The sequence below is a fragment of the Nothobranchius furzeri genome, chromosome 2 (genome assembly GCF_043380555.1).
Source record: "Nothobranchius furzeri strain GRZ-AD chromosome 2, NfurGRZ-RIMD1, whole genome shotgun sequence".
In the NCBI taxonomy this organism is placed as follows: Eukaryota; Metazoa; Chordata; class Actinopteri; order Cyprinodontiformes; family Nothobranchiidae; genus Nothobranchius; species Nothobranchius furzeri.
In genome coordinates, this window is record NC_091742.1 from 78,377,571 (window position 1) to 78,449,659 (window position 72,089).

Below are 72,089 nucleotides of genomic sequence, written 5' to 3' on the forward strand. Positions count from 1 at the left end.
CAAGGGGTGTGTCTCCACGGGAGACTCTGTTGTTCTGCTGCTTTTCTGCACGGTTTCATGGGATCTCTGATTACTGGTTGTTGACCCGGTGCTGGACCATCATCCGGCTCCAAGGCCTCTCCACCCCGCTGCTCGGACTGGTTGACGGGATCAGCGGAGACCATCAGGAACGGCTTTTGTCATTCGCTCCTCTGTACTGAATACCAGTGGAGGGCGTACACCCGCTGTGGGGTTGGGTATTTCAACGAGAGGCTGCGGGCCCTACCGGCAGTTGTCGTCGGCCCGGGAGCTCATAAGGATGGCTGAGGTGCAGGCTAATAGACTCGTGTGCAGGCGAGCTGCATGCTCACTCATTTCCTGACGGCGTGCCTGTTCAGTCGTGGCTGTGTTTTAGTGTGTGTGTGTGTGTGTGTGTGTGTATGTGTGTGTGGATTTGGATTTTCACCCTGCTTTCTGTTTTCTTTTCATTTAGGCTGTGAGCTGACAGTGGTGGTCCCATCTGATGCTGTGCGTGTGCTCCAGAGTCACTTCACCCCCCCGAATGCATGCACGTGTGATTGGGGTGAAGTTACTTGTGGTTGGTATTTAGTTCAGGGCTCTCTTAGGCAGTCCCATTAGACAGCCTCAGCCTAAGCTGATTTGGTTTTAATCAGTGTTTATCTGTGGGTGCATGGTGTTTTTAGTAGATTATTTTAAACTCATTTTATTGTTCTTTTAATAAAATCTCTGTTTATGTGGAATGGAACTCCGTCTCAAGCTTGATTTGTAAAAATGAACTAATGTGCCTTAGGTTCAGTGGTTTTGGTTCCTGATAATCAGGTGGCGTTGTATTTCTAAATTGATAAGTGGCCCCGCTCGCCACATACAGATGGGGTCATGTGTGTGAAACGCTAGTTAATTTGTTACCTCAGTGTTGCTCGTGTGCATGTTGTCCGGTAGCTTGTACTATAATTAATATAATCTGTTTTTCTTTTCGGGCTGCACAGTGACACAGTGGTTACAGCTGTTGCCTTGCAGCAAGAAGGTCCTGGGTTTGCTTCCCATCCTGGGATCTTTCTGCATGGAGTTTGCATGTTCTTCCTGTGCATGCGTGGGTTCTCTCCGGGTACTCCGGCTTCCTCCCACAGTCCAAAAACTTGACTGTTAGGTTGATTGATCTGTTTAAATTGTCCTTAGGTGTGAGTGTGTGTGTGCATGATTGTTTGTCCTGTGTCTCTGTGTTGCCCTGCGATGGATTGGCACTCTGTCCAGGGTGTACCCCGCTTGATTGCCCGTTGACCGCTGGAGATAGGCACCAGCCCCCCCCCCCCCCGCAACCCTACATGGACAAGCGGGTTCAGAAAACGGATGGACGTTTTTCTTTTCATAAACCTGTCTGCTTGATGCCATTCTGGCCATGCCCTGCGCACTGTGCATGATGCGCGTTTAGGGAACCTTCGCACACAGGGAGAAACCAGCAGTACTGGTTATTCAAAGTAAAAAAAAATTAAAGTTTTGTTATATTTAAATTCATTTAAAACTGATTATGGTTAGTATACATGTGCAAATATAAACTACATATGTCTCATATTTACATAATTTTAATGTTTACCCAAAATATAATTCTTAAGGTATGTTGTTTTAAAAAAAAATTAATCCTTCTGAAGGTGTGGTGGTTTTTATTTTGCCGTGGTGGCGCGCCACGGCAAAATACATGTAGCTGAAACCCTGCTGCATTTTTACCCAAGAAAAGCTAACGGGAGCAGCGAGACAGCCGCGTTGCTGTTAGTCAGAGGCAAGATGTTCCTACATCATGATTATTAATGAGTCTCTCTCCAAATCCTGCCATTCCATCCCACTCTTCTGACTAACCTTTACTTCTTCAAACAGGAGAGTGAGAGATTTTTTTCTACAGAAATGTTCTCACAAGGCATTCATTCATACTGTACCCCCAAGAGATTTACTGCTAAATAAAATTTAAAACATGTATTTAAAAAAAACCATTGACAAAATTTAAATGTAGAAAATGCTTTAATGAAAGCACACTTGTGAACAAAATCTCGTGTGAATTTTCATGAGAAGTTCAAAGAAAATGTCTGGTTATTCACCTCTGTCTCCGTGTTTGGTCGGAATTACAATGCCTTCAACAACAATAACAATAAAGTTTTGAGTATCAGGCGTGACATTAAAAGCAAACGCTTTGATGCTCCACCTTAGAGTAAATCTGTAAGGTTTGTCACCAGCATTCAGACATCAATTCTGCTTGCTTCACAGCCAGACAGGACACGGAAAAAAAAAAAAGAGAAAATGTCTGGTTGAATCTCCTACAGAACAAACATGGAAAAGACCTTTCACATGTGTTGAGTTCTCATGTGATTAATCAAAGCAAAACGCCGTGTGAAACATTTACTACAACTTTTACATTGAAATGGCTTCTCACCTGTGTGAGTTCTCATGTGTGCGATCAAGGAACCATTGTCTCTAAAACATTTACCACAAGTTTTACATGAATATGGCTTCTCACCTGTGTGAGTTCTCATGTGTTTAGTCAAGGAACCATTGTCTCTAAAACATTTACCACAAGTTTTACATGAATATGGCTTCTCACCTGTGTGAGTTCTCATGTGTGTAGTCAAGTGACCACTGTCATTAAAACATTTACCACAAGTTTTACATGAATATGGCTTCTCACCTGTGTGAGTTCTCATGTGTTTAGTTAAGTGACCACTGTCTCTAAAACATTTACCACAAGTTTTACATGGATATGGCTTTTCACCTGTGTGAGCTCTCATGTGAACATTTAAAAAACACTTGTGACTGAAATAGTTTCCACAGAGCTCACACGAAAATGGCCTTTCACCTCTGTGAGCCCTCTTCTGCCTTTTTAGCTTATGACCATTTACACTGTCTCTATGATGACTGGTTTTTTGACGTCTTTTGTTACGTGTCAGTTCTTCATTGCCGTTTGATTCTGAGTTATTTTTCCTGCATCCACCCTGATCTTGGTTGTCAGCTTCTGTAGTACTCTGACACAAGGGTTGGTTCATGTTTGGTTCTGGTTCATGGCAGTCTGTTTCTTCAGAAGGAGAAGTCTCTATGAAGGTAATATTTTCCTGCTTCAGAAAAAACTGCCCTTCATGCTGATGGATACAGAGTTCTTTCTGGTCTTTCTTGATCAGTGAAGGTTCTGGTTCCTCCTGATCCAGACTGGAGGTCGACTCCTGGTTAAAGAGCTGCTGGTCAGTCAGAACCTTCTCTTCTCCCCAAACTTGATGCTGTGGAGGTTCTGGACAGGATAAAAGAAAATGTAGATTATTGAGATAAAAAATAAATAAATCACATTTTACTTTAATCTGTTGCAAATACAGATGTTTGGAAAATAATGAGACCTCAGACTAGCTCTTACTTGCACAAAATAAACATCGAATAAGCACAAAGATCTGTTTATGGCCACAGGCATCACTAGCCTAGTGAAGTAGACCAAACTTGTTTTGAAAAGTTTGGTCTAGGAATGCCCCATGGTCCCCTAGCTGCATTCTGGTAGGCCAATCACAGCGCTCTATTGGGGTTTCAAACCAATAGAGCACTGTGATTGTTCCACAATGGTGCATCAATTACAGAGCTCTTTTGGCTTTGTGGGCCAATCAAGGTGCTCTATTGGTTTGGTGAGTGGGATAATGCGACGTAGGTAAACAAGATGGCTACAGATTATTTGAAACGACTTTTACATCAATTTTGGACTATTTGAACTTAGGCTTTATTAGAATCAGGAGCATAACTCAGTCTTATTTTTAGAGAAATTATGTATTTTTGCCCACTTCAACTATGGACTGCCTATTTGACTGACATGCGTTGCAGTGATTACATCTCGTTTATTTTCCAGTCACATGCAGTGATCGTTTGAAAGACAACGGTAGAAACCGCCCCACGATCGAGAGCCATCACAGTAACATTCCCAGACAGATATGGCATCACACCACTACAGTTTGCTTTTACAGATCTTTCCTCATTCCAGCAAAACAGCACCAGCTAATCTGTTTAACCTTTCTTTTTTTTTTTTCAATTTTCCACTAAAAACCAACATCCAATGTTTTTTTCTGTTTTCGAAGAGGTGTTAATATTTTCAAATTCAGTCTCGTCTTTTGTTGAGTGTTGGGTTATTTTTTAATAAAACCAGGTCACCTTAAGAGAAGTCAAACGCACAGAGGATTAGAGCGATATTATTGTTCAGTTTTCGTTGCAAAGGGAGCAATGTCCATACAGACCCGTAAGCTTGGTTCACACAGTCTCAGACAACGTCCGTTCTCTTAGGGCTTTTATTACACACACAAGCAACGCACACACATCACATCACATTCCTAAACTGCTCCGTAGACATTCAGGTGGAAAGCTGTTTAATGTAGGGAGTAAAAACAATGCCACAACTCCCTCACACAAAACCAGGTGCATTCAGTCAACATGCCGTTTTCCATGGGAGTATAACTGATAACACAGACCAGCGTGGTCTGAGGAAGGTCGTTGTCCTCCCTGTTGAGACGGGAAAGCTGCCACAGGATAACACTTGTATTTTAATGAAGCAGCAGGTGTTTTACTTATAAGGCAGCTATGATTTTAAGCAGTAATGCCAGCAAAAATGACTTTTTCTCTATCAAATGTCAACTTTTTTATTAAATCATGTATTTGGTTACCTGGTCGTTCAACGTGATTGACAAAATATTTTTTTTAACAATAAGAACAGACGGGGGCTCCATATTTTCTGGTTGGAACGCATCCAGGGGGTATATTTTGGATTCCTGGAAATAGTGGAATGTCCAGAAATTGTCCATTTTCACCTACAGATTGACCTACATGCCACTGGTCATCTGCAGACCTAATTCTATTCTCCAAGGTGGATTTTACACTCTCTTCCTGAAGCCCAGAAGGATACTGCAACCTTGTTGACATTTCAGGAGGAACACGTTGTCAGCCTGTGTTCCCAAACAAAGCCTTTTTCTATAACACGGCAGGAGTGCCCACTCTCTGAATAAAGTTAACGTTTTCAAGAAATGAAATTAACAAATATTATATGGATAATAATAATGTTTTGATTAATCTGTGCTTAAATCAATAAGGTTGATTGATCTGTTCTTGAATTACTGAAAGTATGAAATTAATTATTACATTGAATGATTTATATATATATATATATATATATATATATAGTAATCAGTAATGTTTAATATGACAAGGCAATCGTCACCTGCACCCAGACACAAGGACAAATTAAAGTTAAGTTAAACTCATGACACATAGATATTTCTTTACCCCAGATCAGAGCATCCGGTATCTCAAGAAGGCGTGATGTCTGAGGTTTTCTTGGTAATAAACCTTAACATGGCACGTTCCGATTAACCAAGTAAACTATAATATGAGAATATTAAAACAGGATCACTCAAGTGATTCAGCAGTCGCATTCCAGCGTTCAATCATTCAGCATTCAGTTCTACAGAACGCTTCGGAACGGCTGTCCGGAGCAACACCTCTTTGACCCAGACAATTTTTGGCAAGCTGCCAAAACCCTGCTAAAAGCTGCATACTGCTGACACATCAAACGGTTCCTGCACAACAAAGCTGATCTTGTTCCGATTTCTTAAGGGTCAGTCTAGATGCAATGGTTCCATCCATCTGTTGCAACCCGGAAAACATCTATGGACTTTAGAGTCGGTGCTACAGTATTCTACAACCTCGGTGCCAGAGGTCATCCGACCTCTCTGACCTTCGGATCCATGAAGAGGGTCTTCCAAAGGGTGAGGTAGACACACAGATAGCATCTGATGCCTTTTTGATAAGAATCAACTTCATAGCTTGATTGGCTGCACCTGGCGGTAAGGCGTTTCCTGTTTCCTGTTTTCAGTGTTGCACTACGTGTAGCTGTTTGGTGTTTGGGGCTCGCTAAAACTGATTTAATTTCTCTGTACTAGGATATCTCTGAGTTACTGTGGCACATAAGCATGCTAAAAGACACATTTTCTGTTGTTCCACCTAGCTTTTAGGGAACCATTTGAGTTTGCATGCAGTTTATTTGGTGTTTAACAGTTTGCTCGTCCAGTTAGCTTAGCCTCAGCACGGCTATGGCTACTTCTGTCTCTGCTTCTCCTTCTCCTATCTCTTGCTCTCTGTGTCAGATGTTTAGTTACTCCTCTACCTCCTTTAGTGATAATTGTATGTGTAATAAATGTAGCATTTTTGGAGCTTTGGAGGCGAGGGTATTGGAATTGGAGTCCCTGCTCCGCGCTGTTGAAAAACCCGTAAACAGCCGTAGCTACTTAGCTAGCGCGGGGCTAACTAGCTCAGAACCACCCCGTAGCGATCCTCCAGCAGAACCCAAGCAGCCGGGACCTCAAGCCGGCTGGGTGATGGTACGCAGGAAGCATAGAACCCAGCCCGTGGGCCACCACCAACCCATCCACGTTTCTAACAGATTTTCCTCGCTCAGTGACGCAATCACTGATAAGCCGACTCTGATCATTGGCAGCTCCATAGTCAGAAACGTGGCATTAGAGAGTCCAGCAACCATAGTTAAATGTTTACCTGGGGCCAGAGCGGGCGACATTAAATCTTATCTGAAACTGCTGGCTAAGGATAAGCGTAAATACAGTAAGATTGTTATTCACGCTGGCGGTAACGGCACCCGGTTACGCCAATTGGAGGTCACTAAAATTAATGTTGCTTCGGTGTGCAAGTTTGCCAAAACAATGTCGGACTCCGTAATTTTCTCTGGCCCCCTGCCTGATCGGACCAGTGACGACATGTTTAGCTGCATGCTGTCCTTCAACCGCTGGTTGTCTAGGTGGTGTCCTGAAAACAACGTGGGTAGGGCTGCAACTAACGATTATTTTCATAATCGATTAATCTGTCGATTATTTTTTCGATTAATCAGTTTGTTATTGTTTAGCTACTTAACCTATACAAGTGATGAATGCATTTCAGTTAAGGAAAAAAAAAACATAAGAGAATTGTGCAGTTGACTGCAATCTATTTTATTGCACATGAACACAGTCAGCGGTGTAAAATGAGCTAAACAGTGCAAAATATCAGTCCAGAATAATTTTTTAGCACTAGCTGGAAGCCTGCTCCTTCCACCATGTATAGTGGCCTCATGTCTTTTACCAGCATGTTTAGAATAGAGTTTGTAGGTGGTATGCATTGCTGGGGGGGTGAGTGTCTTGTTCCCCATGTAGTTGTCCATCGTTGCTTGTTTTTTTTCTGCATAAGAAACACAAATTGACTGAAATAAGTACACATATAAAATAAAGCAGCACACACATTACAACACTAAATCAATATTATATTATTTAAATTAATTAACAATATACAGTGATCATTTATTTTGAGGGTTACGTTCTACAAAATAGCCCGCAACAGGAGATATTCAGAAAAAAATTCAATTTTTTTTTTACCATTAAAAAGCTCTAAGAAGCTCATGAGGTTTTTACTTTGAGTCGGGAGTGTTTAAATTAGCTAGAGAAGTGTGAAAAATGTTTATTTTGTGTAATACTGTTTAAGAAACATGATAAAAATGTGTTGTGAGGCGTTTTACAGCGTTAGATAGTAAAACAGCCTTTTAATAGTGTGGCGTTGTGGTTTTATGCTCTTTTATGAAAGAGGAACCATGCTACGTATTAATTCGGAATATTAATTTTTAATAAATCAATAACCAAATTTTATATTGTTCAGAAGACTCAAAGGTTGTTTTCATCCATAAACTGCCGATAATATCTGAGTGTCTGTGTTTCAGTTCAATGAGGAAACCAGTTTGACGATTAAAAGTTTTAATTCTTCAAATTAAACTAATGATTTTGAAAATCGACAAACAGGAAATAACAATCACATTGGCAACTTTGTGGGACAATCTTTAACAGTTGATATGCTGTTCTTGCTCAAATAGACCTTCTGGTGAATTTATGAAGATTGAGAATGTTGTGAGTTGTGAGAGTGATATGATGTGAGATGGATGCGTGTGTGCATCTGATTTTGCTTCAGGAAGAAACAGGTGTCTGAGTGAAAAGTGATGGTTTGAATAAACTTAGGTTTAGTTGGAAAAGATGCATCAAAACGCTAAACACCGTGCTGTCTCACCGAACTCTTGTGGACCCTCTTTCGGATCCGGGCCGTGGAGGATGTTGTGGTTCATCCAGATGACACCGGCGGCTGACAGGAGACGTAGGTGTCGAACGGAACCGGTCCAGAGTTGCCCTCGGTGCACGTTGATGGTAAAGTGTTTTGTCGACGCGCTTTCTTAAGTTAATTCACTCAGAAATCAAAAGACTCGGTAATTAGTCTGCGTTAGAAGTCGCGATTCAGCTATTCTGCCTGGCTTGGCAGAAACAGCGTGAAAGGGGGGAGAAACGAGCCAGCCGGCTCTGCCCCCCTTTCGGTTTTCAGGTCCACTCTCTTTCGTTGTCAAGCACGAACTGAATGTTAAGACTGAAACTTACCAAAAACCTTTCTCTTCTCAAAGCAAACGTGTGCGTCATCAAATGTGTTTTGAGTTTACTGTGAGCAGGTGTGTGTGGGTGTGTGAATGTTTGTGTGTGAAGGTCAGCAGCAAACACTCTCAACACTATTTGAGAATGGATTCATTAATCCATTATAATTACCCAAAAGCATAATAGTCATTCATTTGATTAAACACATTTATAATGAGCAAAATGATAATGGTTACTTTAACATTAAAATCAAGAAAAGGAAGTTTAAACTTTATGTTTTGACTTGGTCTGGGTACAACTCATGGAAAAAACATCTTCTGGTAGACTGCAGGTGGCTGATGTTATGGTTTCCTCCCAGACTCGCTGGCGTTCAGGTCTTAATCTGTGGGTGAAAGTTCTCAGCGACCCAGCTTTGACCCAGCTGCGTCCCGCACCACCTTTGTGACAGAAAACCCATATTTCCTCACGTTATTTTGAGGGTTACGTTCTACAAAATAGCCCGCAACAGGAGATATTCAGAAAAAAATTCAATTTTTTTTTTTACCATTAAAAAGCTCTAAGAAGCTCATGAGGTTTTTACTTTGAGTCGGGAGTGTTTAAATTAGCTAGAGAAATGTGAAAAATGTTTATTTTGTGTAATACTGTTTAAGAAACATGATAAAAATGTGTTGTGAGGCGTTTTACAGCGTTAGATAGTAAAACAGCCTTTTAATAGTAAAAAAATATTACTTTCTGAATTTCTCCTGTATTTAAAAATTGAAAGCGTACAACTATGCCGCGTTATATTCACCTGGACACAGCTCGTCTGTATATTTTTCACCGCAGAGTTGTCCTTTTTTGAATGAGGAACATAGTTATGGGTTTGTGCCATTTTTCTCTTAATGAGAACATTCTTATAAACAGACGTGCTAAATTTGGCAAGCGCATGATACACAACACGGAGGAGATTCACTATTGCATTTAGTCAATCAGAAGTAGAACACCGTAGACTGACGCGGCAAACAAAAACATGTTTAACATTCACTATAACGAACTCAGCTAAAACACTAAGTCCCAAATTTGATCTGCGTGTAGTATATTTAGCTTGTTTATTTTCTGTTACTTATCGGGCTGGCGCTTCCTCTGCTGCATTTGCCCCCACGTTTTCGTCTCAAATGTTCACTTAGGGACGTCGTGCTTCCGTGCCATGCTAGATGGTTTTTGCATATTTTGCAGGTCACCCGTCTTTTCATGGCATCTAGAGTGAAGTGCTCCCATATACGTGAGGTTTTTGTCCGGGGTTTCTCTTCAGTTTTGTCGCTTCTATTTTTCTTCCGTATTTCTTCTTGTTCCGCCATCTCTCACAGCAAGATGCGCGTTAGTAACGTGTTACGTCATGAAAACCGAGGGCACTTATTGGCTCGTTTCTTCTTCTACGGCTCCACTGGTAGATCAGTGGCTCATTACTGCCACACACTGGCGGCAAATTTAACAGATTGTAACCGATGTCAGATTGTGGTAAAAATAGACTTTATGCGGTAAAATGTGATTATTAAACAACTAATCGATGACTAAAAAAGTTGTTAACTATTTTAATCATCGATTATAATCGATTAAATCGATTAGTTGTTTCAGCTTTAAACTCTTTAATAACCTTCTTTACTCAGAAAATTGCTTCCATACACCAGCAATCAATTCCAAGCTCTTCCCCTCCCCCTGAGATTTTTTCACCCCGCCAGTCATTTTGTTCCTTTCTTCTTCCCACCTCATCCGAAATATCTGATCTTATCTGTAAATCCAAGCCCACCAACTGCTCTCTCGACCCGCTCCCTACACTTTTGGTTAAAACATGTCTCACCTCCCTTCTCCCTCTCATAACCGCCATAATCCACTCCTCCATCTCTACCGGTATTGTTCCCTCACTTTTAAAAACTGCATCTATTACTCCAATATTAAAACCCAGTACTGATCCCAATAATTTCATTAATCTTCGTCCCATCTCAAATCTTCCCTTTCTTTCAAAAATCCTGGAAAAAATAATCTCTGTTCAACTACATGCACATCTCACCCTCAATAGCCTCTATGAGCCCTTCCAGTCTGGTTTTCGCCCTGGCCACAGTACAGAAACTGCACTCATAAAAATCACTAACGACCTCCTCACTGCTGCCGATGCTGGACTGCTCTCCATCCTCATCCTCCTCAACTTGAGTTTGGCCTTCGATACCATCTCTCACACCATCCTCCTCCATAGATTGTCTTCCCTTGGCATTTCTCATACCCCGCTTGATTGGTTCCGTTCATATCTCTCTGGCCGTACTCAGTTTATTCAACTCAAATCCTTCACTTCCCGTCCCTTCACTGTCACTACTGTTGTCGGTCCACTCCTTTTCATCACTTACCTTCTTCCCCTGGGAAATATTTTCCGTAAATTTGACATCCATTTTCATTGTTACGCGGATGACACCCAGCTCTATGTATCCTCCAAACCCTCCTCTTCACGCCCTCCTTCCTCCCTCACAAATTGTTTATCTGAAATCAAAGACTGGTTCACATTAAACTTTCTCATACTTAACAGTGATAAAACAGAAATGTTACTTGTCTGCACTAAATCTTTACTATCCAAAATCCACAGCTTTACACTTCCTGCCGACAACTCCTTAATTTCCCCCTCCCCTCAGGTCAAGAGTCTGGGTGTCATCCTCGACTCCTCACTATCCTTCCAGTCCCACATAAACAATATTACCCGGTCTGCCTACTTCCATTTACGTAACATTAACCGCCTACGCCCCTCCCTCACAACTCACTCGGTCGCCATCCTTGTCCATAGCCTCATCACTTCCCGTATTGACTACTGCAACTCTCTTCTCTTCAGTCTTCCTCACAAATCCCTCCATAAACTCCAACTTCTCCAGAACTCGGCAGCCCGCATCATTACCAGAACTCCCTCCTTCCACCACATCACCCCTGTTCTCCAGCAGCTCCACTGGCTCCCAGTCACTTCCAGAATCCAATTCAAAATTCTGCTATATACATTCAAAGCCATCCATAACCTAGCTCCCCGTACCTCTCAGACCTCCTTCATCCTTCAACCTCCACCCGTTCCCTCAGGTCCTCCTCCTCCTCCATCCACCTCTCTGTCCCACCTTTCCGTCTGGTCACTATGGGCTGGGCCTTCAGTCGCTCTGCTCCCCAGCTCTGGAACTCACTCTCTCCTGACCTCCGTAACATTGACTCCCTCACTCTCTTTAAAACCAGACTCAAAACCCACCTGTTCCGTCTAGCATTCCAATAGTTACTCTCTTTGCTCCAATCTGTATGTTTGTTTTATGCTGTTCTATCTTTTATTGTAGTGTATTTTATCTCTGTCTGTAAAGTGTCCTTGAGTGTTTAGAAAGTCGCTGTTGAAATAAAATATATTATTATTATTATTGTTATATTTTTATATAAGGCTTATATATTGAAACATACTAGTCATTTAACATATCTTTTTTTTATTTTCCTAATACTGTCGGCTTTGGAAAGGATCCAAAACACAAAAATGTAAAACTCAAAAGTATTTTAATGCCAAAAATCAGGTGACAGAAATAAAAACAGGTAGCTAGGATGCTGAAACCAGCAGAGTATGACTGAAACTGAACGGCACTGAGGAGTGAGAGATGACAGAGGACTAGTTATGAGGAGGAGCTGTGAGTGGGAGCAGAGTACAGCAGGGGAACATGGGAGGAACTATAAATGAAAATAATTTAAAAGAAGAAGAAAGAAACCTAAAAGGGAAAGAAGAAAACTAGAAAAAAACCTGACAACTAGGGCTTGGGGTAAACGATTATTTTTAAAACAATTATTCTGACGATTACTTTATCGAATAGTCGACTATTCTAATGACTATTTAGATGATTAATCTAGCGATTATTTTTCTATTGCACAATTAATAAAAACCAAAAAGTCTCAAATAAATTCCTCCCAAAAATTGATAAATTGTTACTGTAAGAGAATAAACACTACAGGCCTTCCATTTTGTATAACACTGCTTTTATTGTGTTGTGGTTGGTTATGTTCTGGTGACATATAGAACTTGGGAGTGCAGGCTGCTGCCTGAGAGGTGGTTGGAGACGGAGTGTCTCCATGCTGCTTGTTTTGGTCACTTATGTGTGTGAGGTGAGTGGTACGACCCTTCCTGGGGAGTTCGGCTCGTGTGCAAAAAGGAAGGGACAATAACGGGATTTAAAAGTTAAAAATATGATCAGGTTTATTTACAAAAAAAAAAAAAAACCTAAATCTTTCCATCCACAGGTTGGGAATAATAAAACTAATTCTGCCTGTGGGAAATTAAAACAAAAGTACAAATAACATGGGATGTCCCACTGGGCAAAGATTACAGGGTTCTGGACCAAAATAAGGATCTCCAAAGGTCCAAATTCTAAACTGGGCGGTTAAACCAAACTTAAGGTGATATTTTAAACTAAACCGAAAACCCACAACACTCTAAATGTAATAAAAGGGAGATCTGCACCACAAAAAAGATGAACTCTAAACCAAAACATAACAGCTTGTCCAAACGCAAGAAGCTGTTAGCGAAAATGCTAACAGTAGCTTTACCAACGTTAAGTTTAAGTTACCAAGTTTAAATGAGCCAAAAACACCCAGCAAACAGACCAGCACGGAGGAGAGACTGCTACCACCAAAACAGCTCTCCCAATGTCTGAAAGAAGCTTCTTTATGAAGGGAGAAATGCTCCCGGTGATTTTCTACATCTGCAGTAGAGACGGAGCAGCGCATTTGACCCCGGAAGTTGTTGTCCGTTGCCGGGAGACGAAGGCGGGCAAAACAGGAAAGGAATCTCGTAGCGGACTGACATTGTTCCAGGTCTTCGGTATTTGGCGGAGATGTTAGTGAAGGCGGAGAAGAGGGCGAACTAGAAGAAAAACAGTCAGATTCCTCCTCCATTTACAAACTCCTGGGGATGCAACAAGTGGGCGTGGTGCGTCAACTACCAGATCTGACGTCGACTAATTTTTAGAATCGAGCCGTCGACGTCATCGATGCGTCGCCACAGCCCTACTGACAACAAAAGGAGTAGAAAATTCAGTGGAAGGAAAAAAATAAAAAAATACTTGAATAATAAATGACAAAGCCATAACAGCTGGGGAACCAAACAAAAACAGAGCCATTGGTTTTGAGCCATAATGTCTGATATCATTTATTTACATGATAATTTTTTTACTTTACGTATAAAAATGCCACATTTAATGTATTTTACTTTGTCTTAGTATCAACTGTACTTTTATGCTGATTATTTTGTTACAGATGAAAAAAGAGGATAGTAGTAAGGTGTGGGACTACTTCACTAAAGATCCATCTGGTGATTTATGTTTGTGCTATTATTTCCTGTCCAGGGTGAATAAGTTCACCAAGTTAAGTTAACTTCCACAGACTCAGAAAACAAAAAACTTGAATGTTAGATGTGACTGAGTTTGTGTTCTGTGTTTTGAGATCTGCAAAATAAATCTTATTTGCATTACTTGGAAACCCTAGTGAGTTATTGAGACAGTTCTTTGGTGTGCAATAGAGAAATAAGTTAGCATCAAAAAGGCAGAGAATGAAGGGTTTAATCTTAAGAACATTTTTATTTTTTATTTCTTTTTTGTGAGGGAGATTTATCGGCCATTATATCGGCTATCGGCCTTTGTTAAAAGTTTTATATCGGTATCGGTCCCAAAAAAGCATATCGGTCGGGCCCTACTTCATAGCCAACTATAGCATTACAAAAAAAAAGCTATCAGTTAGCATATAAGTTATATTGACTACGTTTACATGCAGCCAATATCCGGGTTATGATCGGGTTAAGGTCGGTTTTCGGGTTTCTGAGTTGATCGGGATAACCCGTTTACAAGAAAGAGGCAACCCCAATTTGCATAACCCGTTTTCAATGCGGACTTTGGGGTAGCGTCAGGACGTATGGATGGCGTCAAGACGCAATATGCGTCATTTCCAGGTCATCTTGTTCCGGTGTCCGAGAAAACAACAACATGTTTCCCAGTTCGGAAGAGATAGCGAGCGCGTTTGTTTGCGCTTTAGTGCTGGTATTGACCCACCAGCAGCTCTTACAACGACTGTGCGTACTGGCCGTCATTCGAAGGAGAGTATGTGAGGAAGAAATTGCAAATATAGAGAGAGCTGCGCTAAACATATCCAACATGTCGAGGGTACCCGTTACCACCAGAGCCCCGCGGACACTTTGGATGAAGGTGCGCAGCCAGGACTGGTGGGAGCGGGTTGTAATGATGGAGTTCACGGACACGGATTGGCGTGAGAATTTTCGTATGTCACGTCAATCTTTTGCTAAACTTTGTGGTATGATGGAAAGAGTGATGGAGCCCAGCGCAGTAACCATCCGCACACCAGTGCCTACAGGAATGCGCGTTGCAATGGTGCTGTATAAACTAGCAAGCTGTGCCGAGTATCGTTTGATAGCAAACCAATTTGGAGTGCACAAGAGCACCGTGAAGAAGATGGTGTACCTATTCTGCCACGGAATGGTCGACTCTGTCATCAAAACACTGATCCGGGTACCCACTTTGGAGGAGGCATGTGGCATTGCACAAAGATTTGAACGTGCCCACTCCATTCCTCAAATCATAGGTAAAATATTTCCTGCTCTTATGTCTTGTTAATGTCAATAGTTTTCTGAGTAGGCTAAATGTGAACTATACTATGTATGTAGGCTACACTGCTGTGTGCATACTTTTACTTTTTTAATTGTTTTTTACTTTTTATCATAGGTTGTGTGGATGGGAGCCACATCCCTTGCTTGCCTCCAAGTGATGGCTACAGAGACTTCATAAACAGGAAGGGATGGCCATCCTATGTCCTCCAGGGAGTCTGTGATGACAAATACTGGTAGGTGTTTTGCCATTCCCAGCTTTTTTATCCATGATTATGATTTGTATATAATTTTGACAGACACACATCACTAAGCTATATTAGAACCACTCACAAACATCAATTGAGAGGTTCTCTGTTCAACAAAACATCAACAGGTTATATGTACAAATAATTCTGTCATTACTGATCTGAAATAATTTTCCTAATTTTTGCCACTAATCACACCGCTCCCACTACATCTTGATTCACTGTGAAACATTTTCCTTAGTTTTTGGAGTGTGAGCTGCAAAATGCCTGGTTCAGCACATGACGCCAATGCACTCCGCCAGTCAAATCTGTTCAACAATGCACAATCCTTCCCAAAGGTGGGTAATGCATTAAAACTTTAGGTATTTAAATGCAAGTTGCATACCTGCCACATATCTAAGATGTATTATGACATAATTTAGGAAGAATAATATTTCTATCTGTCCCACTTTAGAGAGCAGTGCAGATCGAGGGGCAGGATGTGGATTTCTTCCTGCTGGGAGATCCTGCGTACCCGCTGTTGCCCTGGCTAATGAAGGGCTATCTGCAGTCCCCAAGACTGACACCACAAGAGGAAAGCTTTAACGTCTATTTGAGTTCTGCTAGAACAACTATAGAGATAGCATTTGGTCGACTGAAATCTCGTTTCCGTGTTCTGTTGAAGCGCAGTGACTTCCATTTCACTTTCACACCATACGTGGTAGCAACCTGTTGTGCTCTACACAACTTTTGTGAGATGGAGAAGGAGCATGTTAATCCCAGATGGGCAGAGGAGGCCACATCAGTAGAAAGGCTGTTTCCACAGCCTGTGTCACAGGTAAATAGGGCTGATAACAGTGCAGCCTCAGCTATCAGACGGGCCTTAACAGATTACCTTGCTGCACGTGTCCCACTCCGTAAGCGCTTAGTAAGAGCATGAGTGTGCAGGACGAACGGGTCTGATAGGAAACAAACAACGTTAAACTGTAAGCTCGATATTTGTCAAACAGCTGTATTTTCTAAGTTTTATAAGATGTTTATCTGCCTTCTCCTTTGTTGCTGTGCACTTCTGAAAAAGAACAGTTATATGCAATGCTCAAATAAAATGTCAACAAATACAAGTTTTCTAGTAAGTTTAATAAAACATTGGTTCTTTAATAAAGCACATAACAAAATAACATTCTGGTTTTGCTTTTTACATGTGAGGTAAAACAGAGGTTCAAGTAAGGCGCTATGGCGCACCTATCCTTCCATAATAGAGAATAAATACATCAACTACTATGGCAGAACAAGGCTCGAGATGTAAAAATATTGCACATATGTGGAACAAAGAGTTTTTGAAAATGTTTGTTACATAATAAAAAAAGAAGGTGTACAAAAGCTGCAAAAAAGGTGCAAAGTTTAAAATTCTCACAAAAATAATTTTCTACAACAAACTTCATAGGAAATGCACAAAAACAACTGTCAAATAGATGAATGGATTATAAGGTGGGACACTACAGTTGGCAGAATGGTGTAGAATCTTGGTCCTCGCTGTGATCATGTTCAGGCTGATTGTTATGAGAATAGGGAAATCGATGTGGAGGAGCAGGTGGTTGCCTGTTATCAAAATGGTTGTTGTATGGCTGAAACATAGGCTGTGAATGAGAATTACTAAACATGGGTTGAGGAGTTGGCCGCTGGAATAATGCACCTAACCCTGTGAGGAGTTGTGTAACAACCAAACCCATTGAACGGGTCGATTCAGAAAACATTTGAGACATGAATGCCTCATCACTGGCTTGTCTCAACTGCCGTTGCTGCTCAAACCATTGGTTCTGCGTGTGCTGCATTGTCACCAAGAACTGTTGATGCTGAGTCAGTGAAGCAGCTCCACGGTGCCTGAACCTGCGACTTGACCAACCTAGAGCAGACATGACAGGCCTTAGAAAGTGTTGGGTAAGTTCGATCTTAGTGTTCGACTATTATCACTTTTTGCATTCTTATGAAACTTGTGGATTCTAAAAGATGTTTCTTTACCTGTAGGTGACGTGTCAGAATGTCACCTGCGCCTGCATCATAAACATCTCCCTACAATTCTGAGTTTATTAAGAATGCAAAAGTGACAATAGTCCTTAGTTTGGGTCCACGGTTATATTACATAATATCTCATAATCACTGCAATCAAATTATCCACTAAAGAAAGGTACTATTTTCAGACATTACACAAGGAGGAGGAGTGACCTGGGGTTACAATACGCTATAACCAGTTATGCCTTCAGTAACAGTATTTCGAAAGCTCACCAGGAGTAGCTGCAGTGGTATTTGATGGCGGTGTAGACTGGCTAGGCACAGTCATTGAAGGTCCACCTTCTCCAATATTTGCATCTGGCCAGAAATAAAAACAAGCAAAATGTTACAGCTTGATGTTAAAAACGATGTTACTGATAGGTTAAACACAGATGGGTCAACGCATGTATCTACCTCCGAGAGCGAAGCCCTTTGTTGGCATACGTATTGGATTGAGCAAGTCATGTGACTTACCTGTGTTTTCATCATCATCATCCTCTCCTTCAAGATGTGAGCCACTTCCACTTGTTGTATCGCTTGCTGTAGGTGTGGCTGCGTCTGTCTGGTCAAGCGTTCCATAACTGTCTGTAAAATAGCATTAATACAATTCGTATGAAATAATAATAAAAAAAAGATGTCTTTTTACACATCGTGAAACCACAAAACAGCAACAAACAGACTTTACATTTATGTGACGTTTACTATAATTATTAATCTGGGGCAGTGCATGTTAGGCAGCATTTGTGTTACAAATTAGTTACATTCCTATTTATTATAACAATGGTGCTAACAATGTGGGACTAAGTTACGTAGCTACTGTGCTTGGAGAAGGCGCGCAAACCTACCTTGCTGGTCGGTTGACTGCTCCTGTACGTCCTCAAATCCAATATCTACCCCACTTTCTTCAGCTGTACTGATGGGTCTATTGCCCAAAATGTCGTCCATTAAATCAAACTGTGGAAAAGAAGATGGATTGGACCCGCTAGTACTGTTTTGTTTCTTCGCCTTGTAGTAGGCCTTTTTCAGCGTCTTCCAGCGGTACTTCACTTGGTCTGGTGTCCTTACAAACCCCGCTTCGCGTAACTTTTCGGTTACCTTCTTGTAGATTTCGCTGCCTCTGTACTTTCGGCCGTCTATGAAAGACATAACATTCATACTTTTCACCAGACCGATGAACACAGAGGTTTCCTCGTCACTCCAAAAGTGTGGTGCTGTGCCGCGACTCGCCATGTTGCTCCCAATTGTTTACTTCCGGTATTCTGGCGCATACAAGATGTGTCGCTACTCAAAAGACCAAGATTCCTTGCGAACAGAGCAAGCGCAGAACACACGCTCGGATGGGGATATCCCGATATGCGTTTACACGACCAAACATTCGGGTTAGAAAAGGGTTAACCCAGGTGCAGTAACCGGGTTTTTAAAAACCCGGTTATGAGCAAATCCGGGTTTTTGACGGTGTTTACATGGCCGTGCCGAACCGGGTTATTGCGAATATCCGGGTTTTAAAAGGGTTACTGGCAGCATGTAAACGCACTGATTGTTTTGCTGATTGGTTTAGAGCTTTCCTGATGAAAGTCTTGTTGGTTCCGATACAGAATACGAGCCTGTGCCCGGTCCATCCCGACCAAGATCCAGGATGAGGAGTGCACCTAGAGACTGAGTGAGATGATCCAGGGCCGGAAGAGCGACAGCATCAACAACCCGCGGGAGCCGAGAGCAGGAAGGAGGCAGCCGTGTCAGAGGAAGAGGCCGAGTTCAAGGTCAAGCTAGAACCCGTGGGGGTCTGCTCGCTGACCTTACACGGGATGACTTAGAAAGGGTCCAACAACTCCGGCAACAGTTGGTGGCAGTTTAAGAGGTATGTGTGCATATCTAACTACTAACTTATCATAATTTTGTGCAAAAAAAGGCCAAAAGCAAAGCCTTTATTTTTGATTTGCTCCATTACGAGTCCAAATATTTAACCTGTATGATTTGAATGTGTGAAATATGTTATGTGGATTTATTCTAGCATATTCATAACATACTCTGCTCCATCCAACATTATGAGTTACATTGTGCTACAGTGAATACACAGAAAAATGTTGTGAATATACTTCATTTTATTCCAAACATTTTGCACTCAAGTTCCTTATGCATGTAACGTGTAGTATTTGAAAGTTTTATGAGTCTATTAGCCAAGCACAACAATTTAAAAGTGTGATTTTGCATTCACAGGCTAGGATAAAGAGACTGACGCTAGAAGAGTGCCAACAGCTTCTACAAAGATATCTCACACGGGAACCTAGTCTAATTTTTGATCTGATGAGTCTCACCCCTGATCACCCTCAACCTGGATCTTGTCCTCCACAGTCACCCAGCTGGTGTGTCTGTCTACAGTGCAGAAATATGGCAAAAATGCTGTCAACAACAACCACAGAACTGTACGTCACTGTTGCCACACATGGACTTAAACATCTTGAAGGAAGGTGCATTGAGATTGGCCAGACGAATCTGGAACAACCTTAGAGCAAAGGTTGACATCCACGATCCGGGAGAAAGCCATAGGCAGTTCTGCTATGCTGAGTCCTGTCAGTGAAATAAGAGTAGAACCAGAGGAGCACCATACCAGAAACCCCCAGAGATGCCAACCTAGCCAACAGAGTGGAGTGATAGCTTGTATCAAAAGCAACGCTAAGATCCAAAGAACCACAATGGAAATTAGTCCATAATCAGCTGCCATTAGCAAATCGTTAGGGTTATTTTGATGAGGACAGTTTCTGTACAGTGATGAGGAAGGAAACCTGACTGAAACTGTTCGAATAGATTATTGGGAGTTAAATGTCAACGGAGCTGTGAAACTACAGTTTTCTTCAGGATTTTTGAAAGAAAATGGAGATTAGAAATGGGTCTTAAACTATTTAGGTCATCAGGATCAAACCCAGATTTTTTCAGTATAGGGCTAATTATAGCTGACTTCAGTGACTGATGGACATCACCAGTAACAAGAGAGGAGTGGATAATTGATACAATAAGTGAAAGCAAGGCCGACACAGAAGTTTTAAGTAAACTAGTAGGGATGGGACCCAGAAGACAAGTGGAAGATTTGGAGCTACGGATAAGGTCTGCAATCTCAGAAGCAGAAGGAAGCTCAAACTGAGAATGTGGATGTCAGAGGAAAGTGTTCATCAGAGACAAAGACACCAGAGGATGAGCCCATACCCTGGAGATTTTTTTAAATCTTTTCATTAAAAAATGCTATCAGCGAGTTACAAAATTCGACTGAATAACAGTGTGAGGGTTAAGAGTAAATCATGAATAAAACATTTGATAGTATAGAAGAAACAACATCTTTTACATTATCTGATTTAGTAAATATCCATAGAAGATAATAAAATGCTTTCAGGTCACCATCACCAAAAAGAAAATCTTTCTTCTTTTGACTGGACGCCTTCATAAACTTGCCACCCTTCGTTCGGTAGTCTGTTTATTGTTGAGTACACCGACACAAGGTCAAAGATAAAACCCAAATTATCAAAAAAAGTCTAATTCATGATAACCTTTTACCTTGTTAAGCTAGGCATACACTGCGACTTTTCCACTTTTTTTTTTTTTTTACCGATTTTCCCCTCGTGCAAGAATCTACAAGATCAAGGCGAATTTTGCATTGAGCGTTGTGTAGTATACGGGGTAACGATACGCTAAAATGTTATTGAAATGTAGGCACATTTTTTTAATAAAATATCTAACTATAAAGGTTGGTTTATGCTTGACGCGTCCGCGAGGTTCGCACGGCTCCGCGCGGAAAAGTTGCGTCATTTTAACAACCACGCCCCTCCACCGCGTCTCCGCATGGCCCAAGATTTCCGCAACGCGCACCTCGGAAAATTTCTGACCACGCCAATGGTCGGACGCGGAAAAACATGGCGGACCGGCAAGAACTAGTATGGCAGTGGTTCGTAAATACAGACATTTGTATGATTCAGCTCTCAGAGATCACCGGGATCAACATGTTGTTAATAATTCTTGCAGAGAAATAGCTCGCACCGTCGGAAAAGAAGAGAACGCTGTTAAAAATGCTGGAATGCCATGTTGTAAACAGTAATTTCTACTTCTACTATGGTGTAGTGTTGGATGCATGCCGTAGAGCTCCATGCTGCCCCGTTCAGTTTGGGAGAATATTGGCTCACCGCAGAGACAAGCCGCACAAACCATAAACGCTGCGAGTTGTGAAGCGCGTTCCATCCGCGAGCCGCATCACAGCGCGGAAAGTGAATGCGTCAAGCATAAACCAAGCTTAAATATCAGATGTGAAACGGGGAACTAGACAACACCAATATAATACATATTATAGAACCTTTTATAACAAGAGTCTGGCATTTCAGCCTCATCATTTTGTTGTTTTGTCTCATATTTTAGCAGCAGACCACGGTCTCATTACACTTGAAACATTGTCAAATGGAATATTATATTAATGAAAAATGTTATAAAACCTCTTAAAAGTTTTTATCACAGAGGAGGCAGCGCTCATTTCTGTCTTCAGTCTGACGGCGCGCCGGAGTTTGTGCGGCATGCGCGCTTATTGAATCTCTGTGTTTGTGTGCGCGCGCGGCACAGCTCCATGAGCCGCTCCAGTCACCGCGTCTCGTTATCGGCGCTATTTAAACCAATGTTGTAAAATTACTTCTGCCCAGCCCAGATGTGCTCACTTGTGTACCCGTGAGCCGTGGTTCCGCTGGAACGCGTCTGACCTCTGACAGACGCACTCTGAGCTTCAGATCTTCAGCGCGCTGTTAATAGCCTGAATGGGAATCATTTCTTGATTTATTTTGTTACATCCACAATGTTCTGTGTGTGAGGTTTACAATGTCAGAGCATCTGCCTGAGACAGGGTGTTAATTACAATCTGCCAGAATGACTCACCTTCAGATTCCTCCAACACCGTTAAAAATGATCAAATACGGAACATATCGGCGTGCGCAGGCCAGAGTGCTGAAGCTCGGCACATTGTTATTATGAAGCTAGGGCACATGTGGAGGACACACGCGCAAAAATATACTTGTTTTCAATTACATTTATTGTGCCCACTTACTTTTTCTTAGGCCCACCCACAAATGAGTTTCTGGCTACGCTAATGGTGACATATGACAGACTTCTCTGAGCTCCGCAGCCATTACACTTTTCACCTCGCGCACCCCCTAGCGGCAGCTCGTGCACCCCCAGGGGTGCACGCACCACACTTTGGGAATCCCTGCATTAAAGTACTGCAGCAATTTCCTAATGTTCTGATTTCTCTCACATATGGCAATAAAACATTCTAACTCTGAAGTTTAGCCTATTGCACTCACTACGATGCTCTATATACCCATCATTAGTTTCTAGTTTGAAGTTATGTGCCATCTAAAAATAAAGACAAGTTTATTGCTTATCAAACAACTTTTAATTAACTTTGTTGTTGTAAAATATTAATACCATTGACATATATACTGGACAATTCGTTTAGGCTCCAATAATACATTTAGGCTCCAATAATAAGGCTGGGATCAAATGACGACACCCGTTGAACTGAAGCGATGTAGTTCCAAGCTAACCCAAAGCTAACGCGGAGGTGGGAGCTAAGCTAACGGAGGTAGCAACCTAGCTACAACCGGAGTTGACTGTGCACAACACCAGAGCTTCTGAGTCACAGATACGCCGGGCTGACCGCTGGGTAAAACCAGGTGGAAAACAGAGGTCTCCCAAGAGCTCCACAAGCCAGCAGCCACGCAGCAGACAAGCACCGCTGCGATCAGAGATGTGCAGAGCTGCTGCTGGGGAGAACCGGGTGGAAAACATCGGTTTCCATCCGAGAGCTCCACAAGCCGGTAGCCCGCGCAGCAGACATATGCCGCAGCGATCAGAGATGCGCCGAGCTGCGGGGAGATGACCATACCGATAGTCGGAACCCAGCTCCACCAACATGTTATATTTCAACCCATTTTCTAAAATGCAGCGTTATGTTAAATGCACTGGGTTTTACCCTATTACATTTAAATTTCATGGTTAAAAAGTACATGTTAAAATCTAAGCTCAGCTAGCGCAAGAGCGGCAGTGACCTAAAATACATAAATATAATTTTATTTACAGAAAAAAATGAAGTGGAATTAATACCACAGCAAGTCATTTTGTCCAACAATTGCACAAATAATATCCAAAAAATAATGCACAAACGCTACAACTTAATGGTCTAAGTTGAGAGACAGAAAATCGTGGAAAAGTGTTCAGGCGTGGCCGAGGCTCAGGCTGTCTTTCGCCGGCGCTAGCTCTGCGGTCATGTGGCTCATTAATTATTCAGAATTTTAGGCATTTAATACACTAAAACAGAAAAGTGACAAAATCTTTCATCCCCCTCAGAGTTGTCATGAGTGTAAACTAGATCTATTAAACCTAAAACGTTTTGGAATCAGGCTTAGCACTCCAGTGGATAAAATCTTACCTGTCAAGGAGGAATTTTTGTGTAAGACTGGGGGACTGTTCATCTGATACTGCTGATTTGCAATGTGGAGTGCCTCAGGGATCAGTCCTGGCACCGCTCGTCTTTTCCCTCTATCTGCTGCCGCTGGGTGACTTGTTTCGTCGGCACAACGTCAAGTTTCACCTGTATGCGGATGACTGTCAAATCTATTTACCTGTATCATGCAATAACAAGTTCTTTTAAACCGCTCTTGGACTGCTTGGAGGAGGTCAAGTTATGGATGGCTCAGAATTTATTGTTCTTCAACCAGAATAAAACTGAGACTATCCTGTTCGGCCCGAAATACAAACATGGATGTGGCCAAGGGATTGACTCTCCTTCATTAGCACCTTTTGAGAAGGCTGTGATCACCAACCTGGGGGTGAAGTTGGATGTTGAGCTCACACTGGACAGCCAGGTCAATGGAACAATCAGATCCTGCTATTTCCATCTCGAGAATAACTAGGATTAAGCCGCTTCTTTCACGTAAACATTTGGAAACGGTCATCCATGCCTTCATTACCACCAGACTGGACTACTGTAACTCACTTTATGCAGGCATCAAGCAGGCCTCCATAGCAAAACTACAGAAGGTCCAAAATGCGGCAGCCAGGTTACTGACTGGTACCAGGAGATCAGAACACATCACGCCTGTCTCGGCATCCCTACACTGGCTTCCAGTCTCTTTTAGAATGTTGTTTAAAGTTTTGGTGTTTGTTTTTAAATGATTAAATGGGTTGGCTCCACGTTATCTATCGGATCTGATCCATCCTTATGTTCCCGCAAGGAACCTTAGGTCAGCACAACAAGGACTGTTGGTCGTTCCTAAACACAGACTACAATCTCGAGGGGGTCGTGCTTTCTCGGTGCTGGGGCCGAGGCTCTGGAATGAGCTACCTACATGTGTTAAACAGGCCACCACGCTCGGCAAGTTTAACAGCCAGCTGAAAACACACTTTTACTCTTTAGCTTTTATTCAAGAAGAGCCTCGTTAACGGATGGTTTTGCACTTTTTTGCTGCCCCACCTAGATTTTATCTGCATGTTTTTGTTGGTTTTTAAATGGTTTTATATGTTTTTTATTATTTTTTTATGTTTATTTCTGCTGTGTAGCACTTTGTTTGGTCCTTGGGCCATGTGAAGTTTAGTAAAGTTTAGTAGTAGTAGTAGTAGTAGGCTGTAAACATGTTTATTTCTGCTGTGAAATTGGTATTTTTAACATGGGAGTCAATGAGGATTTGCTCGCTTCTGACACCAGCCCCCTGTAGATGAGGGTGGAACTGCAATTTATTTCACTTCTGTGTTGGCTTCATTTTCAGACCCAAATTATGGGGGCTTGGCCACAACATGACTGATTTAGATAAACTTTAGGGCTGCCACAAATAATTATTTTATAAGTCGACTAATCGCAAGTTTTGTTGACGATTAGTCGACTTATCGTGAGTCATACATTAAAGTACTGCAGCAATTCCCTAATGTTCTAATTTCTCTCACATATGGCAATAAAACTTTCTAATTCTGAAGTTTAGCCTATTGCACTCACTACGATGCTCTATATACCCATCATTAGCTTCTAGTTTGAAGTTTTGTGCCATCTAAAAATAAAGACAAGTTTATTGCTTATCAAACAACTTTTATTAACTTTGTTGTTGTAACATGTTAATACAAGTGCTACAATGTCAAATGGATGTAGGCAACTAAAACTAAAAATAAAAAAATGACGTGCTCACAAACTGAAATGTATCCTGCTAAAATAGTCACACAAGGTTCTGGTTTACAGTCAGGAAAGATAGCATTTTAACATGTTTAACATGAGAGCAGATGTTCCCAGCTTCAGAGAAGATCCGCTCAGTGGGGTGGAAGTGGCAGGGATGCACAGAAAAGATTTAGCCAGCTTAGAAAGTGTGGAGAAACAGCCTTCATTTTCACTTCACCATTTGAGAGGATCATCTCTCTCAGAAATTGCAGCTTCTCAAAGATACACCTTTACTTCCCCTCTCACTATCTGGACCCTTCTGTCCTGGGCATCTTCCTCCTCCTGCTCACTCTCATCATCACTTTCTGTATCGGACTGAAGGAGAGCATCCAGAGCAGACTTCTCAACTACACCTGAATCATCAGCCCGCTGCAGTTGTGTAAGCTCACCTGTTCCAGCTTTTGCTTCTTCTTTGACAGCAAGCACTTCAATGGTCCCTTGCACTCTGATGACATCTTCAGGAGCCAAAAATGTTAGCTTTTTGTATCTGGGGTCCAAGGCAGCTGCAAGAACAACTATGTTTTCTTTCCCTTCAAAAACTGTACAGATGTTTCCCCATCTCTGCTTTATCCCTTTTTCTGCATCTGCACTGGAAGATTTCCCTGAGTTTGTCTGAAATTGGCTGTGGTTTACAGACCGTGTCAGACCTTCGATGACCTGTGGAAGACCTGAAATGGTTGTGTACTGTTGACCACTAAGGTAAACAGAAGCGGTCTCAAAAGGCACCAACCCTTTCTTGAGTTCATCAAGCACTTCTCTGGCTTCAAGTCGATGTACTGCTTCCCTCTTGGTTTCACCTCAGGATCTGAAAGAGTGGCAGCGAGAGGCCATCGCTGTTCGAGGAGTCTGTCTATCATGTGGAATGTACTGTTCCATCTTGTGCTGACATCTTGGATCAGTGAATATTTTTTTCACATTCATTTGCTCCCGTTTCATCTTCAGCTTTGTACTTGCCAGCTCAACTTTGTTGAAGTGCTCCACTAGCTGCCTAGCAGCACATAATGCTCTGCTGATGCAGGTTTCTTTGAGAGCAGTGTTCATTAGGAGCTGGAGTGTGTGTCCAGCACAGCGGATAGAGGCCCAGGCATTAGTGCTGGGAGATATGACGATTTTAGACCGTTTTATGATCTACACATCTGACGGTCTGTCATTTTTGAGAGACCTTTTTATCACGATTCAAAGCTCTGCTGTTGAATTTCTGCCTCTGAATGAAAAGGGAACTTACCTCAGGCGAATGACACGCCTTTGTTTGACCTTAACCAATCAAAGTGAGTCATGGTAATATATTTGTGCCCCACTTGTTTTCAACAGTGTGTGAACAAACATGGCTTCGGCCGTGGCTGAGAGCGACAACGAGGTTTTCGTTCCAAAGAGAAATGCCTCGTCCATTATATGGAACTGGTTCGGTTTTTCACCAGACGACAAAGAGCAACGAAACGTCATTTGCAAAGTTTGCAAGGAGAGCGTCAAGGCAAGTGATGGCAACACCACAAACTTGTTTAATCACTTGAAAAGAAGGCATCCCAAACAATACAATGAGAGCCAGCTGGCAGCTAAAGCTAAAAAGCCTGCGGCTGCAGCGGCTAGTGCTTTTTCCAGGCAGCAAACGCTAACAGAAACACTCACAAAACTCACTCCCTACGACAGAGACAGCAGACGATGGAACAGCGTGACAGATGCAGAGACGTACTACTTGGTTAAAGATTTGTGGCCCGTGCGAACAGTAGGAGTGGGATTTAAGAAAATGATAAAAACATTGGATCCGCGCTACGAATTTTCCAGCCGCAAGTATTTTTCGAACACCGCCATTCCACGCATGTAAGCTGAATGCAAAGTGAGAGTTGCAGAAAATATTCAGAATGTGCAGTTCTTTGCTACCGCAAGCGATCTCTGGTCCAGCCGCACATCAGAGCCGTATTTGAGCTTAACTATCCACTACATGAGCAACTGGGAGCTACATAGTGCAACACTGCAAACAATCTACTTTCCTGAAGACCACACAGGAGAGCACATCGCAGCGGGTCTGAGAGAGGCTCTTGAAACGTGGGGCCTTATAGAGGAAAACATGACCTGCATGACAACAGACAGTGGATCTAACATGGTGAAGGCCTGGACCTGAATGGCTGGACACGACTGCCATGCTTTGGCCACAGATTACATCTTCCAATAGGTGGGTTTATTCGTAAATAATCAGTTTTAAATAATCATCAGTTATTTACAATATTTTTTTTACAATTTTAAAGTGTAAATGTGTAAAAATAAACATTTGTGTTATAAACTGTTTTCATATAGTTGCCTGAACACGTTTTTTTTTTTTTTTTATTATTTGTTTCAGAAAATGGTTCCAGAGATCCCCGGATTGAAAGAGCAACCTCAGTTTGCAAGAAAGTGGTCAGCACGTTTTCCCTTACTTGGAAAAAGAAACGAGCTCTCACGGATGCCCAAGCAAGCATGAATCTACCCCAGCAGAAGCTGAAAACAGAATCACCAACTCGATGGGGTTCCAGATTAGCAATGATTGAGAGAATACTTCAGCAGGAAAAGGCCATCTCTCATGTCCTCAAGTCCGACAAGAAAACAAAACATGTGGCTCCCACCTGGCAAGACCTTGATGTCATGGACTCAATTAAGAAAGCCCTAGGACCACTCCGAGACTTCACTGATGCACTTTCTTGGGAGGATTACGTCACACAGTGCGTTTACATGCAGCCAGTAACCCTTTTAAAACCCGAATATTCACAATAACCCGGTTCCGCAGGTCCTTGTAAACACCGCCAAAAACCCGGATATGCTCATAACCGGGTTTTTAAAAACCCGGTTACTACACCTGGGGTAACCCTTTTCTAACCCGAATGTTTGATCGTGTAAACGCATATCGGGATATCCCCATCAAAGCGTGTGTTCTACGCATGCTCTGTTCGCAAGGAATCTTGGTCTTTTGAGTAGCGAGACGTCTTGTATGCGCCAGAACACCAGAAGTAAACAACAAGTTGGGAGCAACATGGCGAGTCGCGGCATAGCACCACACTTTGAGTGACGAGGAAACTAAAGCACAAACAAACGCGGTCGCTATCCCTTCCGAACTAGGAAACATGTTGTTGTTTTCACGGATACCAGAACAAGAAGAACCGGAAATGACGCATATTGCATCTGGACGTAGTCCATACGTCCTGACGCTACCCCAACGTCCGCATTTAAATCGGGTTATGCAAGTTAGGGGTAACTCTTTCTATTTATGCTTGTAAACGGGTTATTCTGATCAACTCAGAAACCCGAATCCCGACCTTAACCCGACCATAACCCGGATATTGGCTGCATGTAAACGTAGTCAGTGTCTCCTATGTGAAGCCTGTCCTGCATCTGCTACATAACAATCTTCTGAAACCAGAGGACGATGACACAGAGCTGACAGCACAGATAAAAACATCCATAGACAACTACCTCACAGAAAAGTACAGGGATCCTGTCACTGATGCTCTGTTAGACGTGGCATCTCCTGTCGATCCCAGATTTAAAACCCAGGACATTAACACCACAGAGAAAGAGCAGAGGCTGAGCAGAGCTGCGGCTGAGCTGGAGTCTCTGCTGACTCCTGAATCAGAGCACCCAGTGCCCTCTACCTCCTCTACATCACAAAGCCAAAGCCCTGAAGCACAGGCAGCAAAGAAAGCAAGAAAGTCTTTGGCCTGCTTTTTCAAAACTGCAGCAGTTCCCTCAACATCCACTGAAGAACCCACACTGAGAGAACTGATTGAAAAGGAACTGCAGGCCTACTTGTCCACACCCAATGTGGATAGTGAAATGAATCCAGTGGAATGGTGGAAGGCCCATGAGGTCTTTTTTCCAAAAGTGAGTCAGCTTGCTCAGAAGTATCTTTGCATCCCTGCAACAAGTTCTCCCTCTGAGCGAGTGTTTAGCACTGGTGGCAATATTGTCACATGCCAAAGGGCAGCCCTTAAACCAGACAAGGTGGACAAACTCATCTTCCTGGCAAAAAAACCTGACTTGTTTTGTTTTAGTTCTGCTTGGATTGATGGAAGAATATTTTTCTTCACAACGTTACACCAGTGTTAGAAATGCTTACACAACGTTAACTCTGTTCCATTTTATTAAGAAACTTTATGTGTGCCTGTTTAGTTCATCAGTATTTTGAACAAGTTAATGTTTGCACAATACGTTTGCAACTGACATGTTTGCACTAAATGTTTACCATTTTAATTTATGTTAAGTTACTTGAAAAATGAGAAAAACTGATTTTTGTAATTGTTTCTCTCAGGACTTTTATCATCACTGGTGTGAGTTTAAAATATAAGTGTGTTAGCACTGTGTTGATTATCCCTAATATGAATAAATGTTTATTTATTCAATGTTTCTCTTCTTTAATACGCAATTGAAGTTATGCTATTCATGGATACAAAATCGTGATAAAATCGAAATCGTGATAAAATATTGGAAAAATCGTGATATTCTACTTTTGCCATATCGCCCAGCCCTACCAGGCATGTTTCTCTTCAAGCGGTCTCATTGCTGCTACCACATTAGACCCACTCTCATGAACTACTGCTTTAATATTAACAGGCACGATTTCTAACTAAGCTAAAACCTCTTCAATGCAATTTGTACCTAGAGACATGGTGGAAAGGTTGAAGCTTTTCATGTTCCAATCGTTGCTCAGAAAATGGCAGGACACACCAAGGTACGCCTCTGTAGCACGGCTGGTTCACACGTCAGCAGTCAGGGAACCATTCACAGCTCTGAGGGCCTGCCTTACCTTAAAGATAAAATATATTAAAGTTAGTTCAGATGCCAAATTTATAAATGTTTTTTCAAATAAAGCATGTTAAGATATAACGCAGAGAAAAAATATATACTATGCTTTAACTAATATTATTTTCTTATCATAAAATGCATTAAATTCTACTATTATTTTTATGTGTCCAGAGACAGACACACACACACACACACACACACACACACCTTCTCGAAGGTCGTCTCGTATTTCTCCTCCATCATGGTGGTGAAATGTGATCGGTCTGGTAGATAGTTTTCATAATATTCTGGGTTGAACTTCTTGATCACATCTTTAAAACCTTGATCCCTGACCATGGACAGGGGTCTCATGTCCGTTACCAGCATGTTCAAAATGGTCAGGACGTTGGCTTGTTGAGGTGTGCACGTGGTTGGCATTGTAAGAAACTCGTCCATTGTAGAAGAAGAGCGATTTTTTAGCACTGTAACGTAGCGAGATAAAATAAATCCTTATCGTTTGTAACATTAGAGCAAATATGTGACACACAAACATGTTCTAAACATAATAAAATACAGTTGTTCCTAGACCTATGATGCTAGCAGCTAACAAGAGGTAAACTTACAGACAACTCTTCATTCTCCGCCGTGACGTGCTTCCTCTTAAGGTGCTCGTGCATCGCCGATGTGCTCCCGTGAAATGATAGTTTCACCTTACAGAGTTTGAACTCTACTTGCTTCTCATTTGTTTTCCTAAAATGCTCCCAAACCTTTGAGCTCCGTTGCCGACTCGTCATGATGTGTTATTTCTCCGGTGGTTGTGATTTGAATGCTGAGCTGGATTGCTAATATCGCGCATGCGTGCACAAACCTAAATGTTTTCCATGTCTCTGCTTCGGCACATTTGATTTACGTTGGCTCCTCAGGAGGACATCACATGCTGCAGATGCCTGTTAATCGCTTATTCCTTTAAGTCAGGTGTGTGCTGGGACGTAATTTTGGGGGGGGACGGGTGGGACATGTCCCCCCCACTTTTTCAAAAGGCAGTTTTGGTCCCCTGCACTTTTTTCCGTCCAAAAACAATGTTACGCTCCATTAAATGGATTTGGTTGAGCACTAGGACCGAAACGGAAACCGGTTTCCTATTAGACCCGCCCAAAAGCTAATCTATTGGCTCTGCTGATACTTGCTAACGTATTATTGGCTGTTGCTGCTGTCACTCAAGTTGTAAACAGTCAGAACGTGCTCACGTTGTTTTGCTAGTTTGGAGCCGCTGGGGAACACCGGTACTGAGTCACATCGTCAACTAGACGCTGTGTAATATCAGAGCTCATCTCAGCTTCCATTACATAACATTTGAATAAGTGTTCATTTGTGAGTCTTTGGTAGTTAGGCACAGCCAGGAGGCAGCATGTCAAGAAAACGAAAAGTGGATATAAGAGACTTCTTTCAAAGTCAAAACGTAAGTTGGAACATGTGACAGACCTGCATTAAGCTCAGACTCACCTCCTCCTTCACACACATACTCAAAACTAACTTTTACAAACTCATCTCCTCCACATAACTGACTCCTCAGACACAATTTATTCGTATTGATATAATAATTTTTTTATTATTACTATTATCATCATAATTATTATTACTAGTAGTAGTAGAAGTGTAACTTCAAATCTTTTATCATTTAACTTTATTGTAAACTTATCTATTGCAATGTATATTTTCACATTAAAAAGCTCTGAAAAATGAACAGTATCATCATCGTCAACAGATTTTTTTAAGCTTAATGTCAAAGATGTACACTTTTCATTAGATTTATCTTATTTTTTCCATTTATTTTTTGTGTGTTGAAATGCAACAACTGTTTAAACACTTTTAAGGGAAAAACATATTTAATATGTTTTTATACACTCAAATGTTAGGGTGATGATCATGTGTAAAACATTAGTTCAGCATGTCCTCTAACACAGCAAATGAACAAACGGCCAGATCTCAGGAGGACCGTTTATGTATAAATAATTTTTATACTTTTGACTAGGCCTGGGAAAGTAACAAATTTTGCTGGACGATATTTTGTCCAACAAATTGTTGATGATAAACGATATTGTCAACATTATCTAGACCAAAATAACCACTAATATAATGTTAATATATCATAATAATGCAAGTACACCCTTTAAAATGCAACAAATAAACCTTCATTTAACATTGAAATGTCCAGAACTTCTAAATGAATAAAAATAACAAACAAAAATTGAATAAAAAAGGAATCTCACTCCCTGTTAGAAAATGTTGCACCAAAAACAATAAAAAAGACCCAAAACAATAAATACAATGGCCTATCCATTGTCAACAGCGAAAACTGCACTTCAATAATGATAATAAATAAAAATAATAATAGAGTTGTACATTTTTTAACTTTGATATGGAGAGAGAGAGAGAGAGAGAGAGAGAGAGAGAGAGAGAGAGAGAGAGAGAGAATGGAAAAATTATTGAGATGGGCACGTGACGTGTCAAGGGGTCTTTACATAACACCCCCCACCCCAAATCCGCACAAGCCTGCTGTGTCCCCCCCACTTCTGAAATCAAAATTTCGTCCCTGGGTGTGTGGCAGCACTGCAGTTAAAAAGGCAACATGGAAAACAAACATGCAGGACAGTGTGCCCTGAGGACAGCAGGGTTGGGAAACACCGCACTAGATAAAGCAACCACCTATGATTTTCACATATTATTCATTGAAGATGAGATTTGTTATGCACACAGGTCTCTACACATTTCCATGTACTACTGATCCAACAGGAATGTACCATGCCAGCAAATGGGGAGGGCCAAACTGAGAATAAAAACTAATAGAGATTCAGCCTTTTTGACTGAAGGCTTCAGGGGTCACATAGTCTTGTTTGTACCATTTTTCTATGTTTTTTTAATACAAATTTAAATCCAACCCACTGAAAAATAATCATTTATGGATGCGTAGCAGGAACAAAGTAGTCTTCCTCCCCTGGGAGTAAGACATTAATAGCATAAAGTCCGCTAGCTGGAGATGATCTACACAAGAAAGCAGCTTTCTACACGCCTTAAATGATAACAGGACACGGCCCCGGGCTAAATTATTGTCCCAGTCCGTCTCTGCACGAGTCCCGCTGGTGTTTCTTACCTGCTCCGTATGAGCTGCTCCGTTGTTTCCAGCTCAAATCCGACAGTCTGTGCTGACCACCGAGCCCTTCCTCGAACTGGGCCAAGGCTTCTTCAACCTTCTTGATGAGTTTTCTAGCAGTAGCTACTTGCGTGCTGACAAACTCCATCAGAGACTCTCCTGAATACATGTTTAACCCAGAGACTCAACTATTCACCTCACACAACAAACAACTGCAAGCTAACTTTGCTAACGCTTCTTTACTTCTTCTTCTTGGTGGTGGTGGTGGTCAGCAATCAATGAACTTGTGAGTTATCGCCACCTGCTGGTCTGGAAATTGAACAGAACGTCACATTTTAAGGTACTGACACCCAAATTTGTATTTGGTGTGATGTAAAATAAAATTTAATAAAAATATTAACAGGTTTCATAGAAAACACAGAAGTAAAAGATATTTTTTATTTAAATTCAATATCAAAACTTTCTAAATAATAAAAAAGGTCTAAATTGAAGAAAATAAAATATTCTAGTGCAAGAAGCCAATGTTCATATATGTGGATGCAGGGTCTCAGGGGGTTAAAGGTAACATATGGAAAATTTTCTTTAAAAGCTATATTTAAAAAAAATAATACATATAATAATGTAAAACTTTATATAAATATAAAACTTAATAACATTTTATTATTTTATTTATAAATATAGCTTTTAAAAGAAAAACTGTACATTTATTCTGCACACGTGGAGGTATTATTTTTATAAATATAGCTTTTCATTAAAATGTTCCATATTCAACCTTTTAGACATCCATGATGTAAAACAGAATGCTACCATAGGTCATTCATCCCCTCTGCAGTAAAAGTGTATCCTGATTATTTCCCTCTGCTCCCCTGTTGTTAAAGATCATTTACAGTCTGTTATTCATGCAATCATCCCGTCTAGACTTGACTACTGCAATGCACTGTAAGCCGATCTGAGTCAAGGCGCGATTGCTTGCCTACAGCTGGTTCGGAATTCAGCTGCTAGATTTTTGAAAGGCACAAGACGCCATGATCATATTACACCGGTGTTGGTGGAACTCCACTGGTTTCCCATGCAGTATAAAGCAAAGTTTAAAGAGCTGATGCTTGCTTTTAGGGCTCTTGTTGGTACTGCTCCTGCCTATCTATCAGCAGCACTTTTACAAAGGCTGATCCACACCACACTGCACAGTCTGATGAGGTGACACTCCAGAGACAACCAAAAAATAGGAGGGTTACAGAGGGGAAGGTGTGTGATGTGGACCCCAGCTATCATGTAGCTTGTACACCCATTGTCCAGACATCCACAGACCACAGCTGAGCAGGTATTCCAATCATTCACATCTCAGCTGCAGCCAGGACCCTCTCCAGCACTCATGGAATTTCTGTCCTTCTCCAACTGCATTTTTCTGATTTAAGATCTGCTTGCATTACCAAAAATAGATTTAGATTCAGGAAATCAAGCACATAAAGCAAACCTTTTCTAAAATTCTAGACAGTGATTACCTGGCAGCAGCCAGATCTCTATGTGAAGCCCCGCCCCGTGTCGAGTCTTCACATTTGGATCTGGAATCTCTGCAGCAGAAACCGTCTGAAAGAGGGAGGGCTAATATTTTGAGCTGATTGGAGGACACACAAGGTAGTGCTCAGCTGGCACTGGCTACTATATTTTGTCTTGTGGTTAATTTGCATGCTGAGCAGGCCTTGTATCTTGGAGTGGTCGTACAAAGTTTGAGTTAAAAAAGGTAACAGGTTTATTACCATCGAGTCCATACAGACATCGGTACACCGATGGAGAACCATACAGCCCAATAGTGGTTCATACTTTCTGGCATATGTCCACTGCTTATAACTCTACAACAGCATTCCTAAAAAGTCATAATTTGGTAAAGGCACGTTCCTAAGCCTGCTTAGAACAGCAAAATGCTATTGTAGGAGAATGGAGTCTCCACCAAGTCACCTTCTAATTTATTACTTCTTGACAACAGTCCCAGCTGTCTCTCCACAGCCTCTAAGGTGGCATTTCTTCTTTGGGGCTCCAAATGAATAAGGATGACACATTCTTTTAAGCTACAGTTATTACAACATTGTGTGATATTACGTGATATTATTTTACATACTGATAAATTGTTTAAAGCAGAAAATTAGACTCTCAGTCTTTCGCCAATCACAGCAACCATGTGCGACTGGAAAAACAACAACAACTTGCTCAAGCTTCATTCATTAAGTCACGCGGCATTTACCGTGTCTTGAGTGATTTCTGCAAGTTTTGCGAGAAGAATATGTGCATAAAGAGCCACCAGGCAAATGGTAGCAGAGCACAGCAACCCGCCGCTCTCATGGTCCGGACTGCAACGTTCCATCATGGTTGAAAAATTGTTCCACAATGACAGTTGAACAGATGTCTTTTCTGGCTGTGACTAAGGCCCTGTCCACACGTAACCGGGGATCTGCCAAAACGTAGATATTTTTCTACGTTTTGGCCTGTCATCCACACGAAAACAGAGTTTTGTCACACGAAAACGGATCTTTTTAAAAACTCCAGCCAAAGTGAAGATCTGCGTTTTCTCAGTTTTGGGTGTCTGCGTGTGGACGGACAAAACCGGAGTTTTAAGGTCCGCAACGTCACTTTCCGCGACAAAAAAATGCTGACATCACGTATGCGACCTGTGTTTACACTAGCCGGCATCATGGAAGCCTTCAGAGCTGCGCTCTGTCACTACCCGATCCATCAATTGTCCAAGCGCTTTCTGCTTGTTTGTTTTTGCAAGCGGAATTACTGCTCCTTGCGGAAGACCACAGACGAAGGACGAGGTTAAGAACGGGGGAAGTACTGCCGCCTACAGGTCTGGCATGTCCTTAACAACGTATTTATCCGGGTACGTGTGGACAGAGTCTGTTTTTAAAACGCGGTGGTGTGGATGCAAGTTTTTGGAGGGGCGGATATTCATTTTTAAAAAACCCCGGCTACGTGTGGACTAGGCCTTTGTCTCATTTGGACATTTAATAACAAACATGTAGGCTTCTTATTACTGTAAAATAAAATATATCATTACTGTAAATTAATAAAATATCATTAGCGAAATAAAAGTACATTTCCGTATGTCACCTAAATAGAAAACCCACATGTTCCTGCCTGGTTGTGATGGACACTGCCGGTGGCGTGAACCTTTCGGTATCAGGAACTCGTAGATTAGCTCCGATATGGCCTGTCTAGGCTGAGATCTCTCCAGGTGAGGACAGGAAACTGAAATGCTTGCTTGCATCTAACTGTTTGTTGGCTCTCAGAAGAGCCCTTTTGTCTGATATCGCCCGCAGCGTTGCAGAGAGGTCATGGGAGAAGATGGTTTCCAAATGCTTTTTCCCTGATTTGGCCAAATCAGAAGTCAGCTGGAAATTGAATTAACAGGGAAGTAATTCCTGTTTTTTTAAGTCACATTTTTGACAAATTTGGCAATTCAGAATTTGACACGTTTGAGGGCTTTACCAAAACATACTTCAGAAGTCATTACTTCAGTCAGATCCTCAGAGGTTAACTCTGTGAATGAGATTTTTTTAAAACACTTAGGTGAAGTGGATGTTAACATTAATAAATATTTTATTGCAATGTGTAGGAGTATGTATATTGATTAAAGCACAGATTATTCAGACATTTGAGTTAACATCTTGTTCATTCCACACATTTGATTATTTCAACTTAAGACCCGAGCCAGATCGTGGTATTGGGGTGGAAGGAGTGTTAAATCCACATCCTTGGGTGGTGTCTCCCTAGGCTGTGATCCTGGAGACGGATGATGAAGGCGACAGTTAACACCCCACGCCATGACTTTACTGGTGGACCAGGAGATGTGAGGGTCGTGGAGGCGGAACCAGGAATGACCCAGAATGAGAGGAGTCGTGGGGGCGTGAATGACCAAGAAATTAAGGGTCTCTACGTGTTCTCCGATGGTCATCCGGAGGTTCTGGGTTCGGTGCGTGATCGGATATGGCATGAGAGGGCGACCGTCCACTGAGGTGACGGGAACGGGGTGATCGAGGAGGGTGAGTGGAATTTTGAGCCGGTTGACCAACCCCTGGTCGATAAAGCTTTCTGCAGCTCCGGTGTCAAGGAGGGCCACCAGGGGGACCGGTCCTTGGCTCAGCTGGAAAGAGACCAGGAGGGTGGTGTGATGAGGAGCTGTATGAGTGGAAACTCCGAGTGAGGCAGCTCCTACACCGACCCGGAGGGACCGTTTCCCGGGCATATGGGGCATGTTGCACGGGGATGACCCAGAGCCCCACAATAGGCGCATCGACCCTCCTGAAAACGGCGCGCCCGTTCCTCGGGGGGCAAATGACCCAGTTGCATGGGTTCCTCTATGGGTTGGTTCTCCTGACGGCGGGGGAAAGTTCGGGGTTGTACGGGAACCATCCTCACTCCTGGTCTGGTGAGGAGGCAGCGGTCCAGCTGGAGAGCCAGGTCCACCGCCTGGTCCAGGGTGGTTGGAGCCTCATGTCCAATCATGCCCTCACGGATGCGGGGTGACAATCCCTCCAAGTACACAGCCTTCACCGCGGCATCACCCCAGGTTAGACGGGCAGCGGTGGTCCGGAAGCGTGAGGTGAACTCGGCCACGGTCTGAGAGCCTTGTCGAAGCTGGAGCAGGCGTGTCTCATCTACAACCTCGCTGCTGGGATGAACAAATGCCTTCTTCAGTTCTTTCACGAAGGCTTCATAGTCGTTGCAGACTGGGGACTTCTGATGGTACAGAGCAGCCGCCCATTCACCGGCTCGCCCGGTCAGCAGGGAGGTTAACAGAGCCACGCGAGAGCAGGAAGTCGGGTAGCGTGCCGGCTGACACTCAAAAGTCATTGACAGAACGGCCAACATGCTCTCCGGGGATCCTTTAATCCCATCCCATTTCTCTGGGAGACTTAGATACAGCTCCACAACGTTAGGAGTGGCAGATGACTGTCGTTGGAGGGCTGAGGAGAGTTGGACTACCAGTTCGGTGACGGAATCGAGTTTGGATGCGAGGCGATCAGTAACAACACGCAGCTGATTGTTCTCCACACGGAGTTGGGCGTTGTCCGCCTCCTGGCGTTCTACTCGGCTGAGCAGCTGCGCTACCTCAGCTCGCAGCTGTGCGATCTCCGCTGGGTCTACTCAGGTCTCAGTCATCCTGTCAGGTTCGGTGGGCTGAACTGGAGTGTGGTTATGAGACCCAGGCGCGGAGAGACTGGTGTTGGATGGTGACTGTTATGTGGTAGCGTGGGAAGTTCTCTTCACGTATGGTTCTCAGAGTTCGTAGAGTTAGTTTCTTAGTTCTTAGAATGGGTTGGCGTCTATCGTTAGATGATGACTGAGTGCCGGCTCAGCTGTGACAGGTCCTTAAATAGGCTCAGCGGGATGACGTCACCGGGAAGCGTCGGTGACAGGGATGCTGGGAATTGGAGTGCAGCACCAGCCAGGCCCGCAGAGGAGGTTAAGAGGAGGAGTTCATGACACACACCGGCTGCCGAAGCGCCGCAAAATGGGGACCGCCTTCATTCGGCGCCCTTGTTATCCTATTTTATAGACCACATGAGCCGCCAAAGCGCCGCGAAGCACCCCGCGCCATGCAGCGATCGTTTCGGTGTCTGCTCTATTTTTTTCGCAAGCCGCGGATGAACCGCGTCAATTCTGGCAGGAAGTCAAACCTAGACATAAGAGGCAGGCCAGTAAATTTAACAAAATAATGCATTTCATAATACAATTCTGCGATGGTGAAATGTGTTCGTAAACAGACACTGCATAAAAACCACACGAACACACCAGACATGTGCGGGGGTGGGGTGGGGGGTGCTTTTGTCGGAAGTGCCCAAAGTGCCCTTTTTCTGGTCATTCGTCAGATTTTACCGTATAAACTGTTATAATGTGATACATATCAGGCACGAGGACCATGTGGAGGCAGCCGCCTCAAGCTGAAGTCTATTTTCCTTTAGACCCGCCTACAAGCTCACTGATTGGCTCTGCCGCATCATACTAACATGTGATTGGTTGTCCCTGCTGTCGCTCTACCTTGTAGCCATGGAGACGACTGGCCGGTTTCTTGCCTGCGGGCAGGAGTCTGCGTACCTGTAGTTTTTTTTTCTGCCTGCTTCACGTCAGCTGGATGGATTTTAATATCAGAGTTTTTGTTTACGTGCGTTTGAGTCCGTGGTTAGTGTGTGTGGAGCAGAGTCGGGTAGCTGCATGTCTGGGACAGAAAATGAGACATGAGAGAGACTTCTCCTGAAGTTTTGAAGAAACTCACAACAAAGAATCACAGATGTTGATATTTCTCACTCTAGATTCTCTGGATCATAACTTCTGATTCCCTAATCGAATAAAAATAATTCTAACGTTTTCTAAAAGTACATAAAATGAGCTTTCCAATGAGGTATTACATGATGTAATTCATTTTACTCCGAAAATCGCTGTTAGAAGGAAACCAACTTTGCAGCGTCACAGAAAAAACGGAGCGAACCGCGACGGGAGAGCAGAGAACCAAAGGGAGGAGATATTCTGATCATCTTCATCATCAGCTTTTATAAAGTTATGGAAACGTCAGAAATAAAACCCACCTGGTTGGTGAGGTGTCCCAGAAGGCTGTTTCTGTAGATGATGACATGAGGAGGGTGTCACGTAGGGTGCCAAGAGGAGGTTAGGACCCAAAGATGCAGAGAACCAGATGACACTGAGTGGAGCACTAACGTAAAATCCTTTATTTAGAATAAATACAAAAAGGCAGGGAGCCAAAAACAAAAATCAAAAGTCCCAAATAACAAAACCTAGAATATCCCAAAACAAAGATCAAAATCTAGAGAGGTGAACGAGACAAAGGTGACAGACAATGACCCAACAACAGACAGAGACACAGACAGGGTTATATACACTGGGGCATGATGAAAGGCAGATAGGCTGCAGGTGTGTGGGGAGAGAAACCAAGTGAAAGCAATTAACTAATCAGGGAGGAAACTAACATGACCTAAGAGTAAAAAACCTAAAGACAAGAAGAGCAAGCTAAATAACTAATATTCTAAGGGGGAAGGAAAACTACAAAAATCGGTGGGAAAACACACTAAAGAGAAAAATGAAAAGCTGAACCTATAAAAACTGCAGAGGGGTGACTGGGGGAGACCAAAGGGACACAGGACCTGGGAGGGATAATCTGGAGGGCTGCAGACCAGGGGACGCATGACGAACACAAAGAGACACATAAGGGGATCCTTAAGCCCCATTCCCACCTGTACCGGGTCGGCCCGGGCCGGGTAGCCCCAGTCGGCCCCAGCCTGGCCCGGTTGATTCCACACATCCTTGCCTTAAGCCCATGTGGGCTGATTCTACCCACCAATCAGAGGCTTGCTCTAATGGAAGGTGTGAATGGGCTGATTCTACCCACCAATCAGAGGCTTGCTCTAATGGAAGGTGTGAATTTGCTGTCAGCAGTGGGCGTGTTGGCCCTGGTCGGCCTGAAGCAGTACCCCTCGGGAAGAGGGCCGAGAATGAGCCTTGGTTGGCCCGGGAAAATTCCAGGCCACCCAGATATGTAAACAACCTATGCTACCCGGCCCGGGCCGACCCGGTACAGGTGGGAATGGGGCTTTAGAGGGGATGGAGCACACAAGGAGACACATGAGGGAGACGCAGACGCAGACCATGACAGAGAGATTGATTAAAGCCACACTGGTTTTTGCTTGAACACTCAACTGTTTATTAAATGATTCAGCTTCATTCCATTATCATTTATATTTACAATAAATATTTATTTAGCTGAAAATATAATTTTATCAGTGCAGAATTTTATTAGTTGACTTTTTGTAATGAAATGTTTACATTTAACCTTTTATCTGGCTTATTGATCTTCATAATGCTGGTAGAAATTGTCACGTTTAGGAGCAGGAGGTTAGGACCCAAGATGCAGAACCCAGGATGACAAGAGGCAGGAGTGGATATGTAAGTAAAAATCCTTTATTTGGAGGAAGAACAAAAATAAATCCAAACGGCAGGGAGCCAAAATCCAAAAATCCAGGGAGTCAAAAAGCACAAGAGGGACGAGCAGACTGACAGAACAAATAACGCTGACAAACAACAATGGACCGACAAGAACAATGAGACAAGGAGGGCTTATATAGACAGGGAGGAGCAATTAGGGAAACAGGAAGCAGGTGTGTGGAGTGAGGCTGGAGGGAAGGCAGGTGACAACAATTATCTGGATGGGGAAGAGAACCAGTGGAGGGCAGATAAACCTAACACTATGTAAAACACAAAACTAAACCTAAAGACTAAGGGAAGAACTCACACAAACACATACACATACTGAGGCACACAAACTATGAACTGGGGAACAAGAGGCTGTGGCTACAACTTAAGACACACAACAGAGATGCAGACAAAGGACACATGAGGGCGCTAAGAGAACACAAAAGGGAATCCAGAGAGGGATGGAGAAACATTAGGAGACACATGGGGAAAGACGCAGACTAAGGACACATGAGGGCGCCATGAAACACAAAAGGAGAACCTGGAGTGGGAACTGGAGGGCTGGGGAACAAAGGGACACAGAACATGACAGAAATGCAGCTACAGCTGTGAAGTAGCCCATGAGTGTTATTTTATGATACCTAGTATTTATTTTACTGTATCCCGTTCTCTGGACCAGAGCGTAGACCTGTGGTCACAGACAGGCTGCAGTCATTAAACTGGTAAACATGAGGCCACGGGTCATACTTTTTTCTGAGTGTTTGCAACACAGTTTTGAGTTTAAATAGTTCTTTGACATAGTTTGCTCAAGTCATTTTGAAGTTCCTGTTTAGTAATAAATGTAAAGAAGATTCAAATCCATTTTATTTTTCATTTAAGCTGCAGTTTTACAGATTTAATACACACTAAATACAAACCAGACATTGAAAGCTGAGATTGTTCTGGAAAAAGGAGCAGAGTTACAAACATTTTAAACTTTTATTACAATTTTAAAGCCATAAAACAAAAGAAAATACTTTTTATATTTATGGTCATAAGAGGGTTAACCGTGAAAAATTTCCGCCTCCCACAAAGAGATGGTAAAAGTGAATGTTAGCATAATCATATACGTTTTATTACTTTATTTTGTATTTTTTACTATTGACTATTACTTCAAAGGGTTCAGATGAAGGCAACTGGACTTCTTTGGTTTCTTTAAAACATTTCACTTCTCCTCTGAGGAGCTTTATCAGTTCTAACTGGAATATGAGAGCCAAGCTTATAAGCTGTTGCTGTCTGTTGCTATTTAAAGAGCAGAAATTACTCTGAGTACCCCGCCTCTCCACCTCCTGATGAGTCGTTAGCCTCTATTGATGGTGAGTCATCGTGTTGATTAGATACAGGAAGGTGTGACCTAGACTGAAACTGAATGAGATTCAAAGCTGCATTATTGGTACTGGAAAGGTGAAATCTAAGCCCCTCCCCTATTTAAAGTGGGGTTTTCACGTTTTGACATAGATAGCTTCTTTTACTCCTCTCTCAAATCATCCATCTTCTCTGTCCAGAATGTGGACTTTGTCATCTTCAAAGGTGAGTCCCTTGTCCTTCAGGTGAAGGTGGACTGCAGAGTTTTGACCTGAAGAGGTGGCTCTCCTGTGTTATGTTATGTTCTTGTGTAATTGTTGCTTAGTTTCTCTAATGTAAACATCTGGACAGTCCTCACTAGAGCCCTGCACTGAAGCCCTAGGCCCTCGGGTCGGGTCAGCCCGGCTCGGCGGCCCAAGGGCCGGGCTTCGGGCCAACGACTGTGTAATTACCTCGGACACGGGCCGGGCGCCTTTATTTTTAATCGAATTCATAAAAATAAAAAAAACTGAAACACTTGAACGCAGCAGCACTTGCCTGCTTCTCACGCACCGGCACCCGTTAGCTCAGTTAAGGTCTGTGTGGTTTATAAATGCGCCTATATGAAGGAATTCTCAAACTGCTGATTGAAACATGTATCCCTATTCTCATATGCCATTTTATGTCCACTTTGAGATGTCAGAAACCATTCGTTTATTCTCATGAAAATGGCAGCATTCTGTTTTTCTGTGAATAAATTCGCTCTGCAGTTAAAAAAATACAGCATTCATTGCAGTTTTTTTCCTAACTGGAGAGCGCATTTTCAGAGCGGCAGATTAAATGTACAAACGCTTTATTAATTGGGGGTGTTTATTTAATCTGCTGCTCTGAAAATGCGCTCTGCAGTTAGAAAATTAGAATGCTGCTTTTTTTTCTAACTGCTCAAGAGCGCGTTTTCAGAGCAGATTAAATTTACAAACGCATCCAATTATTATAGTGTTCGTAAATTTCATCTGCCGCTCGAAAAATATGCTCTGTTAGAAAAAAAAAGCTGCAGTGGATGCTGTTTTTCTTTCTTTTCTTTCTTTTTTTTTTTACTGCAGAACAATTCTCACAGATAATTAGAATGCTGAGCATTCTATCATGCTAAAACATTATGAAAGGTTAAAAAAAAGTCGGGCTCAGGTCGGGCCAGAGAATCCTGAAAACCTTCTCAGACCGGGTCGGGCTGGGGCTCCACCCCCTCGGGCCAGGCCGGACACGGGCTCAGATTTTAGGCCCGTGCAGGGCTCTAGTCCCATTGGACTCAGCGACATATATACTGGACGATTTATTTCCATAGTCTCCAATAACACGTTTTTGAGGGGAAATGGGAGGTGGCCACCACCGCCATTTTGACCGTGTCACAGGTTCCATCAAGCCCAGACAATTCCACAAAAGGAAAGAGAGGTGGGGGTGGGGCTGTAAGGCTGAGATCAACTGACGACACCAGGTCGAACTAGCTCCAAGCTAACCTGAAGCTAACCCAAAGCTGACGCGGAGGTGGAAGCTAAGCTAACGGAGGTAGCAACCTAGCTACAACCGGAGTTAACTGCACAACACCAGAGCTTCTGAGTCAGAGATACACCGGGCTGACCGCTGGGTAGAACCGGGTGGAACACAGAGGTTTCCCGACAGCTCCACAAGCCGGTATCAGTACAAGATCTGCTCAGGTGCAAAATCGGCTCGGGGTCAGTCGACTGCCGATGACGTTAAAGTAGTTGATTGGCTGAACATGAACCTTACGGAATTACGTAATCACGTTACGTTGTTATCACGTTACATTGGTTCAGGCATATCTTTCTGTTGGAAAGATGGACAACTTTTACAAAGAAATCCATCATTACCTCTTTGAAAATACACTTTTAGCATAGAGCTGCATGTATATTAGGGCTGAACGATTAACTGCATGTGCAAATGAATTGCGAGGTGACAAAAGGAGATTTTCGAATCGCAAAGGCTGCAATTTGGCAGCGGTTATCACAATGCTAATATACATGGAAAAACACATAGAAATGCTAATGCTAATATACCAATTACATTATTACAAATTATGAATTAGAAACGTGCCAAATGATTCCATTTGGAGTCTAATAGAAAGTAAAACTACCATCAATCAAATAAGTACAGACAGGTATTTTAGTAAAGCCAGAAAACTTTTAACTCCAGAGTTTTGGCTAGCAGCTATGAGCGTAACTGAACTACGCATGGACAAGACGTCAAAAACTAAACACAAAATACTTCAATAAACAGGACACACTTCTTTCCTGCAAATACAATTTCACAGGTGTTGCTAATACCTATGATCCTTCAAGAGATGTGCTCAAAGAGGAGTTCAAAATTATGAATACAATATAGTGTTTTATTTTACAAATACCATTATAAACACAAACTTGCGTCTTAAGAAACATTATTTTAATAACAAAACTGCTAAATTCTTTTCAACAATATAGATGTGTAGTGTATTTTGCCCGAGTGGGTTTGCCGTACTTTGACGTCATCGGCAGTCGAAGGACCCCGAGGCGATTTTGCACCCGAGCAGATCTTGTACCGACACCGGCAGCCACACAGCAGCACGGCAGACAAGCGCCGCTGTGATCTGAGATGTGCAGAGCTGCCGCTGGGGAGAACCGGGTGGAAAGGTTTTCATCCCAGAGCTACACAAGCCGGCAGCCCGCGCAGCAGACAGAAGCCGCGATCAGACAGAGATGCGCCAAGCTGTGGGGAGGGGAGGACCGGGTGGAAAACATCGGTTTCCATCCGAGAGTAAGTAAGTAAGTAAGTAAAAGTTTATTTATATAGCACCTTTCACAGATATAAATCACAAAGCGCTGTACAACATGATAAAGATCAGGGAAAATACCTCTAACCAATAAAAACATCCGAAAAACAATAGCAGTGATAAAGTAGAAAATAAAATCACGAGTATAAACAAAGTGAATGTGTGAACCCGAACAAAGCCATCTTTTTGAAACATTTAGGGAGGGAACGCCTGGATGAAAAGGTGAGTTTTTAGATGATTTTTAAAGACCTCTACAGTGTTAGAGAGACGGAGATTTGAAGGTAGACTGTTCCAAAGTCTGGGTGCAATAGTCTGAAAGGTCCTGTCCCCTTTGGTTTTCAGTCTGGTTCGAGGAACAGCCAGGAGGTTTTCAGATGTGGATCTAAGGTTCCGAGAGGTGATGTGTGGGGATAAAAGCTCAGATAGGTAGCTTAGAGCCTGGTTGTTAAGAGCTCTATAGGTAGCTTAGAGCCTGGTTGTTAAGAGCTCTATAGGTCAGGACTAAAATTTTAAACTGAATTCTATATTCTACCGGGAGCCAGTGGAGGGACTGTAAAACTTGAGTGATGTGAGCTCGTCTGCTGGATTTGGTTAGGAGTCTGGCTGCTGCATTTTGGATGGCTTGAAGGTGTGAGAGGGAGGTTTTGCTGAGACCAGTAAAAAGAGCGTTACAGTAGTCTAAGCGTGATGACACAAAGGCATGGATGATTTTTTCCAGATCTGCAGTAGAAACCAGTTTACGGACTTTTGCAATGTTTCTCAGCTGAAAGAAACAAGAGCGGGAGATGGTTTTGACGTGTGAGACTAAACTTAAAGCTGGTTCCAAAATAACTCCTAGGTTTCTACTGTTGGCCTTGGCTGATGGGCAAAAAGAGGCAATTTCTTGCTCGATTTTTGGCTGAAGTTCTGGGGTGCAGCGATCAGGGTCTCTGTCTTGTTAGCATTGAGGACAAGAAAGTTGCTAGACAGCCAGTTACTGATCTGGGTCAGGCAGAGTACAAGTGTGGCCAACCTGTCCAACTGGTGTGGCATAAAGGACATATAGAGCTGAATATCATCAGCATAAATGTGCTAGGAGATGTCTGGGAAAGACTGAATGATGCCAGCTAGGGGAAGAATGTAGAATGCGAATAGTAGAGGCCCTAGAACTGAACCTTGTGGGACCCCGCATGTTAGAGAGGCAGTATCTGAAGAGAAGGTTTCGGACTTCACTGACGAGAGCTCCACAAGCCGGCAGCCCGCGTAGCAGACAGGAGCCACGATCAGACAGAGATGCACCGGGCTGTGGGGAGGGGAGAACCGGGTGGAAAACAGAGGTCTCCCGAGAGCTCCACAAGCCGATAGTCGGAACCCAGCTCCACCAACATGTTATATTTCAACCCATTTTCTAAAGTGCAGCATTATGTTAAATGCACTGGGTTTTACCCTATTAAATTTAAGTTTCATGGTTAAACAGTACATGTTAAAATCTAAGCTCAGCTCGGCAGTGACCTAAAATACATAAATATAATTTTACTTACCGAAAAAAATGAAGTGGAGACTCCTTGGATGCTCTATTAGTGCATTAATACCACATCAAGTCATTTTGTCCAACAATCGCACAAATAATATCCAAAAAAGAACGCACAAACGGCCAGGGTTTCCCTTACATAGGCGTAGCCGTGGCGGCCCGCCATGGCTGAAATCCCACCGCCTCGCCTACAAGATCCCAAGTTTTTTTTTTGTTTTGTTTTTGAGCTGTTTCCTGAAGAAGCAGCGGGAACTACTATGTTGTCGCTTGTGATCACAGCCGGCGGCAATAAGGAGGAGCAGGCAGGGCAAGGTGGGATGTTACAGCATAAGTTACTGAGTTTAAAATTAGAAAGGTAGCAGTGGATATAATGCTTTGTGGTTTACATGTTTCAATAGCATTAAGATAAATGAGTGTTGACGATCATGACAGGGTTTCCTCCAGAGCTTATTAGGCCAGATTTTCCTCCCCCCACCAGGCTAAGCTTCACTTATTCATGTAAAATTTATTTATTTTTTCACGTCTGATTTTAACCGCATCTAATACTGTATTATGGCGTGAGCGCAACAGCGACAACTTAAGATCGATGTGTGAGCAGCCTGGGTGTTTTCATCTGAACCCTTAAAACCTCCAGCAGGCTACGCTGCACTATTGACGTGTTAGGGCGTGGCGCTAACAACTTAGCAATGTGACATGTCTCGGAGAAAGCGTAAAAACAAGTTGGACGCTTGAAGCGGAGAAAATAACACCTCTTCTTAAGCAGAGCACGACGACGCCTCGGCTCATTCACCCTCTGCCGAGCCGGACTGAGCTCGATAACATTGACCCAGCACAGCCACTGGGTCGTTGGAGCTGCCCCGTGACTGCCTGATGGAAAACCAGCGGGTTTCATCAGACTCATAAACAGTGGCGGATTTAGGACTGAAGAAGATCTGGGGCTTAACACACACACACGCGCGAGCGCACACAGCACACACGACACGCACTAGTCAACATCATATTTGTCTTGTACCACATAATTTTTAATCTGAAGCTACACATTAAGCATTTTCAGGGCAGAGTATTGTTCCTGTTAGTGTTTAGTGTGATAGTAAATATTCCCTTTCTTTCTCCATCAACTTTACCTGATAAGCTAACTTTAGGCAAACCAGCAGCACAAAAAATATTTTCAAATAAGACTCACAAACCTGAGTCAGCACCAGTCTCATCAAAGCTGGGGTTCTGTCGTTGTACTTTAGGTCTAAAAACATCCTTATGTCCATCTTCACTCATGGGTTTCAGGCAGAGAGTGTAGAAGAAGCCAGCTGCTGAAGGGCTTCTTCTTCAGTGGTGGAGGCTCAGGCAGGCTGTATACAAACTACTGCCAGCTGCTCCCTCTCTGTTGGACTTTAGTACTGCACGTTACTTCCGCGATTTAGATCCGGGCCTAACGCTGCCCCTGCTCGTAAAGTTTCTTGTTTTTGCTGGGGACCCCCTGTATTTTACCGCGCCCTCCTGCAGTCTTCCCCTATTAAAATTTAAAATGATTCTGTAAATTCCGTGTATCAATAGAAAAAATCTCTGCCTCTGCAGGAAATGTAGTCTCCAAATAATAAATAAGAGGTGCATTCATCTGTGTATCTCCTTTGATCCACATTAGTGATGTTCTCAGCCCCCTGAGTTTGTTGGTAATTTTATTTATTATGTGCATCTAACCTGTGCTATTTTTCTCTGAAATGAGATCACATCAGTGCTTCTGACCATCGACATATAAATATTGGACAATGGGTTTCCATAGACTCCAATAACACGTTTTTGAAGAAAAATGGGAGGTGGCCACCACCGCCATTTTGACCGTGTCACAGGTTCCGTCAAGCCCAGACAATTCCACAAAAGGGAAGAGAGGTGGAGCTGAGGGTGGGGCTGTAAGGCTGGGATCAACTGACGACACCCGTTCGAACTAGCTACAAGCTAACCTGAAGCTAACCCAAAGCTAACGCGGAGGTGGGAGCTAAGCTAACGGAGGTAGCAACCTAGCTACAACCGGAGTTAACTGTGCACAACACCAGAGCTTCTGAGTCAGAGATACGCCGGGCTGACTGCTGGGTAAAACCGGGTGGAACACAGAGGTCTCCCGAGAGGTCCACAAGCCGGCAGCCGCACAGCAGACAAGCGCCGCTGCGATCTGAGATGCGCAGAGCTGCCGCTGGGGAGAACCGGTTGGAAAGGTTTCCATCCCAGAGCTCCACAAGCCGGCAGCCCGCGCAGCACACAGAAGCCGCGATCAGACAGAGATGCGCCGAGCTGCGGGGAAGGGAGAAGAGCTCCACAAGCCGATAGACGGAACCCAGCTCCACCAACATGTTATATTTCAACCCATTTTCTAAAGTGCAGCTTTATGTTAAATGCACTGGGTTTTACCGTATTAAATTTAAATTTCATGGTTAAACAGTACATGTTAAAATCTAAGCTCAGCTCGGCAGTGACCTAAAATACATAAATATAATTTTACTTACCGAAAAAAATGAAGTGGAGACTCCTTGGACGCTCTATTAGTGCAATTAATGCCACAGCAAGTCATTTTGTCCAACAATTGCACAAATAATATCCAAAAACGAACGCACAAACGCTACAACTAATGGTCTAAGTTGAGAGACTGAAAATGACCAAACAGTTTTCAGGCGAGGCCGAGGCTCTACTGAGGCCTTTCCACGGAGCTAGCTCTGTGGTCACGTGGGTCTGATACTCATTAATTATACAGAATTTTAGACTTTTAATACACTTAAACAGAAGAGTGAGAAAAAAATTCACCCCCTCAGAGTTGTCATGAGTGTAAACTAGATCATTTAAACCAAAAACATGTTTTGATACCAGGCTGTAAACATGTTAATTTCAGCTGCGAAATTGGTATTTTTAACATGGGAGTCAATGAGGATTTGCTTGCTTCTGACACCAGTCCCCAGCGGATGAGGGCGGAACTGCAATTTATTTCACTTCCGCATTGGACTCAATTTCTGTCCCGCATTGTGGGGGCTGGTTCACTCACACACGTACAAACACACACACAAAAAGCAAGGGGGAGGGGGGTGTAGAGGAAAAGAGCAGAGAAAAGGCAGAGAGGAAATGGAGGACACCAAGTGGTTAAAAGAAAAACTATGAGGCGCCGCTCGACCAACAAGCGTCTGGTCTGAACTGAGGAGCAGCGAGCAGCGGCTGAATTTTGTGAGCGCTTTCCCTCCCGGTGCTTTGCGGTGCTTCGGCGGGCCGGTATGTCCCCAGCGTTAAGCTGCCACTGAGGGTGCACACTGCGCTCCCTTCTGTTTATGGTACAGCTTGAATCTCACGGTTCGCCAGAGTTAACGTGGCAGAAAGTAAACATATTGCCATGTCTGGAGCTACATGAGTGCTTCAAATAGCAACAAAGAAGTATGTTAATTTTAAGAAGACATGATTTAATGAAGTAACACCTCAAACCTCATTAAATGGACTATAAGGAGTTTGAAAGGTTTTGCTCACGATTGCCCCCTCAGGCCAAACGCGTAACTGCAGTTTCAATAGTAAGCTTGTGCATGAGGCGTGCATGCTGTATGTGCACACTTCTGAAAAACAACAGCTGAGTCAGTCCTGTACTCAGTGGCGGAGCTTGATATGTGCAACATGTGCGGCCGAACAGGGCGGCAGTCTGCAGGGGGCGGCATTTAATTTCCTTTTTTTTTTTTCTTAAAAATTTCTTTTTTTAGCATCAACCAATACATAAACAAAACATAGAAATCGCATGTTCTTAATAATAATAGTGATGATAATAATAATATCTCTGTAATAAAAGCACAACAAAGTGTAACCCATATTAACTACTCCCTGTCACATGAACCACGTCAGCTGTTGTGAGGTCCCTCTCCTGATTGGCTCCTTCCACGTCGCGGCAAAGCTGGCTGTGGGGGAATACTTCCGGGCTCGACTCCTGCTGTAGCTGTAAGCTTGTTGCTTTAGAACGGCGTTGGAAAACAAAGCGTTTTTCTCCCCTCAATTCATTTATACTCTCATTTTACCTCAGCGGTAAGTGTTCTTAACATCTACCAATAACACCCTTTTACTTGTCAGTGACCAGTCGATCGTTTTCGCTATAAAAAATGACCTTGTTCGGCGGAGTTCCCACCGTGAGCAGAACTCCGGTTCAAAAACGCTGTTTTTGAAACACTTTTATTTACTTAAGCACTTTAATGGGCTTAACTTGAAACCAAGAGCAATCGAATGATTATTGTTATGTGTTGCCTTGAATTCGGCTATGCTGTCTGTCAGACAGTTGTTTTCCTTTATTGTTGTTTGTGTATTTGTTTGTAGCAAACGCTACTGGATTGTATAGATTGAGCTGCGTAGCCAAGATGATTAATAATTGACCTGTTGTACATTCGTGATATGTTTACCAGTAAACTGAATCGAACTTGATGTGCTAATGAACGTTTCTCTGGCCTACAGGTCAGGTTTTTTTTCCCCATGTTGAACTGATCTTCTTCATATTGAAGTGGCGAGCTGGTAGGACCATTCTTTCTTCTTGGAATTGGGAAATGAGCTTTCTTCAGACCCAGCCAAGTGGTCATCACCAATTAACGACAGCATACGCACAGAGCTAGTCCGAAGAGGACCTACTAAGGTGCCAACTACTTTCATATTTCCCAGGAATCAAGGCGATGGCAGATGTTGTCATCATCACTATTTCAGTAGAACTTTGACAAGTGGTGAGAAGGTGGCCAGGAGCTGGATGTTGTATTCAGTTAGCAAAAGTTGTTATATATACACTCCACGCAATCTGAAACAAAGTTGTAGGTGTAATGTTTTTTCTGGTGTGTGTGTGTGTGTGTGTGTGTGTGTGGGAGGGGGGGGGGGTCACAGGGGGATCTCGCACAGGGTGCCATTTAGGCCAGCTCCGCCTCTGCCTGTACTGGTGCAATTTACAGGTTTAGACTGTTCTACCCCATTCTAATAAATTAGACAAACAATGTTCTCTGTTGTAGACATGCTAGACAAGCAGCCTACAAAATGTTCCTACTATGATGTGTGATAACGGGATGATAGTTCAGACTCCCGTCGATTGCTAGGCCAGATGGAAAAAGCCCAAGATTCTTAAGGAGTCTTGGTTCTTTGTTCTGCCGCCACGAGGTTGAACTTTGCCTCTTAAAACCTTCCTTGGTCACGCCCAAATGTATTTCACTCCTTAACCACTGGATGTCTCTTTCAAATAACTCAATCTTCCCACCAGTGAATAGTTCATATCACAATTTACCAAACTCATTCCAAATGAGGCATCAAAGTATTACTTCAAACAAGAAAGAACTAAATTCATGTCTTAAAACTGGACAGTTTTACCGTTAGCATGAATTTTAACTGGAGAAACACAAATTGGCAGAGGTTTAACATAAAAGAGAAAAAACCCAAAACAAGCAGTTTGGTTTGTAGCTGATAGGATTTTAAACATTTACTTGGAACCTTTGATTTCTAATGGTGAACCTAAAACACCTTTTGACTGTGGATAAATAGAAAATACCAGGGTCTTGATAAAGATTAAATTCTGGAATCTTCCAGAACACACCCTGAGAAGTTTTACGAGTACAGAAGCCTTGGGGGAGTGTCAGGTTTTGGCAGGTTGACAAAGAACAGACCAGTTTCTGATATCGTCCTGCGTCTCCAACTGGTACAGAAGGGAAAAACTTGTCACTTGGTAAAATGTATGTCCCTGGGGGAAGGTAGGAGCTAGCCAGCTTCAAATTCCCCCCCCTGTTGCTGTTAAGTGTGACAGGAAAAACTTTGTGTGAACCCGACGAAAGTTAAAACTGATGATATTAAGTGTGGATTTCCGCTACATGTCAGATTCAAGTAATTTGTGTGACCGTTGTGAATTTTTCTTTCATTGACCAAAGGGTATCAATAAATTTGTCCACATCTGTACTCTGTTGAAAACCCTTAACCTTTAGTTTTTAGCATAACACGGTTTCTTTTTTGGAAATTGCTAGATAGTGGAACATCATCTACTGAGAGCATACATATTAGTCTCAAAACAACCATTTTAGTTTTTTTTATTATTATTTTGACTTTGCTGTCCTTCACAGCTGTGCTTGGAGACAAATGTGCAAAAAATGTGCAGAGCAAAGTGGCATGAAAAGAGGACTTGCTCAATCCTGAGTCACTGCATTTGACAGTGGCATCATTAGAAATGTGGCAAAAAAGAAAAAGAAAGGAAGAGGCAATAAAATGCACCGCTGTGTAACTATTAAGGCCTTATGATGGCGAGACATGACAAGAAGATGAAAGGCCACTTGGAGGAAACAATAATGGAGGGATGAACAAAAAAGTGGCATTTCAACGTCATACAAAATGTTGACATGGAAAGAAAGAACTGCTGATTGTATTTGCATACTAGTGTTTGCTCTTAGACTCATTTTAGGAAAGACACAGTGAAAGAGACAACCTTTTCTCTACGTATTGACGTTTCTGTTTCATATCATCCACATCTGCTTGGGAATAAGCAATTACAATAAAACAGAGGAAATATAAACATGAGCATTTGGAACAAATGCTCTAATTTGCCTCTAGGGACGCACAGTGTTTGTTTGATTAGAAAACTTTCTTCAGCTTTTTGGAAACTGTGGGTGATAAAACATTAGGCCTCCATGTAAGGAATGGTGGTATGGTAAGTTTGACATTTAGTATTGATGGCCAAAATCCAGACAATCACACCACTTGTTAGAGTAGACATGGGCGTGACTGTTCTTTTGATGAATATAGAGACTTGAACTTTACCTTTTGTAACGTGATGAATGAGCCATTTCTCCCCTCTAACAGCTGTCCTTGTGACACAGTGCCAGTGTGCATGAACAGCCAAGGTCATGCATTTACTTCTAATGTTTACATTCCAGCAAGAAGACAGAAGCAAGAAGAACGCTTTTCTTTTAATTAATCAAAGAACTCTATTTTAATAAAGCTAATCAAAACAACTGTTAGTCAATAATAACCATGTGACTGATCTGCGAAATCACAACGTTATGATTAATGTGTTTAATGAGTAATATGACTTTGGTCTAACTGCACTAGACATCCTGATCCACGTAATGTCAACACTTGACACATTGTTTACTCATCCAATCAGAGCCTTCATTCTGAAGCGTGGCAGTTTCTGTGGTGTTTATTTAATCTGTCTACTGCGATTCGTCAAGAATCGTAAACAACCAAAATTAATAAAACAGAACAACGCCATTTTGTGTTCAGTATTCAGCCAGCTCTCGAGATCATCTGATGTCCATCATTGCTAAGTGAAGTACGGACTGGCCATCTGTACATTTTACTTCTAAGCTGAGAACTGTCAAGCTGGAAAATCTTGTCGTTGTTACCAACAAAACTATGGTTCCTTCAGAATAAAAGCTGAACTCGCTGACCCAAACGGGGGGTGCCTTTGACGCTGTGAAACACCTGCCGTTTTTACCTGGAGATTATCCATCGACTGGTTTGTCATGCTGTCGACGCTGTTTCATCGGTTCCAGCACCAGAGGAGGGTCCGAGGACCTGGCAGCCAGATCTAACACGGGAGTCCCTGACGGGTAATGTAGAACGGCATAGATAGCGTCTCATGTCTTTCCTGACTAAAGTTCAAACGTCACTCAGTTAGGAGCAAAACAACATCTCCCACTCAGACTCGCTTCTCCAGATGGAGGTTCTGAACTGACATCGCACCAACACACACTCCTCCTCATTACATTCCATTCGCATCCATCATTAGAGAGTTAGTCCTGTTAATTGTTTATAATAATTTAGATAATACATTTTCTTAAACGTTCCGAGGTCTCTCTCTCTTCTCTTTTCTCTCAGTTCATACAAAGTGTTTAATTTTAAATTTCCCTGTAATAAAAAGAATCACTTCTGATTTTAAAAGCCCAGGTCCAGAGATGGGGTCCCTGCCAGGTATGGATTAATGGATTAATATCTCTGGTTCTTAATTAAATTGTAATACCGTTCATTTCCATTACACTTTAAATTTGAGGACATTAGTCATGTATCTGCTTGTGAGATAAAAGTAAACAAGTGTATTTTTTTCTGTTTGGTTACATTTTGTGTTAAGTTTATTTATCTTTTTATAGCTACCTATTATAGCTTACTATTATTAGCCTGGCCTTCCAGACTCCTCTGTTTAATTCTGCACAGAGAAAGAGTCTGGTTACTTACAGGCAGAGAGGCACTTGAGGGGCGGAACTAGCCATTTTTTAGCAGTAGTAAAAAACGGGCATCTGGCAACGGTGCAAACTTCTTTTATTTTTAGAAGAAATGCTTTTAGCGCTTCTACTTGTTGTGGTTTTAAAGACATTAAAGTCATTTAGAACAGAGGAAAGAGCCGCAGCAAACTCTGCTTCAGTCGCCATGTTCGACAAACTCAGCGTTATGGTGTGTGATCATCGACATTAATATATGGACAATGGGTTTCCATAGACTCAATAACAAGTTTTTGTGCTAAAATGGGAGGTGGCCACCACCACCATTTTGACCGTGTCACAGGTTCCGTCAAGCCCAGACAATTCCATAAAAGGGAAGAGAGGTGGAGCTGAGGGTGGGGCTGTAAGGCTGGGATCAACTGACGACACCCAGTTGAACTAGCTACAAGCTAACCTGAAGCTAGCCCAAAGCTAACGCGGAGGTGGGAGCCGAGCTACCTGAATTAGCCACCTAGCTACAACCGGAGCTAACTCTGTGGAACACCCATCGACCGCATGGAGTTCAGGTGGAGGTTTGCGGTGCTTTTTCATGAGAAGTACCTTTCTGTGAATAAAAAATATAAAATCAGTAAGTTTATAAGTTATTTCTGTAATGAAAATATATTTTGCTTTGAGCAAGTTTTCACTATTTATCACGTACCGTATTTTCAGGACTATTAAGTCGCTCCTGCGTCGCACCAGCCATTAAATGTATAATGAAGAAGAAAAAAAAAACATATATAAGTCGTATTTTGGGGGGAAATTTTAGTTTTCTTACAAAATCTGAGACAAAGCGTTTCACATTGCAAGTACCGGTAACAATAACCGAATAATGCGCCGCAGCAGCGTGCCACGGTCTCCAGCAGAGGAAGGTGGTGTTTGAAACCCTCCCAGTGGGACAGGGGAACTCATTCTTGGGTCGGAGTCAGCCAGCAGCAGCGCGGCGTAGCCTACATATTTTGTTATATAAGTCGCTCCGGAGTAGCAGGACCGGCCAGACTATGAAAAAAAGTGCGATTTATAGTCCGGAAAATACGGTAGTTATTAGTATTTGAGATAGATTAGCAGGCTAAATACATTTCATATATTTCCAAAACGTAATACTTGCTTGTATCTTGTAAAGCCAACTAGCCTTTATTCTGGACTCAGTACAATTCACCAAAAGTAAAGAGACATTATATAGATGAAGTAAGCACAAGATAACTTACTGGAAGAAACAGAATTATTATGAGAACCAGAACAAGACAGCTCCTCCTTGAACCGTCACCTTATCGTGGTGGAGGAGTTTGAGTGCCCTAATGATCCTAGGAGCTATGTTGTCTGGGGCACTTAGTGCCCCTGGTAGGGTCTCCCATGACAACTTGGTCTTAGGTGAAGGGTGAGACAAAGAACGGTTCGAAGGATCTTTCATGGCGGTTAAAACGAAGAGTCGGAGTACCCGGCCCGGAGGTTACCGGGGTCCCACCCTGGAGCCAGGCCTGGGGTTGGGGCCCGTGAGCGAGCGCCTGGTGGCCGGGCTTTCGCCCATGGGGCCCGGCCGGGCCCAGCCCGAACCGGATACATGGGCTCGTCCAACTGTGGACCCACCACCCGCAGGAGGAACATGAAGGGTCCGGTGCAATGTGAATCGGGTGGCAGACCAAGGCGGGAGCCTTGGCGGTCCAATCCCCGGACAAGAAAACTAGTTTTTGGGACATGGAACGTCACCTCGCTGGCGGGGAAGGAGCCGGAGCTTGTGGCAGAGGTTGAGCGGTACCGGCTAGATATAGTCGGACTCACCTCGACACATTGCATTGGCTCTGGAACCCGAGACCTGGAGAGGGGTTGGACACTCTACTTTGCTGGAGTTGCTCCGGGTGAGAGGCGGAGGGCTGGGGTTGGCTTTTTGTTAGCCCCGAGACTCTCTGCCTGTGTGTTGGGGTTTACCCCGGGGGACAAGAGGGTAGCTTCCTTGCGCCTTCGGGTCGGGGAACGGGTCCTGACTGTTGTTTGTGCTTATGGGCCAAATATCAGTTCAGAGTACCCACCCTTTTTGGAGTCCCTGGGACGAGTGCTAGATAGTGCTCCATCAGGGGACTCCATTGTCCTGCTGGGGGACTTCAATGCTCACGTGGGCAATGACAGCTTGACCTGGAGGGGTGTGATTGGGAGGAACAGCCCACCTGATCAGAACTCGAGCGGTGTTTTGTTATTGGACTTCTGTGCAAGCCGCAGTTTGGCCATAACGAACACCATGTTCGAACATAAGGATGCCCACTGGTACACTTGGTACCAGGGCAGCCTAGGTCACAGGTCGATGATAGATTTTGTAGTCGTATCATCTGACCTGCGGCCGTATGTTTTGGACACCCGAGTGAAGAGAGGGGCGGAGCTGTCAACTGATCACCACCTGGTGGTCAGTTGGATCAGATGGCAAGGGAACATGCCGCGTAGACCTGGCAGACCCAAATGCATAGTGAGGGTCTGCTGGGAACGCCTGGCAGAAGAACCTGTCAAGACGGTCTTCAACTCCCACCTCCGGCAGAGCTTTGACCACGTCCCGAGAGCAGTGGGGGACATTGAGTCCGAGTGGGCCTTGTTCCACTCTGCGATTGTCGAGGCGGCTGTTGCTAGCTGTGGTCGTAAGGTGGCCGGTGCCAGTCGTGGTGGCAACCCCCGTACCCGCTGGTGGACACCAGAGGTTCGGGGAGCCGTCAGGCTGAAGAAGGAGGCCTACAGGGCGTGGCTGGTCTGTGGGTCTCCGGAGGCAGCAGACAGGTACCGGATAGCCAAGCGGGGTGCAGCAGTGGCAGTTGCCGAGGCAAAATCTCGGGCGTGGGAGGAGTTTGGTGAGGCCATGGAGAAAGACTATCGATCGGCTCCAAAGAGGTTCTGGCAAACTGTCCGGCGCCTCAGGAGAGGAAGGCAGCAACTCGCTCACACTGTTTACAGTGGGGATGGGGAGCTGCTGACGTCAACTGAGGCTATAGTCGGACGGTGGAAGGAATACTTTGAGGAGCTCCTCAATCCCACCAATGCGCATTCCGAGGAGGAACCAGAGCTGGGAGGCCTGGGGATGGACTGTCCGATCTCGGGGGCAGAAGTTGCTGAGGTAGTCAAACAACTACACAGCGGCGGAGCCCCGGGGGCGGATGAGGTTCGTCCTGGGTATCTCAAGGCTATGGATGTTGTAGGGCTGTCATGGTTGACACGTCTCTACAACATTGCGTGGTCATCGGGGGCAGTTCCTAGGGAGTGGCAGACCGGGGTGGTGGTCCCCATCTTTAAGAAGGGTGACCTGAGGGTGTGTTCCAACTATAGGGGGATCACACTCCTCAGCCTCCCTGGAAAGGTCTACTCCAAGGTACTGGAGAGGAGGGTCCGATCGATAGTTGAATCTCAGATAGAGGAGGAGCAATGTGGTTTTCGTCCTGGCCGTGGAACTGTGGACCAGCTCTATACCCTTGCAAGGGTGATGGAGGGGGCATGGGAGTTTGCCCAACCAATCCACATGTGCTTTGTGGATTTGGAGAAGGCTTATGACCGTGTCCCCAGGGGCACCCTGTGGGGGACGCTCCAGGAGTATGGGGTGGGTGGCTTTCTGTTAAGGGCCATTCAGTCCCTTTACCAGAGGAGCGTGAGTTTGGTCCGCATAGCCGGTAGTAAGTCGGACCTGTTCCCAGTGAGGGTTGGACTCCGCCAGGGCTGCCCTTTGTCACCGGTTCTGTTCATCACTTTTATGGACAGAATTTCTAGACGCAGCCGTGGTGTGGAGTGTGTCGAGTTTGGTGGCAGGAGAATCTCTTCTCTGCTTTTTGCGGATGATGTGGTCCTCCTAGCTTCATCCAGCTCTGACCTTCAGCTCTTGCTGGGTAGGTTCGCGGCCGAATGTGAAGCGGCTGGGATGAGGATCAGCACCTCCAAATCTGAGACCATGGTTCTCGACCGGAAAAGGGTGGCTTGCCACCTCCGGGTCGGGGGAGAGGTCCTACCTCAAGTGGAGGAGTTTAAGTATCTCGGGGTCTTGTTCACGAGTGAGGGTAGGAGGGATCGGGAGATCGACAGGCGGATTGGTTCGGCGTCTGCAGTGATGCGGACGCTGAGCCGATCTGTCGTGGGGAAGAGGGAGCTGAGCCAGAAAGCCAGGCTCTCGATTTACCGGTCGATCTACGTCCCAATCCTCACCTATGGTCATAAGCTTTGGGTAATGACCGAAAGAACGAGATCGCGGATACAAGCGGCCGAAATGAGTTTCCTCCGTAGGGTGGCCGGGCTCAGCCTTAGAGATAGGGTGAGAAGCTCGGACATTCGGGAGGGACTCGGAGTAGAACCGCTGCTCCTCTGGATCGAAAGGAGCCAGTTGAGGTGGTTTGGGCATCTGGTCAGGATGCCTCCTGGACGCCTCCCCGGGGAGGTGTTTCGGGCATGTCCTGCCGGCAGAAGGCCCCCGGGTCGACCCAGGACACGTTGGAGAGGTTACATCTCCAATCTGGTCCGGGAACGCCTTGGGGTCCTGCCGGAAGAGCTGGTGGACAAGGCCGGGGAGAGGACGGCCTGGAGCTCCCTAGTTGGGATGTTGCCCCCGCGACCCGGACCCGGATAAGCGGAGGAAGACGAGACGAGACGAGAACAAGACAGCCTGATAACAGTCATGTGAAAATAACAGTTAAAAAGTATGTATGTGTAACTGAAATAAAAATATATTAGAATTGGTGTAACTCACTATGATCCAAACAATAAATCAGCCATAGCTGATTAGCAATCATGAAATGAGGTCTGGGAGTTTTTAAGTTTCATTCTTTTATTACATTTTTTTTCTTAGATCTGTTAAAAGGTCACCATGGCAGCCTGTGTGTCTCCAACATCAGCCACACAATGCAGCAAGTGTAAGTTCCAAATACCTGTCTTGACCACTTCATGTATGGTTTTGTACTTTAAACAGCTAGGCCAAACCTGTTTTTTTCCTCCATAGCCATTTGGATCATCGGTGACAGCTGAGTGAGGCATGGTGCGCAGAGAGCTGCAGAGACCCTCTGAGACAACCTTGGCCTCACTGACGTCCGTGTCTCCTGGTTCGGTTGGGGCGGACTGAGGTGGAAAGACCTTCTCCCCTTCTTTTTCAACTCCATGCATGAAAGAGCATGCTCCTGATGTCCTACTCATCCACTGTGGCGGCAATGGCATGGGGATGGTCAGCAGTGTGAATCTGGTGAACATGAAGAAGGAGGACCTGTACCGGCTTCACCTTCTACACCCTCATATCACACTGTTGAGAACTGTTCTTCCTTCACAACCCAATGTTCCACTCACTCTGCAGCTCTCTGGGCCCCTTTTATTGTTTTAAGTATTTTTTTAAATGTCCCGACAATTTGTGTCCAGTTATTTTATAAAATGTGATGTAAAAAAAATAAATAAATGTTTTTGCTCAATTACTGGAATTTCTTTGGTTTAGACAAAAAAGGAAGGAAGAATCATTTATGCCAAGTTGTTTCTACAACAGGCCTGTTTTAAGTCCAACAGTTTCTCAGCAGCCAATAGAAATGTGTTCTTTACCAACTTTACTTGGTTTAAAAATCTTACTAAAATAAACAGAGTGCTGTATTTCAAAACCAAATCATACTTGTTATGTAAACATTAGCTTTGTAGATATTTTTTACAGATAGATATCTGTGTGCTAAAAAACACTATAAACTTAAATAATTTTGTCATTCTTTATTGAAAAACAACAAAATACAGGTATACAGAAAGTGTGGGAAAATGATAATGTGAAAGTATTGCTCTTTAAATGTAATACCATTTATCTTTAAAAAGAAACTCTAAAAATGTCCTGTACAGCAACATGACAGAAGAATGGTGGTCTGTCTGTCAGAATGAGCTGAACAGATTTGCTCTATCAAGAGGAGCGTTTTCTGTACAAGTTTATGTTATTGTAATAATTGTTTGGGTTATGTATCTGTGACACGATCCAGGTGGAATGGAAGGTGCCACTAATATTAAAAGGATTAAAATAGGTTCTAAAAAAACAAGGCAAGCAGTGTGACAGCCAAAGCAAATTAAAAAGGGACATTTATTACAAAACCCTGATGATGACGCCAAGGAAAAAAAAGCGTTCAATCGAGTGTGCGCAGGGCCCTAAGGGACAAGGTGTTCCAGTCCGGCCCTGCTGAGCTCTCGACTAAGGAACCTCCAAGGCTGGCGTCGTCGTCTGGGAACCACAGGATCGCCGCACGGTGGATTCAATCCGCCTCCTCCTCGGCCCGGCCCCTGTGGCACACAACTCCAGCAGTAAATAGGTCCCCGGCACCAGACCACTCACAGAGAGAGAGCAACTCTAACACTGCCAGGCACTGATCAATTACTTACGCGCGGGGGCAGAGTAACTCTGCCCGCCTGCAGTGTTGTGCTCTGTGCCCTGGCGTCTCCGGCCACGGATCTCTCTCTCCGCTGTTGCTGCTGCTTCTCCTGCCGCTGCTGCTGCTGCTGTCCGTGCCGCCGGTGGATCTCCTTCCAGTCCTTGCGGTGCTCGCGGTGTCTGTCTGGCTCCAGCTGAGTATTTTCCTTTCCCCTCACGTTTCCGCGTCTCCACGTCCACTCCCTTAAATAAACAAAACCCTCCGCCCGTTCACCTCCCGCCCTGCCTCTGTTCATTGTTTGCCAGTCCAGTCCACACCCCGCTCCCAGGTGTGGGTAATTGGGGAGGATTAACACAGATGGGATGCAATGTTGCAGCAATCACTAAAAACACCCAAACAGTTAAAAATCAACCTAAAAGCACCTAATCAATTAGAAAACATGCAATATAAAACATAACATAAGAACATTAAACATAAGAACAACATTACCACTCTGTGACAAATCGCCACATTAGCATGTAAATGCTGAACCAATCTGGAATAAAGAGGGATGCTGACCAGTAGAGGTGGTTCACCACACTTTGCTTCCACAGTCTCACATCCTCGGTCGTCTTTCTCATCCCCAGCTCTTCAATTTTCTTACCAATTCATGGAGAGCCAAATAGACCCACATTTAAAATAGAAAAAAATTCCTGTAATATTCACTATATACATCCCCAAAGATTACCTTTTCCCCTGTGCCAGGGGTCAAAGTAGTGACCGATTTCCTTTTTTCCTCCCGCAAATACTTCTGCACCCATGTGTGGCGGTCAGTCACAACTTGCTGCACATCGACCCCCCTCCAAAAGTGTGGTCAGACTTCGCACAAATCCCTCCTTCTCCATTCGCACACTATTTCCAACTTCATTGCTCTGAAAATAAACATAATTCTCCATTGATCTGTGAATAATTAACCATGAAATGTATTGGAATCATCAGATAATGTTGTACCTGTACGAGTTGGATATCAATAACTTTGTTTCTTTTGAGATCCATCATGGTGTAGCTGCCATACTTGGCTGAGTGTCCTTCAGAAATGCAAGTTATTACTTAATTTACATTTGATAGCAAAGGAATAAAATAAATAAATTTAAATGTATTCAACAGGTGAATCAGCTCGCATGTCACCACCAAGAGTCACAGGTCCAGATTCAGTAGCCTCCTGGATGATATCAGCTTGCTCTAGCTGCCACTGCCAGCTCACTGTTGGAATTAACAGCTTTGCCTGATGTCGATAGAATGTCTGCTTGGACAGTCCCTGCACATTGAAGGCACCCAGGAACTAACATATGAAAAGTTACGTCATGAAATGAGAGATGCACAGACCTTATCAAAACTAACCTAAACATTTTTGGCCTATACCTTAGAAATCTGGCTAAATGATGAGTCAGACTTTCTGGAAGATGAATTTCCATCATGGTCCCTGTGTCACAAGACACACAGCAGCTGGGAGCTCTAAACTGGGTGGCTATATAAAAAACAAAGAAACAGCACATTTATAAATGTTTAAAAGAGCATAAAATCACATGTAACAATAATCTGCAAAACAAATTAAAACTAGAAAGTAATAATAAAAATGTTTACATAGACGATAATTAAAAATAATTCACCTTTGCTACGGGTAAGGCTTCACGTCAGGCTGGACAAATGCATTCTTGTAGACTACTAAATCAGTCTGACAGCCAACGTCTTGAGTAGATTTAGTCTGAAAAAAAAATAGACGCACATTGTTGTTGGAGTTTATAAAGTCAGATAATATACAAAAGAAACTGTCCTATAAAGGTGCTTTATAACATTCCTAGTGTGTGATCGTTGTTATAACGTAAAAGTCAGTCACATATGATGTGGAGAGCCTGAAATGCGACCTCCTGAACAGAATTCCTTACAGAACCGGGTCACGCTGTGCTGGATTTCACGCTGTAATGCTGTCTGTCAGCTAGTGCTGTGTTAGTTAGAGTCACTGTTGCAGAATCGACTGACACAAAAAAAACCCGAATTTTCTCCAAGCCTGACAGTAATAGTCATGTGGACCATTTCGTCGGCCAGGGCTTCGAGATATGTTCCGATTCGCCGCTGATTCTAACCTTACATCCCGTTCCACATTTTGTGAACTTGACAAATTAGCCCGAAGGCAGTGCAGACCTAAGTGAACCACGTCTCTCAAACTTTGCATTTAGGTAGGGAATTGAGCTGCAGTATTTCTGCGGTCAGGTCACTCTCCGAGTCCAAGAGCTCCACGAGCGGTCAGCCCCGTCCGAGAGCTCCAGGAGCGGTCAGCCCGCGCAGCAGCTAGTAGGCGCCGCATCGGTCAGACATGCACCGGGCTGACCGCCGGGGAGAACCGGGTGGAAGAATGGAACACAGAAGTGTCCCTTCAAGAGCTCCCGTCATATTTCAACCCATTTTTATGTTACATGTACTGGGTTTTACCCTTTTATCCATCGACATATGCCCTATCAATTATTTTACCATATTTTACATCTAAATTTCATGGTTAACCAGTACATGCTAAAATGATAGTTAGCTAGCTACTTCGACAAACAGCTAGTTTAAAGGCGGCAGTGACCTAAAATACATACATATAATTTAACTTACTGAAAAATATGAAGTGGAGACTCCTTGGACGCTCTATGTAATTAATGCCACAGCAAGTCATTTTGTCCAACAATTGCACAAATAATATCCAAAAAAGAATACACAAACAGAGAGACTCAAAATCCCGAAACAGTTTCCAGGCAGACCGAGGCTCTACTGAGGCTTTTCCGTGGTGTTGACGCAGCCATTTGAAGACAGGAGAACCGACGGACAGCTACCCTTGACGGAGGAATGAACAAACACCATGCAGGCACCATTCAGTGGGGACCGGTAGCAACCGTAGCAGCACCACGCCCTTTTATTAACACATGCATATTAATCACAGCTGTAAGAGCACAACCAATCAACAAAATTTAACACCCCCACTTGCTCTTATACAGTGAACTCCTTCTCCACTATGACAATTGGCATTCACATTCCAAACAAATATTTCCCGAATCTTTCCATCTTGGCCTTTGTTACAGGCTTTGTTAAAACATCTGCAACCATGTCTGTTGTTGGACAATACTCAATGGTTATCTTTCCATCACTCAACATAGATCTAATAAAGTGATACTTTATGGCTATGTGTTTACTTCTCTGTCGACAGACTGGATTCTTAGACAAAGCGATGGCACCTTGATTATCTCCAAAGATTTTTACAGGCACATAACACTCATCAGTCAACCCTTTTAGCAGTTGCAAAAGATATAAACTAGAGTTATATATTCTGCTTCACATGTTGATAACGCAACACTTTGCTGTTTCTTGGTCCTCCATGAGATAGAGCCACTTTTGTTTAAGCTAAAACAATAACCTGTAGTGCTGCATCTGTCGGTGCGATCTGAAGCCCAATCTGCATCACTATAAGCTTCAAGTTCAAGCTTTCCTTCACTTTTGTATAACACAGCTCTTGATTTATTGTCCCTTTTAGGTGTATTAACACATGTTTTGCAGCTGTTAAGTGTTGCTCTTTGGGTTTAGACAGATACTGGGAAAGTTTCCTAATAATCCAACATATGTCAGGCCTTGTACAGGTCATTACATAGATCAGCGGTTCCCAAACTTATTTAGCCGCGCACCCCCTTCTATGTCCCGGCCATGTCGACCCCCCCCCCCCCCCCCCCCCGCCCCCACATCGGGGCATGGCTCTATATATATACATATATATATATATATATATATATATATATATATATATATATATATATATATATATATATATATATATATATATCAGATGTCAAGCTAAACAGACAGGGTTAAAAAAAATTCCCCATCACTTTCATTTTTTAAATAGTAATTAATAAACATTCGATACCATTACAATTTCCTTTGATTTAATTTTAAATAAATATTTAGAGTGCCCAGGTAGCACATAAACAATGCAATTTAACGGTTTTCTTAAAGTAGGAACGTTTAACCTGTGCGGCCCGAGCACTCTCCTTCCTTCTGCTCTGCGTAAACCTGAACTGATCACCTACTTGTGCGTAATCAAATGTCTATAGGGGACAATATATAGCCATGATGTTCACTTTTACCTCAGACCGACTTATTGCTGTTTTATGGTGTGGCTGAATCTGCGATCCGCTGTCATGCGGACCGGAAAAACAAATGCTGCAGTAACATGAGATGTGGTCAGGTTCATGAGGAGTCACTGGCTGGAGCGGACCCGACTCATCCCAGAAGCTAATATCTTAATTTGACCTTGAATGAAAAATAACCTCTTAAAAGTTTTTATCACGGTGGAGGCAGCGTTCATTTCTGCCTTCAGTCTGACGGCGCGCCGGAGTTAAAGCAGCGTGTGCGCTTATTGAATCTGTGTGCGTGTGTGTGTGCGCACGCGCGCGCGGCACAGCCGCTCAAGTCACCACGTCTCGCGCTATTTAAACCAATGTTGTAAAATTCATTCTGCCCAGCCCAGATGTGCGCACTTGTGCACCCGTGAGCCGTGGTTCAGCCGGAACGCGTCTGATCTCTGACAGACGCACTCTGAACTTCAGATCTTCAGTGCGGTGTTAATAGCCTGAATGGGAATCATTTCTTGTTATTTAGTTACATCCACAATGTTCTGTGTGTGAGGTTTACAATGTCAGAACACCTGCATGAGACAGGGTGTTAATTACAAACTGCCAGAATGACTCGCCACCTTCAGATTTCTCCAACACCGTTAAAAATGATCAAATACGGAACATATCGGCGTGCGCAGGCCAGAGTGCTGAAGCTCGGCGCATTGTTATTATGAAGCTGGGGCACATGTGGAGGACACGCGCGCAAAAATATACTTGTTTTCAATTACATTTGTTGTGCCCACTTACTTTTTCTTTGGCCCACCCACAAATGAGTTTCTACGCTAATGGTGACATATGACAGACTTCTCTGAGCTCCGCAGCCATTACACTTTTCACCTCGCGCACCCCCTAGCGGCAGCTCGTGCACCCCCGGGGGTGCGCGCACCACACTTTGGGAATCCCTGACATAGATCAAACTGCCAACCATTTCACGATACCTTCTTGCATCAACGGAGTCACCTTCATCATCAAAATGCATCTTTTGTTCACACGGAGTAGATCTTGCTTTACAGTCAGACATACCAAATCTTTCCAATATTTTTGTTATGAATCTCATTTGATTCATCTTTATCTCTCCTTTCTGTGTAAAATCAACACCCAAGAACGTTTTTAAATTACCAAGATCTTTCATCTTAAACATTTTTGTTAACATGTCTTTCACTTCTTCAAGTGACTTTGTATCCTTTGATGCAATAAGGAGATCATCAACCCAGATTAACAGATGAATTTGTCCATATTTTGTTTGTTTACTGTAGACACAATGATCTGCTACATTCTGTATAAAACCGTTTTACAAAGATAATCATGCAGCATTCTGTTCCAGTTCCACCCAGACTGCTTTAGACCATATAAGGACTTTTTCAACCGACACACAAGCTTTTTACCCGTGTCAGACTTGATTTCAAAGCCTTCAGGTTGCTCAATGTACATTTCACAGTCAATGGGAGCATTAAGATACGCTGTTTTTACATCCATCTGATGCAACTGTAAGTCATTCTGTGCAGCAAGCTGCATTAATGTGCGTACAGAAGTCTTATCAGCTGTTGGAGAAAATGTTTCTTTGTAATCTTTTCCTGCTTTTTGACTATATCCTTTCACTACATATCTGGCCTTATACGTCTCTGCTGGATCAGCATTTTCTTTGATAGCATAAACCCATCTGCCCCCCACTATGGATTTACCTTCTCGTAGTGTAGTTAAAGTGATTGTGTTGTTTTCTTATAAGGACTTCACTTCTTCTTGCTTTGCACGCACCCACATGTCAGATTTTGATGAGGTTATAGCCTCCTTGTATGTGTGTGGGATATTGCTTAGCATTTTGTAACAATAATCAACATCAATTGATTCCTCGTCTTCCTCCACTTTATATTCATAATCATTAAGGTACTCTGGACGTTTCCTCTCCCTCTTAGGATAACGTCTACCGTGACTTTCTTCGATTTGAATGTTGTTTTCTGGTTCCGAGGCCTCAATCTCTGTCTCAGGTTTCACTTCAGGGTCTTGTTTAGTCATTGACTCTTTAGATACAGAAGGGATAAGCCTCTGCCCAAATACATCGTCATCGGTTAAAATCTCATCGGTCTGCGTTGAATGTTCAACCACAGTCTTGGTTACAAACTTCACTAATCTGTGCGTAAGTACCTTTCCTGTTTCTGGGTAGTAAACCAAATATAGGTCAGGTTGTCTTCCTGTTAGCATGTAGTATGGGGTTTGGCCTAGACGCTTGTTAAAGCATCTGTTCTGGATAACTGCAGCTGTCATCACAGCATATGTCCACAGCTGTTTTGGCAGGTTACTCTGTAGCAGCATGCATCTCCCCATATCACATAAAGTTCTCCAACTCTTTTCAGCCGTCCCATTTTGATGGGGTGAATGTGGTGCTGAGGTTTCATGTTTTATTGCATGTTTGCCAAGCAATAACTGAAACTCATTGGAAGTGAATTCTGTTCCATTGTCTGACCTCAACCATTTTATTTTCCCATAGGGAGTAGTGTCAGCAATAAACTTTTCTGTTGCTTTAACAGTACCATTTTTTGCTTTGAGAAAATAAACAAACATTGCGCCTGAATAATCATCTGTAAACGCTAAAGCATATCTGAAACCATCTTTGGCCTCTGGGCTTATAGGGCCATCTACAGTAGGTCTGTGTGCACCAACTCCAGTGCTTCTTTAGCTCTCACATCAGGCTCTCTGCTTCTAGTCTGAACAAACTTTCCTTGTATGCAGGTTTCACAGTTTAGATTAGATTGATCAGTTTTACCTTTGATTTTCATTCCTTTGGTTACATTCTCCAACTTTGACACGTCATCATAATTGCAATGACCAAGTATCACATGCCATGTTTGAATATCATAACATCCATAACATTCTTCATTATAGTCATTCTCGCTATTTATAGTGTTCAGATAGTACAGTCTCCCGTATTCTTTAATGTCAAACCTGGTGCCGTCTTTGTGGATCAGCTGGTTGCTTCCCTCCTTGAATTGGACCTCCGCTCCATTGGTGGTCGCAGCTTTGACTGAAAAGATGTCCTGCGGGAACGTGGGGATGTAGAGCGCCCTCTGCAGTGTAGCTGACACAGGACGTCCCTTGCTGTCCCTCAGGCAGACCACGGCCTCGCCTCGTTTGTGTGCGACGCCACTCGTTCGCTTCCCATCAGCCAGCTCCATGAAATGCTTCTCCGGGAGGAAGGTGCCATCAAAGCTTCTAAACTTCTCGATGTCGGTGATGATGTGGGCAGTTGCTCCTGTGTCGACCATCAGACCTCTTTCTTTCACTCCGTTCATGACGCTGTCGCTGATCTTGAAGGCAAATGTGTGACATTCTTCATCAGCTGCGAGCTTTGCATCATCTCTCCTTTTTCGTATGCAGTTCAAGTCTCTGTGAGTGGGGCTCTGGCAAAATGTACACCACTGTTTCTGCTGGCTACATTCTCGTGCTTTATACCCCGTCTGGCCGCAGGTGTAGCATCTTAACTGAGTAAAGTCTCTTTTCCCCCTCATCCTCATCCTCGAATCTCCAGCTTTCAAAACAGCATCATCATTGCAGGAGGAATTCAATTTTTCAGTGCTCTCATAACTTCTTAACTTAGTTTTAAATGCACTGAATGTTATCTTGTCATCACTTTGTGTTGTATGAATGGCAAATTGCTTAAATGCTTCTGGTAACCCTTTCAGAACCATTGCGATCAGCAGTCCGTCGCTTAACGTCTCTCCTGCATTTCTTAGTGCCGTTATTGCAGTCTCTGCGCGGATGATGTAATCAGTGACAGTCTCATTATTTGCTTTCCTCAGTGACGTCAGCTCAGTATACAAACTGATCACTCTGGGTTTTCCTTTGTTCGCGTAATAATCACGCAGTATCTGCAGGGCTTTTCTTCCATCATCTGGGGCATCTCTCATTATGAGGGAAAGACTCTTATTGTCCAAAAACTGGATTAATTCCGCGTATGCTTCCTCATTCTTTGAGGCGTCATCGTCATCATCATCTGCTCCACCCTCGCCTGGCTCATCTGAGCGTAGGATTGTTTCCTTAAGTCCCAGCAGCCGTAGGTGACCCAAAAACTTTGTCTCCCACAACTCATAATTTTTCTCATCTCTGTCGAAACACAATCGTTGCCATCGGTTTCCACTTTCCTTCGTGGGCCCATAACCTGTTGACGCAGCCATTTGAAGACAGGAGAACTGACGGACAGCTACCCTTGACAGAGGAATGAACAAACACCATGCAGGCACCATTCAGTGGGCACCAGTAGCAACCGTAGCAGCACCACGCCCTTTTATTAACACATGCACATTAATCACAGCCGTAAGAGCACAACCAATCAACAAAATTTAACACACGGAGCTAGCTCTGTGGTCACGTGGGTCTGATGCTTATTAATTATACAGAATTTTAGGCTTTTAATACACTTAAACAGAAGAGTGAGAAAAAATTCAGCCCCCTCAGAGTTGTCATGAGTGTAAACTAGATCATTTAAACAAAAAACATGTTCTGGTACCAGGCTGTAAACATGTTTATTTCTGCTGTGAAATTGGTATTTTTAACATGGGAGTCAATGAGGATTTGCTCGCTTCCAAGAGCATCTGGCTGCAGACATCAGCTGGCGTCTTTGCCGTGACAGGAAATGACGTATCCGGAAAAACAAGTGTCATTACCTTCGCCGGAAGTCATTACCTTTGCCGGAAGTAGTTTTTTTTCGGGTCATTACCTTTGCCGGAAGGAGTTTTTTTTCTTGAATACACTTTATTGACAAAGCACAAAAGTAGTTTGGATTTGTCAAAACCATACCGTGTCGCTTTTCTCTTCGATTTGTACACATTTAAGAGAAAAATTACACGGTGGGTCATTACCTTAACCAGAAGTCATTACTTTCACTGGAAGTAGTTTTTTAAAAAACAAAACTTACCGGAAAAAGCTTTTTATTTCGGATTTTTTTTTCTCTTCATATCTGGACTGGCAAACTTAAGTAACGTTGTTACCTGCATTGCATGAAAATTGAATATTAAATCCCTTTGTTCTCCAGACAGGGAATTTTTATGACAGTAGCACATACATACATACATACATACATATATATATATATATACACACACACACACATATATGTATATATACACACACACAATAAAAGGCTGTAAAGTGAATTAAAAAACATATGGATAAGATGAGAACACGTTAAACTAAGACTTTTCAAAATGTGCAAACAAAATAGTACTTGCTAAATATTCAGTTTTATTGTTAAGCCCAAGATGAACTTTTGACCTACACCAGTTGCTAAAGTACAGGACTCCCAGAAGCAGTGAAAAACATTTCAGCAACACTCCTCTCTCACCAGCAACAAAAATTAGTTATTAAATATCCATAACACTGTCCTATTGTGTATCACAGCAGCTCATTGCAACAGAATTTAACTACTACAGCTGATAACTATTTAGCTAGTTGGTATTTATTTTGAGTGAAAGACAATAAAACCAAAGAAACACTTGATTTCACAACCATTTTATTTTGGGTACAAATTAATTTGCTGAAGCATGGCTTTCTCAGCTGCATATCGATTCATCCCCTCCCATTTTTCCAACACTTTTATTGTTACCTGAAAAACATGCAGGATTACTTCAACGTCGTCGTCTTCCTCCGCTTATCCGGGTCCGGATAGCGGGGGCAGCATCCCAACTAGGGAGCTCCAGACCGTCCTCTCCCCGGCCACCTCCACCAGCTCCTCCGGCAGGACCCCAAGGCGTTCCCGGACCAGATTGGAGATGTAACCTCTGCAACGTGTCCTGGGTCCCGGGGGCCTCCTGCCGGCAGGACATGCCCGAAACACCTCCCCGGGGAGGCATCCAGGAGGCATCCTGACCAGATGCCCAAACCACCTCAACTAACTCCTTTCGATCCGGAGGAGCAGCGGTTCTACTCCGAGTCCCTCCCGAATGTTCGAGCTCCTCACCCTATCTCTAAGGCTGAGCCCGGCCACCCTACGGAGGAAACTCATTTTGGCCGCTTGTATCCGCGATCTCGTTCTTTCGGTCGTTACCCAAAGCTCATGACCATAGGTGAGGATTGGGACGTAGATCGACCGGTAAATCGAGAGCCTGGCTTTCCGGCTCAGCTCCCTCTTCACCACGACAGATTGGTTCAGCGTCCGCATCACTGCAGACGCTGAACCAATCCGCCTGTCGATCTCCCGATCCCTCCTACCGTCACTCGTGAACAAGACCCCGAGATACTTAAAC

The 72,089-nt window shown here is 43.3% G+C and overlaps 2 protein-coding genes across 6 annotated transcripts; one reads left to right on the top strand and one right to left on the bottom strand.

Annotated features, from left to right (window-relative positions):
• Positions 1–1,991: 1,991 nt before the first annotated feature.
• On the bottom strand, positions 1,992–33,770 carry LOC139066103 (zinc finger protein 37-like). Of its 4 annotated transcripts, XM_070548016.1 has the most exons (4): positions 33,491–33,629; positions 30,568–30,821; positions 30,214–30,361; positions 1,992–3,265 (listed from the first exon to the last, which is right to left on the bottom strand). In XM_070548016.1, the coding sequence occupies exons 3-4, from the start codon at positions 30,245–30,247 to the stop codon at positions 2,331–2,333; spliced, it is 969 nt and encodes a 322-aa protein (XP_070404117.1). In that variant the 5' UTR covers positions 30,248–30,361; positions 30,568–30,821; positions 33,491–33,629; the 3' UTR covers positions 1,992–2,330. The 4 variants fall into 4 exon arrangements, with proteins under 4 accessions (XP_070404117.1, XP_070404116.1, XP_070404115.1 ...); XM_070548015.1 differs by lacking the exon at positions 33,491–33,629 and having other exon boundaries at positions 30,568–33,482; XM_070548017.1 differs by lacking the exon at positions 1,992–3,265 and having other exon boundaries at positions 25,341–30,361; positions 33,491–33,770.
• Positions 13,200–16,264, top strand: LOC139066105 (uncharacterized). Of its 2 annotated transcripts, XM_070548022.1 has the most exons (3): positions 13,204–15,323; positions 15,577–15,673; positions 15,790–16,264. In XM_070548022.1, exons 2-3 carry the CDS (start codon positions 15,599–15,601, stop codon positions 16,252–16,254), a joined length of 540 nt encoding a protein of 179 aa, XP_070404123.1. In that variant the 5' UTR covers positions 13,204–15,323; positions 15,577–15,598; the 3' UTR covers positions 16,255–16,264. The 2 variants fall into 2 exon arrangements, with proteins under 2 accessions (XP_070404124.1, XP_070404123.1); XM_070548023.1 differs by having other exon boundaries at positions 13,200–15,673.
• Positions 33,771–72,089: the final 38,319 nt, after the last annotated feature.

Bases quoted from the DNA above. Each gene is read 5' to 3' on its own strand.
- LOC139066105 (XM_070548023.1), top strand. From the start codon at position 15,599: ATGCCTGGTTCAGCACATGACGCCAATGCACTCCGCCAGTCAAATCTG. The intron at 15,674-15,789 runs GTGGGTAATGCA...GTCCCACTTTAG, and splicing joins ATGCACAATCCTTCCCAAAG to AGAGCAGTGCAGATCGAGGG.
- LOC139066103 (XM_070548014.1), bottom strand. From the start codon at position 33,659: ATGTATTCAGGAGAGTCTCTGATGGAGTTTGTCAGCACGCAAGTAGCT. The intron at 3,266-33,490 runs GTAAGAAACACC...TATCCTGTCCAG, and splicing joins GAGCAGCTCATACGGAGCAG to AACCTCCACAGCATCAAGTT.